This window comes from Oncorhynchus mykiss, chromosome 12, assembly GCF_057628025.1.
Source record: "Oncorhynchus mykiss isolate SJ-2025 chromosome 12, ASM5762802v1, whole genome shotgun sequence".
Lineage (NCBI taxonomy): Eukaryota > Metazoa > Chordata > Actinopteri > Salmoniformes > Salmonidae > Oncorhynchus > Oncorhynchus mykiss.
In genome coordinates this window covers 91,393,533-91,459,788 of record NC_143033.1, presented here as the reverse complement: position 1 = coordinate 91,459,788, position 66,256 = coordinate 91,393,533, and the positions used below count along the sequence as shown (strand labels likewise).

Below are 66,256 nucleotides of genomic sequence, written 5' to 3'. Positions count from 1 at the left end.
CTGTGTCTGTGTTCTCTACCCATCCCATTCCTGACCTGTTCCCAACAGTCTGTCTCTGTGTTCTCTACCCATCCCATTCCTGACCTGTTCCCAACAGTCTGTGTCTGTGTTCTCTACCCATCCCATTCCTGACCTGTTCCCAACAGTCTGTCTCTGTGTTCTCTACCCATCCCATTCCTGACCTGTTCCCAACAGTCTGTGTCTGTGTTCTCTACCCATCCCATTCCTGACCTGTTCCCAACAGTCTGTGTCTGTGTTCTCTACCCATCCCATTCCTGACCTGTTCCCAACAGTCTGTCTCTGTGTTCTCTACCCATCCCATTCCTGACCTGTTCCCAACAGTCTGTCTCTGTGTTCTCTACCCATCCCATTCCTGACCTGTTCCCAACAGTCTGTGTCTGTGTTCTCTGCCCATCCCATTCCTGACCTGTTCCCAACAGTCTGTGTCTGTGTTCTCTGCCCATCCCATTCCTGACCTGTTCCCAACAGTCTGTGTCTGTGTTCTCTACCCATCCCATTCCTGACCTGTTCCCAACAGTCTGTCTCTGTGTTCTCTACCCATCCCATTCCTGACCTGTTCCCAACAGTCTGTCTCTGTGTTCTCTACCCATCCCATTCCTGACCTGTTCCCAACAGTCTGTCTCTGTGTTCTCTACCCATCCCATTCCTGACCTGTTCCCAACAGTCTGTCTCTGTGTTCTCTACCCATCCCATTCCTGACCTGTTCCCAACAGTCGGTCTCTGTGTTCTCTACCCATCCCATTCCTGACCTGTTCCCAACAGTCTGTCTCTGTGTTCTCTACCCATCCCATTCCTGACCTGTTCCCAACAGTCTGTCTCTGTGTTCTCTACCCATCCCATTCCTGACCTGTTCCCAACAGTCTGTCTCTGTGTTCTCTACCCATCCCATTCCTGACCTGTTCCCAACAGTCGGTCTCTGTGTTCTCTACCCATCCCATTCCTGACCTGTTCCCAGCAGTCTGTTTAGATTGGCTTCTAAGGACACGGGAGCACCATAACACCAAGCCCTACAAACCCACACCTGGCTACTCATTCGCCAGCTGCTGCACTCTCAAACTGTATTTAATCTCTAATGAAATTATGGGCATGCCACTACACGGTACTGTAATTAGAGTGCAGCAATGGGATCAAGCCAGATATTTCTAGTTGTAGGCTAGTTTTGACCAGGAAGTTACTACTATAACTACAGTATATAAGCTGGATACATGTCAATCAGTCCAAACATAAAATCAAATAGAAAATCGAATCAAATAACATTTCATTTGTCACATGCACATGCACCTTACAGTGAAATGCTTACTGACAAGCCCTTAACCAACAACGCTTTAAGAAGTTTGAAGAAAAATAGAAAAAAAGTAACAAATGATTAAACGGCAGCAGTAAAATAACCATAACGGGGCTTTATACAGGGGTACAGAGTTAAGGTGCGAGGGTACCGGTTAGTGGAGGTCATTTAGGTAATATGTACATGTAGGTAGAGTTAAAGTGACTATGCATAGATAATAAACAGAGAGTAGCAGCAGCATAAAAGAGAGGAGGGGGAGGGGGGGGCTTTGATTAGCTGTCCATGAGTCTTATGGCTTGGGGATAGAAGCTGTTAAGAAGCCTTTTGGACCTAGACTTGGCGCTCTCCGGTACTGCTTGCCGTGCGGTAACAGAGAGAACAGTCTATGACATACAGTACATCACTTACAGTAGGACAGTGAGCTGTACTCTTTAGTTCAAAGGATCACACCACCTTATCAGAATCTGCTCTCCAGGACCACAGGAGACGCACACAGAGAAGAAAAGAATGGGGTGTGTGTGTGCGAGTGCATACATGCGTGCAGTGTGAAAGAAAGAAAGAGAGACAGCAATAGAGTCATCTTCTGTGACTTGCCTTTCAATCTGAGACCCTATACTGTAAGTGCTCGGGGAAGTGCAGGTCGGGGGGAGGGGGACAAGGTTGGGGAAGCCAGTGGGTAACACAAGCTGCTGGGTGGGGAACACAATGGAACCGAGCGGTGACCCCTGTTGGGTCAGCAGCCATGACTGATAAACAGAAAGGAAATTGAACACAACAGGGTCATGGTCATTAATCACCAAACAGAAGAAAACAGACTGAACCTGTCCAATGGTAAATGCTTAGTTCCCTTTTCCGTTGCAAAAATGTTTTCCTTTGCATGCCCCAATGAACAGGACCTAGAACCGCTCTGCCTGCTGCATGGGGACAGGGGAAGAAGATCATGTGACAGGCAGATTATCATGGCTCAAGGGCAGCGGGAGAGAGAGCGAGAGGCAACTGTGATGGTGAGATAATGCCCAGTAGACACAGACAGTGCAAATGTGGGGGAAATGTCAGTCAGCAAACAAGATCCTTTGCTGATACAAAGGTGGATGGATGTGGCTCACTGAACGATGTTTGTTTGACTTTAGATTCAAAAGCATGACAATAAATATATATTTTCTACAATATATTGCGGAGACAAATGACAAAAAAGGCTAATCCACACATGTAGTTGGAGCATGTCCTACACACCTTTAGTTGTATTAACACAGCAATTAGATTGTTTGTTCTCAGATAATGTAATTGTGGCTAAATCTAGGCTAATCATTCTTAAATATCTTCAATAAAAGTATAGCCCTCTGTCCTACATTATAGGAGACTGTAGACTCTCTCACTGGCCGAGGCCAACAATGTTGTTGTTACTCTATGTTAAACACTGAGCTAGGATTCATTCATGTTTTTGTTCCAGGTACACATTTTGGTCAGTAGCCTGTGATTATAACAGGCTAAAGAGGGGGTTTTGTGTCTGTATGTGTGCACACACTGTAAGGACAGATTTAAAGGGATACTTCTGGATTTTGGCATGGTATCTGACTCTGTGGAAGTAGACAAAGGGCCTCATTGCCAAAATCCTGAAGTATCCCTTTAAGTATTCAATACAACGCACCAAAAGGCCAATAGGTTAAAGCCACGTAGCATCACTGAGGGGATTTCTGTGAAGATCCAAGCAATATGGTTAACAAAAGGGTATGAACCCTTGAGTTTTATTCATCTTTATAGGCTGTGAAAGATGCTATCAATTCCTGCATAAAAGCACAGACGAACTGAATCGCTTGAAAAAGGCCAAATTTGAATTGTGTCTGCTGCACATGCAGCTTTCACAGCTGAAAAGTTTAATTTGTTGAAGTTACTGATTTGAAGTTACAGATTTCTATGTGCTTCAAGTTAAAGGGGAACTTTAACGAAAATGTATCATTTGATATTGTGATGCGATCTATATTATTGTAGGGTTAGAGGCACAATATCAAATTATGTAATTTCTACCTGAAAGTTCTGAATCTGAAAACCCAACACAACCAAACAGCATTTTATCTGTCCTGACCCCTATGATCTATGTGACTGATTCCCTGTCTAGGGTTAGTAGATTGAAACTAGAGCCTGCCCTGCAGGGATATTTGACTGGCTTCTTCAATGATGCTGTGAAATGTCGGTTAATGTTGACCAAAAGACAGTGGCCATGTTCGAGAGCATCAAATCCATAACGCGTTGTGGGTAAATGGTAACTGATTGATCTACAAATAATAATGACTAGTTATTTATGATGCAATGGGGGATTTGTAGATCAGTCAGTCACCTGCACTGTCAGCTGCAATGTTGAACAAGCCCCCTGTCAAGGGTTAGTAGGTTGAAACTCAAAGTCTGCCCTCCAGGGAGATGTGACTGTCTCCTCCAATGATGATGGGAAATGTGGGCTAACGTTGTTGACCAAAAGACATGTAGGATATGAGATAAGTGGGTCTACTGGGAGGGCACATATAGTCCCGGGGACTCGACACCATGAAGAGGCCTGGTCTCTGACTCAGCCTATACAGTCCTTGTTGGCCTCACAGGCAACAGTTCAATAATTGATGCCTTCGCTTCATTGTCACCAAAATTTCATACCAAGAAAAGAGTGTCAGGCTCACCTTACTGATTAAGTCTGTCTGAAACTTTAATGTGCACCCCATCCTCTGCCGATTATCATGGCTCAAGGGCAGCGGGAGGGAGAGAGAGAGGCAACTGTGATGGTGAGATAATGCCCAGGGCTACGTAGACACAGACAGTGCAAATGTGGAGAAAATGTCAGTCAGCAAACACAATCCTTTGCTGATACAAAGGTGGATGGATGGATGTGGCTCACTCAACAATGTTTGTTTGACTTTAGATTCAAAAGCACGACATGAAATGTTATTTGGACTTCAGTGTATTCAGTTTACACAGGGCTTTTCCTACAATATTTTGCGGAGACAAATTAAAGGAAAGGGTAATCTACATTTATCCTACATGTGTTCAGTTGTACAGTATTAAAACAGCAACTAGATTATTATTGGTTTCTTAGATAACGTTATTTTGGCTAAAACTAAGCCAGGGATGGGCAACTGGCGGCAGCCCCGCTTTTGAAGGCCCTTGGATCACATAGCAGCACTGAGGGAATTTCTGTGAAGATCCAATAAATATGGTTTATAAAGGGGAATGAAGTTTTGAGTTGTATGTGTATTTATAGGCTGAAAGATGCAGTCAATTCCCCCATAAAAACAGAGACTGAAACTTTTGAAAACAGCCAAGTTTGAATTGTGCCTGCTGCACATGCATCTTTTGCAGCTGAAAAGTTGATTTGAAGTTTTCTATGTGCTTCAAGTTAAAGGGGAACTTTAATGAAAATTGATCATTTAGTTAACTAGGCAAGTCAGTTAAGAACAAATTCTTATTTACAATGACGGCCTAGGAACAGTAGTTTAACGGCCTTGTTCAGGGACAGAATGACAGATTTTTACCTCGTCAGCTTGGGGATTCGATCTTGCAACCTTTCGGTTACAAGGCCAATGCTCTAACCACTAGGCTACCTGCCACCCCATATTATGACGCAATCTATATTATTGTAGGGTTATGAGGCACAATATCAAATTATATCATTTCTACCTGAAAGTTCTGAATCTGAAAACCCAACACAACCAAACAGTATTTTATCTGTCCTGACCCCTACGATTCATGTGCCTGATTCCTTGTCTAGGGTTAGTAGGTTGAAACTCAAGCCTGCCCTTCAGGGAGATTTGACTGGCTTCTCCAATGATGCTTGTAAGTGTAGGCTAATGTTGACCAAAATACATTTACGAGATGGGATAAGTTGGTCTACCGAGCACACACAGGCCCTGGACTTGACACAATGCATTAGGCCTGGACGTAGGTCTGAAGAGACTTGGTCTGACTCTGACACAACCTATACAGTCCTTGCTTGCCTCACAGGCAATGGTTCAATAATTTATGCCTTCGCTTCATTGTCACCAAAAAGGTCATACCTCACCTTACTGATTAAGTCTATCTGAAACTTTAATGTGCAACCCATCCTCCACCGCTGATAACAAATTGATGCAGTGGCTGGTGGGAACAAAACAGGCAATACCCATGGATACCCATGGAGGTGGATGTTCAAGTCCCCCTGCACTGTGCAAGTTCCCAAGTCGCTGTTTACTCAGTCAGTGCTGCGCAACATTCAGACAAACACAGATTTTCTTTGTTCTCCCTTGTTCTCATGCTGTTCCTCTTTGTCTTTATTGGGAACCAATCTAGTCTGTGGAAGTCACCCGATACTTGTCTATACAGGGATGAACGCCATAAAAGTTTCAAAAAAAGGTCAAATAGGGTAGTGCTTATATTTGTCCTGCTTCACTGCATTTACAAGCAGGTAACCTGTACGAGTGTGAGACGTGACATATTTCTTTTTGTTTTTTTTGCATATCCAAATCTCCCTGAGTGGGTTCATGGCCACGGATCAGCGATCCTGGAGCATTTAGGATTAAGTGCTTTCCTCAAGGGCAGATCAACAGATTTTTCACCTTGTCAGCTCGGGGGTTCGAATGAGGAAAATATATTTCACAGCGGTATAGATGGTACAATGATTCTCTACACAATGACGGCTTGTTTTGTCACATAAAATGAAATTAAGCAAACTATTACAATTTTAGCAACCAGGAAATGGCAGAGCGATTTCTGCATGTTGCACCTTTAATAAATAAAATTTTAAAAAGTGTTGTACCATTCCTACTCCAGTGGAGGCTGGGGGAGGGGAACATTAGGGAGCACCTCCTCCCAATTTCTCCCTCCACCAGCCTCCACTGGCCAGTGCTAGAAAACTTGATCAGTCATCAAGAATAGTGAGAACAGGTGATTGGTTGTAATAGAAGGCTAGACTACAGTAAGTAGACTAAAGCCAAATTGCATTAGTGATAATGCATGGTTGTACTGTAGACGAGACTACGCCTCAATCTGAAAGGTGCTGTAAAGGTCCAACCTGACAATGAGTTAATGGTATTGCTGTGTACAGGAAGACTGGCACTTTGTGGACTTTTCCAAATGAGGGAGCAGCATCAGATACTGAGAGACAGTCCACTATTTGACTGGTTAGTCGTTAGTTAATGGAGGCCATTTAAGGAGGCCCGTGCTGTCTGGGTTTAACTACAAGAGGTGTTGGCAGACGTGTCCTAACGTGCACCTAATCATTATGTGTGTATAGGTAACAATTTGAGTGTAACAGTTACGTTAGAGGGTCCGATTACAAGTGGCAGGATGACTCTTTGTAAAGTGTCCACATGCTGGGTGTCACTCAACACGTAGAATCGTTAATGAATGAACAGAAAATGATGGCCGATGTTCTCGTCAGAGGCAATAGGGCGAACACCCACAGCATTTAACTGTTTGTTGGTACAGTGTATTTCGTAATTTAGTCCCCCTGACCCTTCAAGTACATCATAGACTTACTCACTTGTATGTGTCATATGTGGTCTAAATATATCCCTTTAAGAGGTTGCAGAAGGCAAAATTGCAGCAGTTGTCCAACATTGACGATCAACAACAGTATATGTCTGATTAAACCATTTCCTTTTACTATATGTTCTATGAAGGACTGGGACTTAAGTGCTCTATTACAATTAAGGGATTACATTGATTATAAGTGTTGCAAATTCTCTCAAAATGTAGCTCTAGGCCATTACAGTGTCCATAGTAGGACAACCCGCTGAGACTGAGGCTGCCCTAATATGGGTACCATACTCTGATGATTTTTGAATGAGAGTTCCATGACTAAACCTCTATCTCCCTATGAGACCGTGAAAGTCAATTTCTAACTCATTTTTACCCAATTCAACCCCTGGTCCCTCTGACAGCGCAACTAGCTCTAGTCTAGCCTAGAAAATATCAAGCAAATATGTATCCATTGTCCACTCTATTTGGCCTATTTTTTTCTCTAGTTTTTCAAATAATTTCTTCAAGTCTGTGTGACCCAGTAAGTGAATGATACAGGAGTGTTAGTACCTGCTGTGCTGGCTAGGCAGCGAGAAGCCAGTGCCGGTAAGTGTGAGTAGCAGATAGCTAACTGACACATTAGCCTCTAGTTCTACTGGCCTTCTAGCAGATAGCTAACTGACACATTAGCCTCTAGTTCTACTGGCCTTCTAGCAGATAGCTAACTGACACATTAGCCTCTAGTTCTACTGGCCTTCTAGCAGATAGCTAACTGACACATTAGCCTCTAGTTCTACTGGCCTTCTGGCAGATAGCTAACTGACACATTAGCCTCTAGTTCTACTGGCCTTCTAGCAGATAGCTAACTGACACATTAGCCTCTAGTTCTACTGGCCTAGCAGATAGCTAACTGACACATTAGCCTCTAGTTCTACTGGCCTTCTAGCAGATAGCTAACTGACACATTAGCCTCTAGTTCTACTGGCCTTCTGGCAGATAGCTAACTGACACATTAGCCTCTAGTTCTACTGGCCGCCTCCTGGGCTCTGTTTCCCTCTCCGCCCTTGTTCCTACATGATTTACAGCACCCTGTCAGGTTTCACGCTGCTAGTCTCAGGTTCTAGCCCCAGTATAACTAGATCCCACCATTACCAAAGCACATGGGCTCCCTGGTCTCAGTATCTCTCTCTCCATTTCTCTCTCTCTCTCCTCCAGGAACTCAGCAGCCACGTCAATTATTCAAGCCTAACACGCTGTGGGAACACCAAACTCAATTGTTCATTTTAATTAAATCTCTCTCTTGTTCTTTGCTTTGAGGAAGAAGTGTTAATGCCAACACTCAATAAAAATCTATATAAATGTTCAACAATGGCTGCACCTCCTGCACAGACTGAGACAACTGAATGTCAACACCCAGATACTCTCCAACTACCACAGCTGTCATATAGAGAGTGTGCAGACTGTCTGTTTCCTGGGCTGGTACACTGGGCTGTCAGCAGCCAACAAGGGCATCCTCAAGAGGACTGTGAACCTGGGGTCCAAGCTCTGTGGGCTGCAGTGCAAGGGGCTTCAGGGCCTCTATAATAGACAGGTAAGGTCTTTTGGGGGGTATTTTATTAGGATTCCCATTAGCTGTTGAAAAAGCAGCAGCTACTCTTCCTGGGGTCCACAAGGGACAAGGCCAAACACGTCATAGAGGATCCTACACACAATCTTGCCCAATGTTTTGAGATTTTGCCCTGTCACTGTTCAGCAAGAATAGGAGCAAGGCAAGTTTCATTCCGATGGCCATCAGGCTGCTGAACAGTGGGACATAGGACAGATGTAGAATGCTGAACAGTGGGACATAGGACAGATGTAGGATGTTGAACAGTGGGACATAGGACAGATGTAGGATGCTGAACAGTGGGACATAGGACAGATGTAGGATGCTGAACAGTGGGACATAGGACAGATGTAGGATGCTGAACAGTGGGACATAAGACAGATGTAGGATGCTGAACAGTGGGACATAGGACAGATGTAGGATGCTGAACAGTGGGACATAAGACAGATGTAGGATGCTGAACAGTGGGACATAAGACAGATGTAGGATGCTGAACAGTGGGACATAGGACAGATGTAGGATGCTGAACAGTGGGACATAAGACAGATGTAGGATGCTGAACAGTGGGACATAGGACAGATGTAGGCACAATACATGGTCGGACAGTAGACTGCAGAAATTGAATAATTATTATCTTTCCAGTGTTTTCCAGTTTGAATGTATTATAGTGTATTGTATCGTTTTGTGTATTTGTATTCTGGCTTCACAAAATGAAATTCCATGCATATCGTAAGGTATGGTATGTAGGGTGATGGTGTCATGATGTACGGTGTAACAGGACTCAGTCCACTAAGACAGAGAGGTCCCTTGACAGGGGAGTGAGGGGAGGAAGGTGAACCAAACAGGTGTAACATGTTAGAGGAGATGCTGTTGGGTCTAATGCTGTGCCAGCTCTCTTCTCTCTGCTGCTTGCTTTCAGGTCATTCCTGGAGTGGGGGAACGATTGGGTTTCCAAATCATTTAATCAATCTCCTGTTATTGAAATATTTTATTTATGTCACGGTGAGTGAATGAGGACCCAAAAGCGAATTAACTTAAACAGAGCTGCTTTAATAACCAAACATAGGTAGGCTCAGATAGACCGGCAGATTCCGACAGGACAGGACAAGGTTACAGCAAACATGACGATAGTCTGGTTCAGGCATGAAACACAACAAACAAGAATCCGACAAGGACAGGAACAAAAACAGAGAGAGATATAGGGACCTAATCAGAGGGAAAAAGGGAACAGGTGGGAAACGGGGTGAATGGGTAGTTAGGAGGAGACAAGGAACAGCTGGGGGAAAGCGGGGGAGAAAAGGTAACCTAATACGACCAGCAGAGGGAGACAGGGTGAAAGGAAAGGACAGAAAGACACAACATGACAATACATGACAATTTAAGCAACTTACAGTACATACAGTTAATTCATTAAATAATCGGGACAGTACCTTGTTTTTTGTTAATATGTCTTTTTAAGTATTGTATTTGTTCAAAGGACAGAGACAGTAGAAAGGGAGACAGATTTTTATTTAACCTTCATTTATCCAGGTTAGTCTCATTGAGATAAAAATCTATTTTTCAAGAGATACCTGGTCCAACCAAGACAACAGCAGGGGTGAACAATGTTTTAGACAAATATGTAACAACTGACAGACACCATCTTTTTTTTTTTTTCAATTACAAAATCATGCAAGCGTCATAGATTAAAAAAACCTATCATATGTATCACCGCATCAAGTCCGAATGACAATCACATTCCTCGGTAACGTGAGTCAACCAAACTCTGCGGTAACGCAAGTCAACTCCTCCAGGGAAACAAGCTCCTGGGATTTCAAGCTGGTCTGGAGAGGATTACAAGACCACAGAGCTGAGTAGCTAAAACACTTTTTGCCATGAGCCATTCTGATTTTAGAAATGGTTAAAAGTAACTAGGAGTGAGACCATAATTGGAATTGCTTTTCTGACCTTATCAAAGAAGTACAGAGAGAAAGTGGCAGTTTTCCCAAAATTGCCTTATAGATCATAGTAGACCAATGTTTGAGCCTACATAGAGTCAACGAAGACCAGCCAACAGCACTATAGAGATCACAGTGGTGTGTCAGAAGCTTTTGGTTGGTAATTAACCTAAGAGCTGCATGATACACGGAATCAAGTGCCTTCAGGGTTGTGTTCGAGGTCGGCATATAACTGACATCACTGTAGTCCAAGACAGACAGGAATGTACACCGTACCAGCTCTTTTTTGGCTTCCAAAGAAAAACAAGCCTAATGCCGGTAATAAAAACCTATTCTCAACTTGATCTTCTTTACCAGGTTCTCAACATGATTAATGAAGCTCAGCTTCTCACCCACTCAAACTCCCAGATATTTGTACGTCTTGACTTGCTCTATTGAATTTCCTTCCAAGGTAGTAATGGCATGGTTTTCAGAGAGTTTAGTATTGGAAAATACCATTGTATTTTGTTTTAGAGGAATTCAGAACAAGCTTCAAACCCTACAGATTCTGTTGAATGATGTTAAAAGCTTTATGAACTTTTACAAAATCCAAAGTCAAACTGCTTCCACTTGAATTGAGAACACTGTCATCCGCACTACAATTTTACATCAACTGTCTCAATATGTCTCCCAATGTTGTTTATCTAGATAATGAACAACAGGGGACTTACAATTGATCCCTGAGGAACACCTGAGTGCAGCTCTATGATGTCAGACTTACAACCACCTGCCTTATTAAATTGGGTTCTATTTATTGGGTTCTATTTGACATGTAGTTCACAAACCACTGTAGAACATGACCGGTAATCCCAATGCACTTCAGTCTCTGCACCAATACAGTATGGTCCACAGTGTCAAATGCCTTTGACGAATCTATTAACATGGCACAATGCAACTTCTTATGCAGAGCACAGTGAATATCATCCAAAACCATACATGTTGTTGTAACAGTGCTGTGGCTTGCCCTGAAACCTGATTGCAAACCACTCAAAATATTGTTTTCCTGGGGGTAGTCTTTAAGCTGCTTATTGCCTAGGAACTCTGTTACTTTTGCCATAACAGACCATTTTGATATGGGCCAATAGTTACTCTATAGAATGGGAACACCTCCTTTCAAAACAAGTAGGACAAAAGCCATCCAATCATCAGCCGAATCAGACCTTCTTGCTTTAGCCCACACAGTATTCCATTTCCTTATGATTTTAGCTAGGTCAACTGAGAACCAAGGGTTTTCTCTGCCCTTAACTAGGCATTGTTTGAAAGGGTCATGCTTGTTGCATACATCCTGGAATGCTTTGTGGAAGTAAGAGAAAGCTAATTCAACGGAGGGAGACAGAGGTAGGATTCGTAACCCCACTGCCAGTGGGTATGTGTGGTCCGGCAGCAGCACTACCACAAGACCAGACTCTGGTACGTTGACATTTGCATAGCTACTCAAATATAACCACTCTGTTTTTTTCTATTGGGTTCTGCCACTAGAAACCATCCCATAGCCCTAAACATGTAGTTCCAATGGCTCAGTGGGTAGAGCATGGTGCTGGCAAAACCAGGGTTTGAGTCCCGCATGAGCCACATATACTGAATAAATGTGACATACTGTATACGCACACATACAGCCTAGAAACAGTGAAAAAGACAGTCACACATTCAACCTTTACTGTGAACGTGCACATACACAAAAACCCATACAAGTTCCCGTGTGTGTGTGTGTGTGTGTGTGTGTGTGTGTGTGTGCGTGCATCCGTATATGTGTCTGTGTGAATGCTGTATGACTGTCAATGTCAACAGTTCTGTAAGTCACATTGGATAAAAAAAACCGCTAAATGTCTATCTTATTATTACTATGGTAGACAGCTGGACTGAGCAAATAGAGTATACAGGAAGACTAACTGGAAAAAGGAAGACAGACAGACACACATTCATCCTTTTGTGTGTACACACCACATACACATGCTTAGAAACTCACTGTACACCTGTCCTGTCTGCACCTAGTCTCAACAATAATAAACGCAGACTACCTTGTCATTGAAGACAGGTGATACTGTCCTTTGGTCTCAAATACACACACATGCACACACATGCACGCACACACTCACACCTACACACACACCTCTTATTTTTCTACCTCTGTGTTTAGCCTACTGTGAGATACAAATTATGCCAAATGAAATAACCAATGGGATGGATGATTCCAGGCTCTGCTGAACTCCACATGTCCAGAAATATTCAGCTGGGGCCTAGAGTGTTTCCTGGTCCGGTCACATATTCAGGGGGACTGGGCTAGTGGGCTCTAATGATGAGATGTCTAGGAGTCTATCAGAGATGTGCTGCTGTGTCATAGAGATTGAGGACTCATCATGGATTTAAACCGTTTTAGCATGGACATTGCCATTGAGTGCTTCCACCATGCTTCCACCATTTTAAAGTAGTCAAAGTAGTCAACTGGGTGGGGCTTCCTATGGGTTGTAGCCTCAATCAAACTGACCATGCTGGCACAGACACTATAATAGCACAGATATAAAGATGAGTCCTCTATCCATCTCTATGTGGTATGCTGACACCATTCCCTTTCCCTACTTCTCCAGATGTCTTCCTGGTGGTAGGAGGCCCTCTAATGGAGGCATGATGGAGTGCAGTAGAACAGTATTTCAGGATTCCTCCTGAGAATCAGTGGTGATGTAAATCTTTAGCATGTAAATCTTGGTGGGGCAAACTAAACATTTTTTTATGCATGCCAGCAAAGACACAACACAACACTAAACAATACATTCATTGCACTATAACGGTGACAAACGGTGCACACAAACTGTTCAGGCCTACATAAAGCTGTTCTAACAGCAGAGCTTTGTTTTCAGCACCATGGAGTGAATCCTTACCACCACAACATCAGCGGAGCCTTGTCTGGCAGCGAAACAGTTCATTCAGCCTCATTTACTGCCTTTAAAAAAAAACATGCAATGCAAATAGTCGGGATAGCCATTTGATTAGCTGTTCAGGAGTCTCATGGCTTGGGGGTAGAAGCTGATATGAAGCCTTTTGGACCTAGACTTGGCGCTCCGGAACAGCTTTCCGTGCGGTAGCAGAAAGAACGTTCTATGACAAGGGTGGCTGGAGTTAGGGCCTTCCTCTGACACCACCTGGTATAGAGGTCCTGAATGTCAGGAAGCTTAGCCCCAGTGATGTACTGGGCCGTACACACTACCCTCTGTAGTGCTTTGCGGTCAGAGGCCGAGCAGTTGCCATACCAGGCGGTGATGCAACCAGTCAGGATTTTCTTGATGGTGCAGCTGTAGAACTTTTTGAGGATCTGAGGACCACATTTTTTCAGTCAACCGGGGGGGAAATGGCGTTGTCGTGCCCTCTTCACAACTGTCTTGGTGTGTTTGGTCCATGATAGTTTGTTGGTTATGTGGACACAAAGAACTTGAAGCTCTCAACCTGCTCCACTACAGCCTGTCGATGAGAATGGGGGCGTGCTCGGTCCTCCTTTTCCTGTAGTCCACAATCATCTTCTTTGTCTTGATCACTTTGAGTGAGATGTTGTTTACCTGGCACCACAATGCCAGGTCTCTGACCTCCTCCCTATTGGCTGTCTCATCGTTGTCTGTGATCAGGACTACCACTATTGTGTTGTTGGCAAACTTAATGATGGTGTAGGAGTCATGCTTTGCCATGCAGTCATGGGTGAACAGGGAGTACAGGAGGGGACATAGCACGCACCCCTGAGGGGCCCCCGTGTTGAGGATCAGGTGGGAAAGGGCAGTGTGGAGTGCAATAGAGATTGCATCCTCTGTGGATCTGTTGGCGCGGAATGAAAATAGGAGTGGGTTTCTGGGATAAGGGTGTTAAATAGGAGTGGGTTTCTGGGATAATGGTGTTGATGTGAGCCATGACCAGCCTTTCAAAGCACTTCATGGCTACAGATGTGATTGCTACGGGTCGGTAGTCATTTAGGCAGGTTACCCTGGTGTTCTTGGGCACAGGGACTATGGTGGTCTGCTTGAAACATGTTGATATTACAGACTCATTTAGGGACAGGTTGAAAATGTCAGTGAAGACATTTGCCAGTTGGTCAGCGCATGCTCGGAGTACACATCCTGGTAATCCGTCTGGCCCTGCGGCCTTGTGAATGTTGACCTGTTTTACTCACATCGGCAACGGAGAGTGTGATCACACAGTTGTCTGGAACAGCTGATGCTCTCATGCATGCCTCAGTTTTGCTTACCTCGAAGCGAGCATAGAAGTAATTTAGCTTGTCTGGTAGGCTCGTGTCACTGGGCAGCTTGCGGCTGTGCTTCCCTTTATAGTCCGTAATAGTTTGCAAGCCCTGCCACATTCGACGAGCGTCGGAGTCAGTGTAGTACGATCCAATCTTAATCCTGTATTGACGCTTGCCTGTTTGATGGTTCATCTGAGGTCATAGTGGGATTTCTTATAAGCGTCCGGGTTAGAGTCCTGCTCCTTGAAAGCAGAAGGTCTACCCTTTAGCTCAGTGCGGATGTTGCCTGTAATCCATGGCTTCTGTTTGGGGTATGTAGGTGCGGTCACTGTGAGGACGATGTCATCGATGCACTTATTGATGGGGAAGCAGGGGGCGGCAGGTAGCCTAGTGGTTAGAGCATTGGGCCAGTAACCCAAGCTGATTGAATCCCCGAGCTGACAAGGTAAAAATCTGTCGTTCTGCCCCTGAATAAGGCAGTCAACCCACTGTTCCCCGGTAGGCCGTCATTGTAAATAAGAATTTGTTCTTAACGGACTTGCCTAGTTAAGTAAAGGTTGAATAAAAAAATTAATTGATGAAACCAGTGACCGATGTGGTGTACTCCTCAATGCCTTCGGAAGAATCCCGGAACATATTCCAGTCTGTGCTAGCAAAACAGTCCGGTAGCTTAGCACATGCGTCATCTGAACATTTCCGATTGAGTGAGTCACTGGTACTACCTGCTTTAGTTTTTGCTTGTGAGCAGGAATCAGGTGGTCAGATTTGCCAAATGGAGGACGAAAGAGAGCTTTGTACACGTCTCTGTATGTAGAGTAAAGGTGGTCTAGAGTTTTTTCCTCTGGTTGCACATGTAACATGCTGGTAGAAATGAGGTAAAATGGATTTAAGATTCCCTGCATTAAAGTCCCCGAGCTACTAGGAGCGCCGCCTCTGGATGAGCTTTTTCTTATTTGCTTATGGCCTTATACAGCTCGTTGACTGTGGTCTTAACGCCAGCATCGGTTTGTGCTGGTAAATAGACAGCTACGAAAAATAGAGATGAAAACTCTTGGTAAATAGTGTGGTCTACTGCTTATCATGAGATACTCTACCTCAGGCGAGCAAAACCTTGAGACTTCCTTAATATTAGATTTCGTACACCAGTTGTTATTTACAAATAGACACAGACCGCCACCCCTTGTCTTACCGGAGGCAGCTGTTCTATCTTGCTAATGCACCGAAAACCCAGCCAGTTGTATGTTATCCATGTAGTTGTTCAGCTACGACGTGGTGAAACATAAGATACTACAGTTTTTAATGTCCCGGAGGTAAGATAGTCTTGATTGGATATCATCCATTTTATTATGAAATGATTGCACGTTGGCTAAAAGGACTGATGGTAGAGGCGGATCCTTACAAGGCACCCCAACCAACGTCCCCAATATCTCCGTCTCTTCTTCATGAGAATGACGGGGATTTGGCGGGAGTCTGAAGTAAATCCTTCACGTTCGACTCGTTAAAGAAAAAAATCTTTGTCCAGTACGAGGTGAGTAATCACTGTCCTGATATCCAGAAGCTCTTCTCAGTTATAATAGATGATGGCAGAAACATTATGTACAGAATAAGTTACAAATAACGTGAAAAAACACACACAATAGCACAATTTGTTAGGAGCCCATAAAACGGCAGCCATCTCCTCCGGCGCCAGTGATCCCCTTATCACTTATTGTTGAATTTGCGATTTCCAACTTGCTGTGTAATGTTTATGTTGAATGGCCGATGAGCACCAATACGTTTTTATCTATAATTTCTCTTCATATGAAAAGCTCGGGGACTTTAATATATATATTATTATTATTATATTATATATATTTTTTAAGCTAAACTGGTTGTCTTCCCACCTGCCCTGAATGACGCGTCGCCACCGCTGCTGATATTAAGCAATAACTGCAGAAGCTACAGTATATTGGACCAGGACTAGTCATTAGCTGCATAGGGAGAAAGTTTTCTTTACACACACAAAATCATACCTGGTCCGGATGGACCTGATCAAATCAAAGATGTCGGTAACAACTAACATAACTGCTCGCTGAGCGAATCACTTTCACCGGATGTGACGTAAGACACTGAGTCGGGCATCCTTCCTTTCGGTCGCAGGCTGCACGTAGCTGCAGCGGTCTGATAAGTAAGGTCCCCAGAAGTCAGCTGTTGTTGGAATATCGGTTGTTATTGGTTCTTTTGGAGGGCACTAACCACCCAACAATATGCCCATGTACCAGGTAAAGCCCGTCTTTGGGGATGACATAAAGACTGATTTGCCAACCTGCATGTACAAGTTGCCGAATATCCACGCGCAGAGAAGTGCAAGTGGCTGCTCGGAACATGCGCTTCAGGTAACTAACGTTATTTGAAATCCGACCATAAATGGACTAGCTAAACTCACTAATGTCATGAATTAACTAGCCAGCTAATAAATGTGACATTTTGCTGTCAAAAATGAGCTAACGTTACATAGCCCCACAACAACAACAGTTAGATCATTTGCCAGAAAATTAGCTAACGTTAGCCTAGCTTCAACCCTACCAATCTCTTATTCGGCTGATGCAATGATGTGTGGCTGACTAACGTAATTTGAGTTAACTACCGTAGCTAGATGTTTTGGTTGTGCCCCCCAGAATTTGTGACAGGACGTTACCAGTACACTACTCCGAACGTATATTTTCCTCTACAGAGTTAGTTAGATTTTAGCAGCAAGCATAGGATTGGCCCAGGTCAGACATTTTGTGTGCTAGACTGAGTGGATGATATGGGTGGGTGTAACTGACTGCCAGTAATTTACTACTGTAGCTAGCTAACGTTAGCGAGACAGCAACAAAAACATGTCATTAAACAGTATAATGAACGTTATATAGACGTGGTGTCATTTCTTGTAGCCTTTTTCTATATGCCATGTAGGCTAATGGATTCAGCCATAGCCGAGCCTAATATTATAATGTTGCTAGCTGACTATAGGAATGGCTCTGAATTCAGCCTTATCAACAATGACTCCCTGTTTACAATCATCAGACCAAATGATCTAGCTAGTTTATAAGAATGAGTCAATGACACATTTCTGTTTTCATGTTTGGTGTTTTGACAGCTCACCTAAAGATTTCCTCAGGAAACACAGCTTTCTTGGCAATCAATCCCTTCACCTCCCTCAGTATTCAGTCCCCCTCAAACAATTATCTGCCTGACTACATAGTCCCTCAGTGTGACAAAGGCCTAGCCAATGTTGCACTGAAAGTTGCTAATATTGTGTTGATTCGATGACAATTGCCACAGTAAAGGGAAACGTTGATAGTGTTAACTAACAGGGAAAACTCTAGAAAGTTGAGAAGTTCAATCTAGCAGCAGTCCCGGGGGAGTTGCGTGCCTGCCTGCAGCTTGGAGGGAACATTGGGCTTAACATGAATGATCATGTAATGTGTGTGTATTGTGTTAACACATTTCCTTCACAGGGCCCTGAGGGCAGCATGGGTGTGTTTGTTTGTGGCAGGGTGTGTTTACTTTCTCTTTTTGTCAGACAGGTGGACCCTGCAGTACAGGCTTTGGAGCTGCGTCAGCATAAAATCAAGTGTTTGTCTTAATGTACTATATATGTGTTAACCATAGCTCTCCACCCCCCCTGTAGAATGGGACAGAGGTGGACCCTGCGTTCAGAGACCTGGAGGTACGTCAGGATAAGATCATGCGCAGGCTCTATGAATTGAAGGCAGCCGTGGATGGCCTGGCCAAGACCGTGACCACACCCGACGCTGACCTGGACCAGACTGTGACCTCTCTCTCCCAGAGTCCCACAGCCACATCCTTTAGAGGTACTGCAGACCTGGACTCCCTACTGGGCAAGGTGAGGAATAGAGCTCTTGTCTGTTAAATATCTTATAGAAATAGAGCTCTTGTCAATTATAGGAGTAGAGCTCTTGTCTGTTAGTGATCTTATAGGAGTAGAGCTCTTGTCTGTTAGTGATCTTATAGGAGTAGAGCTCTTGTCTGTTAGAGATCTTATAGGAATAGCAATTCATTAAGTTGAGTTTCGTCAATACGCCGCATAATTTGTCTATTTCGGCTGTGCCACGACTCAAGTGTGGTGGAAACGCCTTATGAGGGTATCATCATAATTTGTCCTGTACCCATTAGGACCTTGGTGCCCTCCGGGACATTGTGATCAACGCCAATCCGGCACGACCACCCCTCACCCTGCTGGTGCTCCACGCAATGCTGTGCCAGCGCTACCGGGTGCTCTCCAGTGTGCATGTCCACTCATCAGTGTCCGGTGTGCCCGCGCAGCTGCTCGCCTGCCTGGGGCCGCGCCACGCAGACAGCTACGTCCGCCAGCGTTTCCAGCTGGGCTTCACCCTTATATGGAAAGATGGTGAGGGTTGGTGGTAGTCAGAGACAGGGTAGTAAAAGAGTAGAAAGTTTAGATTGGGAACAGTGGGTGGGCAGATTGGGTTAAGTGAAGGGGGTGGAGAGACTGGGTAGAAAAAGAGGGGAATGTTGGGAGAGGGGGGGGGGTAGAAAGAGTAGTGGAGTGAGAGATAGGGTATGGCTAGGAATGTCACCTAGCTTTGAACTGACGTGACTGGTCTAGGTTAGGGAGATGTGATGTCAGACGTACTAGTATCGCTCACCATTTACTATTCATATGTATAGACAATGTGTCCTTTCATTGTTAGATGCTTTCAACATTTTTAACACCTATTTAGATTATCTCTGGAGTAAATGTACCTTTCTCCTCTCATCCCTTGCCCTCTCTTCCGTCTCCCCCCTCTCTTTCTCTCTCGCCGTCTCCCCCCTCTCTCTCTCTCGCCGTCTCCCCCCTCTCTCTCTCTCTCGCCGTCTCCCCCCTCTCTCTCTCGCCGTCTCCCCCCTCTCTCTCTCCGTCCCCTCTCTCTCCGTCTCCCCCCTCTCTCTCTCCGTCTCCCTCCCCTCTCTCTCCATCTCCCCCCTCTCTCTCTCTCGCCGTCTCTCTCTCTCGTCGTCTCCCTCCCTCTCTGTATCTCTATATCTCTAGTCTCCAAGCTGCAGATGAAGTTCAGCATTCAGAACATGTGCCCCATCGAGGGCGAGGCCAACGTGGCGCGCTTCTTGTTCCGCCTCGTTGCCCCTTACCCCAGCGACCCCGCCCTGGCTACACTGGTGGACAGTTGGGTGGACACAGCCTTCTTCCAGCTCGCTGAGGGCAGCGCTAAGGAGCGGTCGGCAGTCCTCCGCGCCCTCAACGGCGCTTTGGGTCGCGACCCCTGGCTGGCCGGTCCCGAGCTCTCGCTGGCTGACATCGCCTGTTACTGCTGCGTCCTCCAGACAGGCCCTGCCGCCTCCTGTCCTGCCAACGTCCAGCGCTGGCTTAAAGCGTGTGAGAACCTGGGCCACTTTGGCCCCGCCAACCCTCTACTGCAGTGACCACAGCTGCCTAGCAGATCTCAGGGTGCTTCAATGGAGTAGGTAGAAGATACCCACTAGTCATTGATCCAGAGTCAGATATTGCCCCAGTCCCCTTGTTGGGAATAGAGGTTTTGGGGTGAAGTAGTAGTCTGACCCTAGATCTGTGTACGGGTGACTTCTAGCTGGAGCGCCACCAGGGCCCAGCCTATGGGGTTTAACTGTATCTCTGCACTGTGCTCAGAACGAAAAGGGAATAATTGAATACACCTGTCACATCCCAATACTCTAGAAATGCTCCCTTACTCCCTTACTTGTGTATCTAAGCTTTGCAATGACTGAACAGATATAGATAGCTGTAAACACAGTTCTCCCTCCCTCGTGCCTAACAAGATGATCTACACAGATGGGTGTGTGTGTGGGGGCGTAGTAATGGGGTGTGACTTGCTGTTTAACTAAAGAAGCGGTTGAAAAATGTGACGCAACAGGACCTACTGATGTGGTATCTACAGTATGAAAAGTAAAACTTTGTAGCGTTTTTGTTCTTAAATCACTAAAATGTCCACTTTGGATCAAACTTTGAACTGTGGTTTCCCCTGTTTCTTTTGTCTGTATGTATGGTTAGTTTCAGCTTTCGTTCATTGCTTGAACCCTACTTCACTTATATAACCTGAGAAAGAATGAGACTGTTACTTTGTGACATCAATGAGTGTAGCTGTACAAAACATTAGAAACACCAGCTCTTTCCATGACAGACTGACCAGGTGAATCCAGGTGAAATGTCACTTGTTAAATCCACTTCAATCAGTGTTGATGAAGGGGAGGAGACGGGTTAAATAAGGATGTTTAAGCCTTGAGATAATTAGACATGGATTGTGTATGTGTGTCATTTAGAGGGTGAATGGGCAAGACATAGTAGGTGCCAGGCGCACCTGTTTGTGTCAAGAACTGCAAGAATGGTCCACCACCCAAAGGACATCCAGCCAACTGGAGTCAACATGGGTCAGCATCCCTGTGGAAGGCTTTCGACACCTGGTAGAGTCCATGCCCTGATGAAATCGGGCTGTTCTAAGAGCAGAAGAGGGGCTAAGTCAATATTAGGAAGGTATTCCTAATGTTTTGTACACTCAGTGTAAGTGTTAGGTGTTACACACAGAATGACCTTGAAGGAATATTTCACCCACATTACAGAAGGACCTCTTGGTTTCCTCCAGGCCTCGTTTTGTATCACTTTCCAATTATAAAACTGGGGGGGCAAAAATGCTATTTCAGAATGTGTTGGGGGGCATGTCCCCCCCCCCCCCCCTGTCCCCTGTAAAAGTTGCGCCCCTGGTTTCCTTACCATACCAGCAGTCTATGGACAAGGTCAGACATCAATCTATGCTGTGGTTTACCTGGTCACTGTCGCCAAATGACAATTTAGCATATGTGGCACAAATCCAATGCAAGTCAACATCCCATATATAAATATATATTTTTGCGCTTCATGTCTGCATCATCTTAAAGTAACTTAATTGAGCTACACAATCAATTTTAGACTGAGATCAATATGAACTTAATGCCACATCTGATCTATTGTAAATTAGTTTGGTAAAGCAAGCACTAACTACTGCAGTAGGTTGTCTGGGGTTTCACAGATGGTGTGACAAACGCTAAGAAGAGGAACAGAATGTACTGTCTGGCTGAAACACTTGTTATGTCATCACATAATGGTATTTCTATATTCTTCCTAGACTCTTAATGTTATTTTCTATATTACGTTGTTCTATATTAAACCCAGTGGTGGAAAAAGTACCCAGTTGTCATATTTGAGTAAAAGTAATGATACCTTAATAGAAAATGACTCAAGTGAAAGTCACCCAGAAGAATATTACTTAAGTAAAAGTTTTAAAATGTTTTTTGAATATTTGGTTTTGAATATACTTAAGTATCAAATGTAAATGTAATTGGTTAAATGTACTTAATTATCAAAAGTAAAGTTATAACTAATTTCAAATTCCTTATTAAGTAAATACTTTTGTATCATTACTTCTGATACTTAAGTATATTTGTGCAATTACATTTACTTTTGATGCTGAACTATATTTTAAACCAAATACTTTAACTTTTACTCAAGTAGTATTTTACTGGGTAACTTTTACTTGAGTCATTTTCTATGAAGGTATCTTTACTTTTACTTGAGTATGACAGTTGGGTACCTTTTCCACCACTGACTAGTACTTTTGGGTGTGAAGGAAAATGTATGTGAAGTACATTATTTTCATTAGAAAGGAAGTGAAGTAAAAGTTGTCAAATACCCCCAAAAACCGATTTAAGTACTTAAGTGCACCACTGATTTAAACCAAATGAATCTGGATTGCTAAAAAAGTGTGAATTATTCAGTAGTAACCCATCTGTCCAATAGGTGGCAGGTGAGTCATTTACTATGGCTTGACAAACTAATATTTTTGCTCTTCCAGGCTTTTCACAGATCAGTTCATATAACGCAGTATGCCAAGAGGTGGGAACAGAATAATCCAGCAGGTAAAAAGTTAATTGTTTCTACTGTAGACACTTTTCCAAAAGACATTCATGTAAACTCAGCAAAAAAAGAAACCTCTTCACTGTTAACTGCGTTTATTTTCAGCAAACTTAACATGTGTAAATATTTGTATGAACATAATAAGATTCAACAACTGAGACATAAACTGAACAAGTTCCACAGTCATGTGACTAACAGAAATTGAATAATGTGTCCCTGAACAAAGGGGGGTCAAAATCAAAAGTAACAGTCAGTATCTGGTGTGGCCACCAGCTACATTAAGTACTGCCGTGCATCTCCTCCTCATGGACTGCACCAGATTTGCCAGTTCTTGCTGTGAGATGTTACCCCACTCTTCCACCAAGGCACCTGAAAAGTCCCGGACATTTCTAGGGGGAATGGCCCTAGGCCCAGACTATGACAGACCCTCCAAATCCATCCTGCTCCAGAGTACAGGCCTCGGTATAACGCTCCTTCCTTCGACGATAAACGTGAATCCGACCATCACCCCTGGTGAGACAAAACTGCGACTCGTAAGTGAAGAGCACTTTTTGCCAGTCCTGTCTGGTCCAGCAACGGTGGGTTTGTGCTCATAGGCGACGTCGTTGCCGGTGATGTCTGGTGAGGACCCGTCTTACAACAAGCCTGCAAGCCCTCAGTCCAGCCTCTCTCAGCCTCTCTCAGCCTATTGCGGACAGTCAGCACTGATGGAGAGATTGTGCGTTCCTGGTGTAACTCGGTCAGTTGTTGTTGCCATCCTGTACCTGTCCCGCATGTTTGGATGTACCGATCCTGTGCAGGTGTTACACGTGGTCTGCCACTGCAAGGACGATCAGCTGTCCGTCCTGTCTCCCTGTAGCGCTGTCTTAGGCTTCTCACGGTACAATCTATTGCCCTGGCCACATCTGCAGTCCTCATGCCTCCTTGCAGCATGCCTAAGCCACATTCACGCAGATGAGCAGGGACCCTGGGCATCTTTCGTTTGGTGTTTTTCAGTGTCAGTAGAAAGGCCTCTTTAGTGTCCTAAGTTTTTATACCTGTGACCTTAATTGCCTACCGTCTGTAAGCTGTTAGTGTCTTAACGACCGTTCCACAGGTGCATGTTCATTAATTGTTTATGGTTCATTGAACAAGCATGGGAAACAGTGTTTAAACCCTTTACAATGAAGATCTGTGAAATTATTTAGATTTTACAAATTATCTTTAAAAGACAGGGGCCTTTCTTTTTTTGCTGAGTTTACATACAGTACCAGTCAAAAGTTTGGACACACCTACTCATTCAAGGGTTTTTCTTTATTTTATACTATTTTCTACATTGTAGAATAATTTATGAAGAAACCAAAACTGAAATGCCACATATTGAATCATGGAGTAACCCAAAAAAATTAAACAAATCAAAATATAGCCCTTAAAAAAAAATAGCCCTTTAACAGCCTGGAGGTGTGTTGGGTCATTGTCCTGTTGAAAAACAAATTATAGTCCCACTAAGCGCAAACCAGATGGGATGGGGTATCGCTCCAGAATGCTGTGGTAGCCATACTGGTTAAGCGTGTATTGAATTCAGAATAAATCACAGACAGTGTCACCAGCAAAGCACCATCACACCACCTCCGTGCTTCACGATGTGAACAACACATGCAGAGATCATCCGTTCACCTACTCTTCCTCACAAAGACACTGCGGTCGGAACCAAAAATCTCAAATTTGGGCTCATCGGACCAAAGGACAGATTTCGTGTTTCTTGGCCCAAGCAAGTCTCTTCTTATTATTGGTGTACTTTAGTACTGGTTTCATTGCAGCAATTCGACCATGAAGGCCTGATTCACACAGTCTCCTCTGAACAGTTGATGTTGAGATGTGTATGTTACTTGAACTCTGAAGCATTCATTTGGGCTGCAATCTGAGTCTGGTTACTAATGAATGTATCCTCTGCAGCAGAGGTAACTCTGGGTCTTCCTTTCCTGTGGCGGTCCTCATGAGAGCCGGTTTCATCATAGTGCTTGATGGTTTTTGCGACGGCACTTGAAGAAACTTTCAAAGTTCTTAATCTTCCGGATTGACTGACCTTCATGTCTTAATGTAATGTTGGACTGTCGTTTCTCTTGGCTTATTCGAGCTGTTCTTGCCATAATATGGACTTGGTCTTTTACCAAATAGGGTTATCTTCTGTATACCACCCCTACCTTGTCACAACAGATTGGCTCAAATGCATGAAGGAAAGAAATTCCACAAATTAACTTTTAACAAGGCACACCTGTTAATTTCAATGCATTCCAGATGACTACCTCATGAAGCTGATTTGAGAGAATGGCAAGAGTGTGCAAAAGCTGTCATCAAGGCAAAGGGTGGCTACGTTGAATAATTTTTTTTTGAAACACTTTTTTTTGTTACTACATGATTGCATATGTGTTACTTCATAGTTTTGATATCTTCACTATTATTCTACAATGTAAAAAATAGTCAAAATAAAGAAAAACCCTTGAATGAGTAGGTGTGTCCAAACTTTTGACTGGTACTGTAGGCTGTCTGTATATCCTGTTTGTTTATTGTGGCAGCACCATTTCACAGAGTCATATTCCTGTACATGCAAATATTTTTATTTTATTAAACCTTTATTTAACTAGGCAGGTCAGTTAAGAACTAATTCTTATTTACAATGACTGCCTACCAAAAGGCCTCCTACAGGGACAGGGGCCTGGGATTTAAAAAAAAACAATATAAATATAGAACAAAACACACATCACAAGAAGAGAGACACAACCCTGCATAGCAAGGCAGCAACACATGACACAGCATGGTAGCAAAATGACAACATCGTAGCAGCACAAAAACATGGTACAAACATTGGGCAAAGTCAACAGCACAAAGGTCAAGAAGGAAGAGACGACAATACATTATACAAAGCAGCCACAACTGTCAGAAGAGTGTCTATGATTGAGTCTGAATGAAGATATGGAGATAAAACTGTCCAGTTTGAGTGCTGGCAGCTCGTTCCAGGCGCTAGCTACAGTGAACTGAAAAGCGGAGCGACCCAGGGATGTGTGTGCTTTGGGGACCTTTAACAGAATGTGAATATATTTGCAGAATAAAGGTGATTTGTCCATCTGTCTATCTGCCCACCCATCTGTCTTTGTCTGCCTGCCTTCTGTGTATCTGCCGCTGTCTGACTGGGCATTCAAATTCAGCAGGAGTCAGGAAAGTGCAGGGAGTCTCTTGGCGACCGCCTGATGAGACCAAACCTCCAGTCTGTCAGCTTTGCTGTGAGGCTCAGAATACACTGAGGAGACACTGAAAGCAGTCACACACACACTGGCACGATCGGCAGTCAGAGGAAAGACTCCCTGCTGCTGAGGTTCTTCTGTACACACTACTGTGGGTTTTAGGTCTTGAATGAAATCACTCTGTATAATCTGTCTTGGGGGGATATGAGAAGAAAATAACTTGATTTACTGCCTGTCATATAAAGTTATGATTCCACTCATATTTTCGTCTTTGTGTTCCTCAGTCTTGAAACTGGAATTTAACGGTGTTTATACAGCCATGGATATTGCTGTTCCATGTTTACTAAAGCTATTTGTCAGCTGTATGATCACACTCACTGTGGAGTGCGGGTGATGGGCTTTGGGGAATCAGGCTGTATAGGAGAGGGGGAGGGTGGCTGGTGGAAGATGGCAGTAGGGGTGTATAGATGGAGGGAGAACACCAGGAATTGGGTGAGTGTCTGTAAGGAGGGAAAGGATGTATAGTTGAGAGAGGAAGGTGACGGTATGGGCGTATGAAGCAACATCAGGGAGTATGGTTGTGGGGGGGGAGTGATGTGGTATGAAGCAACATCAGGAGTATGGTTGTGGGAGGGGAGTGATGTGGTATGAAGCAACATCAGGGAGTATGGTTGTGGGAGAGGAGTGATGTGGTATGAAGCAACATCAGGGAGTATGGGGGGGGGTGATGTGGTATGAAGCAACATCAGAGAGTATGGTTGTGGGAGGGGAGTGATGTGGTATGAAGCAACATCAGGGAGTATGCAGGGAGTATGGTTGTGGGAGGGGAGTGATGTGGTATGAAGCAACATCAGAGAGTATGGTTGTGGGAGGGGAGTGATGTGGTATGAAGCAACATCAGGGAGTATGGTTGTGGGAGGGGAGTGATGTGGTATGAAGCAACATCAGGGAGTATGGGGGGGTGATGTGGTATGAAGCAACATCAGGGAGTATGGTTGTGGGAGGGGAGTGATGTGGTATGAAGCAACATCAGGGAGTATGGGGGGGGGGGGTGATGTGGTATGAAGCAACATCAGAGAGTATGGTTGTGGGAGGGGAGTGATGTGGTATGAAGCAACATCAGGGAGTATGGTTGTGGGAGGGGAGTGATGTGGTATGAAGCAACATCAGGGAGTATGGTTGTGGGGGGGAGTGATGTGGTATGAAGCAACATCAGAGAGTATGGTTGTGGGAGGGGAGTGATGTGGTATGAAGCAACATCAGGGAGTATGGTTGTGGGAGGGGAGTGATGTGGTATGAAGCAACATCAGGGAGTATGGTTGTGGGAGGGGAGTGATGTGGTATGAAGCAACATCAGGGATTATGGTTGTGGGGGGGAGTGATGTGGTATGAAGCAACATCAGGGATTATGGTTGTGGGAGGGGAGTGATGTGGTATGAAGCAACATCAGGGAGTATGGTTGTGGGAGGGGAGTGATGTGGTATGAAGCAACATCAGGGAGTATGGGGGGGGGTGATGTGGTATGAAGCAACATCAGGGAGTATGGTTGTGGGAGGGGAGTGATGTGGTATGAAGCAACATCAGGGAGTATGGTTGTGGGAGGGGAGTGATGTGGTATGAAGCAACATCAGGGAGTATGGTTGTGGGAGGGGGAGTGATGTGGTATGAAGCAACATCAGGGAGTATCGTTGTGGGAGGGGGAGTGATGTGGTATGAAGCAACATCAGGGAGTATGGTTGTGGGAGGGGAGTGATGTGGTATGAAGCAACATCAGGGAGTATGGGGGGGGGGGGTGATGTGGTATGAAGCAACATCAGGGAGTATGGTTGTGGGGGGGAGTGATGTGGTATGAAGCAACATCAGGGAGTATGGGGGGGGGTGATGTGGTATGAAGCAACATCAGGGAGTATGGTTGTGGGGGGGAGTGATGTGGTATGAAGCAACATCAGGGATTATGGTTGTGGGAGGGGAGTGATGTGGTATGAAGCAACATCAGGGAGTATGGTTGTGGGAGGGGAGTGATGTGGTATGAAGCAACATCAGGGAGTATGGGGGGGGGGGTGATGTGGTATGAAGCAACATCAGGGAGTATGGTTGTGGGAGGGGAGTGATGTGGTATGAAGCAACATCAGGGAGTATGGTTGTGGGAGGGGAGTGATGTGGTATGAAGCAACATCAGGGATTATGGTTGTGGGGGGGAGTGATGTGGTATGAAGCAACATCAGGGAGTATGGCTGTGGGGGGGAGTGATGTGGTATGAAGCAACATCAGGGAGTATGGTTGTGGGGGGGAGTGATGTGGTATGAAGCAACATCAGGGAGTATGGGGGGGGGGGTGATGTGGTATGAAGCAACATCAGAGAGTATGGTTGTGGGAGGGGAGTGATGTGGTATGAAGCAACATCAGGGAGTATGGGGGGGGGGGTGATGTGGTATGAAGCAACATCAGGGAGTATGGTTGTGGGAGGGGAGTGATGTGGTATGAAGCAACATCAGGGATTATGGTTGTGGGGGGGAGTGATGTGGTATGAAGCAACATCAGGGATTATGGTTGTGGGAGGGGAGTGATGTGGTATGAAGCAACATCAGGGAGTATGGTTGTGGGAGGGGAGTGATGTGGTATGAAGCAACATCAGGGAGTATGGGGGGGGGTGATGTGGTATGAAGCAACATCAGGGAGTATGGTTGTGGGAGGGGAGTGATGTGGTATGAAGCAACATCAGGGATTATGGTTGTGGGGGGGAGTGATGTGGTATGAAGCAACATCAGGGAGTATGGTTGTGGGGGGGAGTGATGTGGTATGAAGCAACATCAGGGAGTATGGTTGTGGGGGGGAGTGATGTGGTATGAAGCAACATCAGGGAGTATGGGGGGGGGGGTGATGTGGTATGAAGCAACATCAGAGAGTATGGTTGTGGGAGGGGAGTGATGTGGTATGAAGCAACATCAGGGAGTATGGTTGTGGGAGGGGAGTGATGTGGTATGAAGCAACATCAGGGAGTATGGGGGGGGGGGTGATGTGGTATGAAGCAACATCAGGGAGTATGGTTGTGGGGGGGAGTGATGTGGTATGAAGCAACATCAGGGATTATGGTTGTGGGGGGGAGTGATGTGGTATGAAGCAACATCAGGGAGTATGGGGGGGTGATGTGGTATGAAGCAACATCAGGGAGTATGGGGGGGTGATGTGGTATGAAGCAACATCAGGGAGTATGGGGGGGTGATGTGGTATGAAGCAACATCAGGGAGTATGGGGGGGTGATGTGGTATGAAGCAACATCAGGGAGTATGGGGGGGTGATGTGGTATGAAGCAACATCAGGGAGTATGGGGGGGGGGTGATGTGGTATGAAGCAACATCAGGGAGTATGGTTGTGGGGGGGAGTGATGTGGTATGAAGCAACATCAGGGATTATGGTTGTGAGAGGGGAGTGATGTGGTATGAAGCAACATCAGGGAGTATGGTTGTGGGGGGGAGTGATGTGGTATGAAGCAACATCAGGGAGTATGGTTGTGGGAGGGGAGTGATGTGGTATGAAGCAACATCAGGGAGTATGGGGGGGGGGGGGGTGATGTGGTATGAAGCAACATCAGGGAGTATGGGGGGGGGTGATGTGGTATGAAGCAACATCAGGGAGTATGGGGGGGGGGGGTGATGTGGTATGAAGCAACATCAGGGAGTATGGGGGGGGGTGATGTGGTATGAAGCAACATCAGGGAGTATGGTTGTGGGAGGGGAGTGATGTGGTATGAAGCAACATCAGGGAGTATGGTTGTGGGAGGGGAGTGATGTGGTATGAAGCAACATCAGAGAGTATGGTTGTGGGAGGGGAGTGATGTGGTATGAAGCAACATCAGGGAATATGGTTGTGGGAGGGGAGTGATGTGGTATGAAGCAACATCAGGGAGTATGGTTGTGGGAGGGGAGTGATGTGGTATGAAGCAACATCAGGGAGTATGGGGGGGGGGGTGATGTGGTATGAAGCAACATCAGGGAGTATGGTTGTGGGAGGGGAGTGATGTGGTATGAAGCAACATCAGGGATTATGGTTGTGGGGGGGAGTGATGTGGTATGAAGCAACATCAGGGATTATGGTTGTGGGAGGGGAGTGATGTGGTATGAAGCAACATCAGGGAGTATGGTTGTGGGAGGGGAGTGATGTGGTATGAAGCAACATCAGGGAGTATGGGGGGGGGTGATGTGGTATGAAGCAACATCAGGGAGTATGGTTGTGGGAGGGGAGTGATGTGGTATGAAGCAACATCAGGGAGTATGGTTGTGGGAGGGGAGTGATGTGGTATGAAGCAACATCAGGGAGTATGGTTGTGGGAGGGGGAGTGATGTGGTATGAAGCAACATCAGGGAGTATCGTTGTGGGAGGGGGAGTGATGTGGTATGAAGCAACATCAGGGAGTATGGTTGTGGGAGGGGAGTGATGTGGTATGAAGCAACATCAGGGAGTATGGGGGGGGGTGATGTGGTATGAAGCAACATCAGGGAGTATGGTTGTGGGGGGGAGTGATGTGGTATGAAGCAACATCAGGGAGTATGGGGGGGGGTGATGTGGTATGAAGCAACATCAGGGAGTATGGTTGTGGGGGGGAGTGATGTGGTATGAAGCAACATCAGGGATTATGGTTGTGGGAGGGGAGTGATGTGGTATGAAGCAACATCAGGGAGTATGGTTGTGGGAGGGGAGTGATGTGGTATGAAGCAACATCAGGGAGTATGGGGGGGGGGGTGATGTGGTATGAAGCAACATCAGGGAGTATGGTTGTGGGAGGGGAGTGATGTGGTATGAAGCAACATCAGGGAGTATGGTTGTGGGAGGGGAGTGATGTGGTATGAAGCAACATCAGGGATTATGGTTGTGGGGGGGAGTGATGTGGTATGAAGCAACATCAGGGAGTATGGCTGTGGGGGGGAGTGATGTGGTATGAAGCAACATCAGGGAGTATGGTTGTGGGGGGGAGTGATGTGGTATGAAGCAACATCAGGGAGTATGGGGGGGGGGGGTGATGTGGTATGAAGCAACATCAGAGAGTATGGTTGTGGGAGGGGAGTGATGTGGTATGAAGCAACATCAGGGAGTATGGGGGGGGGGGTGATGTGGTATGAAGCAACATCAGGGAGTATGGTTGTGGGAGGGGAGTGATGTGGTATGAAGCAACATCAGGGATTATGGTTGTGGGGGGGAGTGATGTGGTATGAAGCAACATCAGGGATTATGGTTGTGGGAGGGGAGTGATGTGGTATGAAGCAACATCAGGGAGTATGGTTGTGGGAGGGGAGTGATGTGGTATGAAGCAACATCAGGGAGTATGGGGGGGGGTGATGTGGTATGAAGCAACATCAGGGAGTATGGTTGTGGGAGGGGAGTGATGTGGTATGAAGCAACATCAGGGATTATGGTTGTGGGGGGGAGTGATGTGGTATGAAGCAACATCAGGGAGTATGGTTGTGGGGGGGAGTGATGTGGTATGAAGCAACATCAGGGAGTATGGTTGTGGGGGGGAGTGATGTGGTATGAAGCAACATCAGGGAGTATGGGGGGGGGGGGTGATGTGGTATGAAGCAACATCAGAGAGTATGGTTGTGGGAGGGGAGTGATGTGGTATGAAGCAACATCAGGGAGTATGGTTGTGGGAGGGGAGTGATGTGGTATGAAGCAACATCAGGGAGTATGGGGGGGGGGGTGATGTGGTATGAAGCAACATCAGGGAGTATGGTTGTGGGGGGGAGTGATGTGGTATGAAGCAACATCAGGGATTATGGTTGTGGGGGGGAGTGATGTGGTATGAAGCAACATCAGGGAGTATGGGGGGGTGATGTGGTATGAAGCAACATCAGGGAGTATGGGGGGGTGATGTGGTATGAAGCAACATCAGGGAGTATGGGGGGGTGATGTGGTATGAAGCAACATCAGGGAGTATGGGGGGGTGATGTGGTATGAAGCAACATCAGGGAGTATGGGGGGGTGATGTGGTATGAAGCAACATCAGGGAGTATGGGGGGGGGTGATGTGGTATGAAGCAACATCAGGGAGTATGGTTGTGGGGGGGAGTGATGTGGTATGAAGCAACATCAGGGATTATGGTTGTGAGAGGGGAGTGATGTGGTATGAAGCAACATCAGGGAGTATGGTTGTGGGGGGGAGTGATGTGGTATGAAGCAACATCAGGGAGTATGGTTGTGGGAGGGGAGTGATGTGGTATGAAGCAACATCAGGGAGTATGGGGGGGGGGGGGGTGATGTGGTATGAAGCAACATCAGGGAGTATGGGGGGGGGTGATGTGGTATGAAGCAACATCAGGGAGTATGGGGGGGGGGGGTGATGTGGTATGAAGCAACATCAGGGAGTATGGTTGTGGGAGGGGAGTGATGTGGTATGAAGCAACATCAGGGATTATGGTTGTGGGAGGGGAGTGATGTGGTATGAAGCAACATCAGGGAGTATGGTTGTGGGAGGGGAGTGATGTGGTATGAAGCAACATCAGGGATTATGGTTGTGGGAGGGGGAGTGATGTGGTATGAAGCAACATCAGGGAGTATGGGGGGGTGATGTGGTATGAAGCAACATCAGGGAGTATGGGGGGGTGATGTGGTATGAAGCAACATCAGGGAGTATGGTTGTGGGAGGGGAGTGATGTGGTATGAAGCAACATCAGGGAGTATGGGGGGAGTGATGTGGTATGAAGCAACATCAGGGAGTATGGTTGAATTAGGGAGGGTCCGACTGAAGAACAGAACAACAGCAGAGAGAGGTGGAGGGAGGAGAATAGAACAGTAGATGTTGGGGAGTGTGATGGACAGAACTACATGGGAAAGAATGAAGGAAAGAGTGGAGTATAAGGGGATAGATTATATGAAAAGCGATGCTCAGTTGAACAATTCTCCAAGGTGAATTAGACTCTGAAATGGCAGCATATTCCTTATAAAGCGCTATGGGCCCTGGTGAAAAGTAGTGCACTATTAAGGGAATAGGGTGCCATTTGGGACACTTACCCTAGACTAGAGGGAACATCCTTATGAGTGTGACAACATTGACATAAAGACACAAAACCATCTACTGATCACAGACAGGGGAATTGGTTCTAGATCAGCACTCCTACTCCGAGACACTTTTTGAATAAGGACCCAGGAGTTTTTCTTGATCAGGTCACATGGGCATAAAAGACTCCTGGCCTTAATAATTTGCTATAAAGCTTACAGCCAGCCACACAATTAACTGACTTTCTGTTGCCACAGGGTTTGCTTCCATATTGACTATAGTAAACGCTCATCAGCTGCAATGGGTAGATGTTCTCGGCTCTCTTCAGACTCCAGTAAGTGATCGACCATCGTGTCAGGCACACACACACACACACACACACACACACACACACACAAACTATTGACCCCCAGACTACATCTACTGGGCCTGGTGGAAGTCAACCAATCAGAAGCCCAGCATGACTTCAGGGGTGGATGGTGCTTCCTGTTGCTCCTTCACAGAGGGACAATAGCCTGTAAATTCTGGCCACTGTCACTTTTACTGCCTCTTGTTACATGCTTTGCCTACATACAGTATCAGTCACTGTCACAGGCTGGCTAGCACAGGCAGGTAGCTCTTTGTGCATCTCAAATGGCACCATATTCCCTATACAGTGCACTACTTTTGACCAGAGCCCTATGGGTCCTGGTCAAAAGTAGTGCAATTAAAAGGGAATAGTGTGCCGTTTGAGATGCAGGCTGTGTCTTATTGGCTTGTCTCTAGTCTTCTCCAAAGGTTAATGTGGCATGAGGTTGTAATATTGTTTCATCAATACCTATAATAGCATATAGGCCTCAGGCTACATGTGAAGAACAGTGGTGTCCTACTGCCTGCTGTGATTTATAGTGTGCTTGATAGTAACATGTACTCAGTAAACATCTAAGTGCATTTTTAACAGCCTGTACAGAGGGCTTGGGCTATCCTGATTGCCAGTCTGTTTAGCTTAAATTATAATCAAGAATAAAATGAGTGACTGTTGCTATTTTCGTTTTACAGTGACATTGAGGGCAGCAGTAAGTAGTGAGAGTAGGTCTAAGACAATACCGGTAAGCACCACGTATCTGGGTGATATCTTGGGCCAGATATCTGGGGTTTAGGATGGTAATTCAGGTCTCCATGTCTTTGACACATGAACCAGGCTTGAGCTGGCTTGAGAGGTAGACCACAGAGAGAGATGTCAATACCTGACTGTCATTATTTCTCTGCAGCCCCTCCCTTCCTAGTGACATCTCTCCATAGATCAGTGATATTGACAGGTTCTGATTCCAATAAAAGTTGGTATATAGGGCAGGAGCAAACCAGGAACATAGAATCAACCTGGGGTTAAATATCAGGCGATTCAGAAACTATGAATGGCCAAACATGTGGGCTGTTTGCGCGCGTCAGATCAGTGTGGACACCGATTTCTCTCCCGTTCGGATCACTCAAGCTGGCTGTCACACGGAGTGAGCGCTACAGCTCCAAGTGAACATTGGGATCCAGTGTCACCCATAGTCAACACGTAGCCCACGTCTCAGATCCTTGGAGAGGAGAGAGGAGCGAGCAAAGCGCAGTGGACATGCGGTATGTCCAGATGACCCGCCGCGCCGTGACGCTCTCCAGGTGTGTGTAGACCGGGCTCTGTTGAATAATATGAAGCGCCATGGCGTGGTGTGACCGTGGGGTTCAGACACTGCTGGCTACCGTGGGGGCTTTCGCCGCTTTCAGCCTCATGACCATAGCCATCGGGACGGACTACTGGCTGTACTCACGGGCATACATATGCAACGCAACCAATGCCAGTACGGATGACACCCAGTCACAACCCAAGAAGGCAAGGGGAGATCTTACGCACTCTGGGCTGTGGAGAATATGTTGTATTGAAGGTAAGGCAAGCTGAAATAGGTTACTCTTTCTATTATACTTTGGTAATGTGAAGTCATGTTGAGTTCATGTGGAGAAAGGGTGCTTATTGGTAGTATTTGGAGCAAGAAGGTAATTGTCTGTCTCATAGAGGAGCTGTTTTGTTTCTACTGTCAACTGTATTGGCTTCTCTTCGCTAAGAGAGAGGAAGAGACTTAACGCCGTCAAAGGGTGCGTTTTTACGCGCTCCAAACAAGGTGAGAGTAAATAGGGTAGTCTTTAATAAGGACTGTTTGGCAGTGATATGAGCATGACAAATACATTAAACGCAGCAGGTGTTGGCCGTAAGAATGATCTAGTTTAAATACAGGGAATATGTTTCTATCTGAAGCGGCGCTATAATTCTATGAGTGGATTATGGAGAAAACAAGCTCATCAACACACTTGTTTAAAAAGTTTATAAATCACTGACAGAGTGAAGTTGGTTGATATTTTCACTACACTGTTGCTAAACCTAAAGACGCTCTGAGGACCTTTATGAGTCCTGCCTTCAGGACGAGCTCTGCCTTCATTCACGTCTTTATTGTATTTGAGGGTGTTGCTTGGCAACGTCTCTCTAATTGCTATGGAAACATGAGAGACTAGGTTATACAAATAAAGAGGAATCTGTACAGAGATTTCATTGTCCAAGCAAAGTAAAATATGATGTTCTTATGCCATTAAAGATGTACAAATGCATATATTTTTTATAGGTATAGCTAGACATGCTTGCTTAATGTAGTTTTATGTGAAGTATTTTGATAATAAGTCGTGTATAGACCAGAGCCCCCAATAGGCCTACATGGCTCGTAGTCTAATTGGTCAGAGGCGGAGGCAATGGCAACAATATATTACCATTCATCCACTGCTGTTAGCCTTTTAGAACCATTGGAATTAAGACGTTTTCAAGGTTTAGGTTCTTGTATCACACTCTACTTGAATAACATAATGTTCCGTAACAGTTTGAGGTGGTTTAGCTTAAGTGGGTGAAACAAAGCTGCTGGCATTGTTGTCCAACAAATCACTGACTTTAACCTGTACTTGTTATGTTTTTTCCAAGGCTTTGGGAATTATCCTAGCATATATGACAAGGTTGTCTTATATCATGGGACCTTAGGGCTTACCACCCCAATTTGCAAGTCAAGTGTCCCTTCAGTCAACCCACAGTCACTCCTGACCTCAATGCCGTCAGTAATGGTTTGAGAATACGTGTGCTGAGGGGTGTGGATATCACTAGCAAGTAGACGTGTATAATTTAGCGCGCGGGAAGACACTATTCTAGAAGCACTGTGTTGTGTTCCAGTCGCAGACTGAGCAAAGCGCTCGAGCAGCTGTCGGTGGTGCTGAACTGCTTGACGTAGACTAAAGCCAGAACTCATCATTTTACAAGATGTTGGCCTCCTGATAGTGAATGTATTTGCTAATAAGCAACACTGTTGAAATTATAAATATGGACAACAGTTTAACACACTATCAATTTGAAAAAGCTAGAAAAGTTTCCAAGATTAGCCAGGTTATTTTACACGAGGCTTTGGCGGCATAATCAATTTATGTAATCCAAAAGGTAGGCCTATGTCTGTTTCTGTGTGTTCAGCTCCTATTCCAACACAAATGAGTAATCTTTCCTGATCTATCCATGTCCGCTCCACACCACAGACATCCACGAGCGCATGGACGCGCCTAATGCAGGTCATTTTTTAAAAGTCAGGCGTGGCTCGGCCCCCCTTCGCGTGGCTTGGACAGGCCCATCAGAGAAAACAAATGGCTTGGCAGCCGGAGTGCAGTATCTGATGTGGTTATCACGCAGTGCTGTCATTGCATGAGTGTTTTATTGCACTGCTTTCTATAGGAAAAGAACAGCTGGAAAAGGAAAGGCTGAGGAAGTTTGATGAGCATGGATGATGGCAGGCCTGTGATTGGTATAGCTCTTCAACACATCCGTGGTTTTGTAGGCTATCAAATATATTACAGGCCATGATAGTCTAATTAGGACAACCTAGTTGATTTTTTAATATATCCCCGTCGTTTTTCAACATCCTATTCCCTGGCGTTTCTTTCAGCTCTGCAAATAGCCTATATATTCAGTGTAAACATACAGCACGGTAGTAAACATAACAGAAACAAACAAATCTAAGACATCAAATAAGATAACAGTGCTTGATGTGTATGAATGATGTAAACGTGTGACGAAATGTTCGCATCCATTATGACGCCACGTTCCAAAACCTAAAAAAGCGCTGCATCGTCCATCAACCATCATAAAGCCATCAGACATGGACACCCACATCGACTTAGTTGACACCGTGACCCTGTCAATCAAGATGGCAATTGAAATGGACAAGAGAGCGAAGTCTCGACAATTAACTGAGCTTTTGAAACGAGCCGTGGCGACCGCCCAAGGACTGAGCCTTCGACCTGAGGCCGGGGATTGGAGCCCAATTCCCAATGCTAGCCCCGCGGAGAAAAACGCTCCAAAAGCCATCCAGAACCTCGAGACCCGGCTGGGCTCAGGTGATTTCCGCGTGACTACTGCTTCGGCCATCAAATGTGACCTCGCCGCTGCTGCCATTGGTACAACCATTGCTAATGGACTCGCCACGGCCATCGCCTCGTCTTCTGGTAACCGTGGCACCGCCGCAGCAGCTAACAAGATCTCAGAGACCCTCGAGATCATTGAGACCCCTGGAGCGCGTGCAACCGACTCCGGGTCGGTGCAGACATCGGGTTATGATATCAGCGAGCAGATCCAGATGACATACACATGGGCGACTGTCCAGCCCATGGCCTATTGCTGCGGCTGCTATGCGCCACCACAGGTGTACTATAACACATACAGCTGGGAGATGTCCAGCCAGTACACCTCTGTCACCTAAAGACAAGCAAGACAGACACTTTTTTTTCCTTACAAGATTTAGTTGTAACCTTTATTTTTACACATGTAGCAAAATAAAAGTCTGAAAAGAGAATCCAGTCTGTATGTCTTTTTTATTTAGGATAGTTTAGTTTAGCCACGTTTCATTTTTATTATATAGCTGAAAGCTGAATGGAGCAGTATGCAGCTAGCTCTATAAGTAGCCCAAAGAAAACAGAAACCAGAAGTCATCAAGGAAAGGGAAAAAAGTAAACAAGCGTTTCAATATTTTTGACTGCTGTGTTTGTTTGCTACAGTTCTTGCACATACAGAGGTTCCACAGTTATTGTATATATCTGGATGGACTATAAATAGGCCTGTCTACAGTGCTGTATATCTGAATAGACTATAAATAGACCTATCCACAGTACTGTATATCTGAATAGACTATACATAGGCTATCTACAGTACATTATGGCTAGACATGCTATTTATTCAGACAATCTGACATTTGAATCAAAATGTATCTAACAGATCAATGTACCAGTATCAAAATCAAATCAAATCAAATGTATTTATATAGCCCTTTGTACATCAGCTGATATCTCAAAGTGCTGTACAGAAACCCAGCCTAAAACCCCAAACAGCAAGAATTGCAGGTGTAGAAGCACGGTGGCTAAGAAAAACTCCCTAGAAAGGCCAAAACCTAGGAAGAAACCTAGAGAGGAACCAGGCTATGTGGGGTGGCCAGTTCTCTTCTGGCTGTGCCGGGTGGAGATTATAACAGAACATGGCCAAGATGTTCAAATGTTCATAAATGACCAGCATGGTCAAATAATAATAATGACAGGCAGAACAGTTGAAACTGGAGCATCAGCACGGCCAGGTGGACTGGGGACAGCAAGGAGTCATCATGTCAGGTAGCCCTGAGGCATGGTCCTAGGGCTCAGGTCCTCCGAGAGAGAGAAAGAAAGAGAGAAAGAGAGAATTAGAGAGAGCATACACACCAGACGCCATTTGAGTGGACAAGTGTCCCACGGTTGTCATGGGGACAATCATCAGTAGATAAGAACACAAGAGGAAGAGACTGTGCCCAGGCGTTGTTGACGCATGCCAGATCTTAGAGCAAGCAAGAAAGTCCAATTCACTGTACTAGTGCACATGACAATAAAAACACAACTTAAAATAGCCATCATATACTCTGCTGCTACTCCGTTTATCATATATCCTGATGCCTAGTCACCTTACCTCTCTCTATACATATCTACCCCTTCCACTCCAGTATCCCTGCACATTGTAAATATGGTATTGGAACTGACCCTGGAACTGACACTGTACAGTATATAGCTTACTCACTTTCTCGTGTTGAACTTATTTCTAATTCTCATGTGTTTTGGTTCGACTTGACTTTGTATTTATTTTTTACACTACTTCTTGTTCTGCTGCATTGTTGGGAAAGAGAAAGCAAGAAAGTATTTCACTGTAGGCCAACTTGTGACAATATAAACTAAGAGTTTTTATTACTAACCCAAGATAGACCAAAGTCTGTCGTTTTCATCGGAGCAAATTAATCATAGTGGGCAGAACAAGCAAGGCAGAGCCAAGGACGAGCTAGTGAGATCCTATTGGCGCTTTCCAATATTTATTTGCATATTTCTGCTAGGGAATGCCTACTCGGTGAAGTTCGTGTGTGCAATTCGCCCTTGAACTCCTTCTAAATCTAAACAATGGACTTTTTTGAAACTTTAGGAATGGGTAACGTCTACAACATGCAGTCCACTCTGATTGTTATAGATTGTAGTTTGGAAAAAGAAAACTGCATGAAGATCAAATGTTTCATCGATGAGAAAATTAGCAGAATGTGGGCCACTGGGCTTCCTCTCATCACCATATTTGGTAGTGAGTGGAAATACCAACCGGATGCTTCACATTTATACATCTGGTGAAATATGGCTTCCTAGTTCTATCTGTGATGAAAACTTGAAACTTGAAAAATCATTCTGTGTAATGCAATTGATAGTGTAGTCAGTGCGAAAAGGTATTTGTCACCTGACCTCACAATCCAACTTCAAGGTCCGTACAATAAGTGTGAGATATGTAGCCTCTCTAGGAGTCAGCGGCTGTGACACCAGACAGTCGAAACACATTGTAACACATCTAAAACATGGGGACAGTAAGCACTTGTTGAGCAGAGTGAATCTTGAGCTGTCCAGTGTTGAAATTAAAGTAGCACATAAGCAAGCCCTATAGGCATGAACACAGCCCACTAATGTGTTCATATTAGCCTCTGTGCTAGTTTCATTTCAGCACTGGACAGCTCATTTCTCTGTGTTCTTCTCAGGAAGTGTTCATTCTTTTGACATGTAGATTCATGGGATAAAAATGTAAAAGCAGCATGTAGCCTAGCGGCTTGTTTCACAAACTCTATCTTCAGATTGGTCAATGGCCATCTTTAATTCTATTCCCTTGTGATTGTAATTTCAGAAATTCATAATTTAGTGCTCTGGAAATCACTATTCCACAAGCACTTTGTGTTCCAATCACTGGTTCCATTCGCAGACAGAGCAGAGAGCTTGAGCGCTGTCCACAGAGTGTGGTGCTGTAAGTCTTTGAATACATTTGTCAGCAGAAGAAGAATCCCTTTTGTCCAGCATCCCCGCCCATCAGCATCCCTGCCATCTATGCTATTAGCTGTAGCAGAGAGTAAGAAGCTGTCCGGTGCTGAAATCAAACCTTTGTCTTTTGTTAGTTTGATTTCAGCACTGGACAGCTCCTTTCACACTATTGCGCTCATAATTAGCTTATTTTGAATCTCGCTTGGCATTCTCAGCATGTTCCACAGGTCTGTAATTAAAATGTGTCAGCCGAAAGGCCACAAGGGTGCTAATTAGCCACCGGGCTCTCACTTCCACCAGCACTGCCACTTTTCTACTCTCCTCTGTTTTCTTCTCATCTCTACCTTTTCCTCTCCTCTCCTCTCCTCTCCTCTCCTCTCCTCTCCTCTCCTCTCCTCTCCTCTCCTCTCCTCTCCTCTCCTCTTGCATGCTGCCCTCAGCTTTGCCCCTCCCCACCTTTCTCCTCCAATTCTCTTCTCTTTGCTTCACTCACTCATACTCTTCTCTCTTCTACACCTCTCTTCTCTTCTTCTGTCCTTCTAAACTCAGCAAAAAAAGAAATGTCCTCTCACTGTCAACTGCGTTTATTTTCAGCAAACTTAACATGTGTAAGTATTTGTATGAACATAACAGGATTCAACAACTGAGACATAAAATGAACAAGTTCCACAGACATGTGACTAACAGAAATGCACAAATGTGTCATCGAACAAAGGGGGGTCAAAATCAAAAGTAACAGTCAGTATCTGGTGTGGCCACCAGCTACATTAAGTACTGCAGTGCATCTCCTCATGGACTGCACCAGATTTGCCAGTTCTTGCTGTGAGATGTTACCTCACTCTGCCACCAAGGCACCTGCAAGTTCCCATACATTTCTGGGGGGGAATGGCCCTAGGCCTCACCCTCCAATCCAACAGGTCTCAGACATCCTCAATGGGATTGAGATCCGGGCTCTTCGCTGGCCATGGCAGAACACTGACATTCCTGTCTTGCAGGAAATTACGCACAGAACGAGCAGTATGGCTGGTGGCATTGTCATGCTGGAGGGTCATGTCAGGATGAGCCTGCAGGAAGGGTACCACATGAGGGAGTAGGATGTCTTCCCTGTAATGCGCAGCATTTAGATTGCCTGCAATGACAACAAGCGCAGTCCGATGACGCCCCAAACCATGACAGACTCTCCACCTCCAAATCGATCCCGTTCCAGAGTACAGGCCTTTGTGTAACGCTCAGTCCTTCAACGATGAACGCGAATCCGACCATCACCCCTGGTGAGACAAAACCGCAACTCATCAGTGAAGATAACCTTTTTCCAGTCCTGTCTGGTCCAGTGATGGTGGGTTTGTGCCCATAGGCGGCGTTGTTGCCGGTGATGTCTGGTGAGGACCTGTCTTACAACAGGCCTACAAGCCCCCAGTCCAGCCTCTCTCAGCCCATTGCTGGGTGCATCTCAATAGTCTAAAGTGGCTTCCTCATCTCATCCTCACCTCCTCTCATTCAGTTGTACTGATCTGAAAACACAGGTTTGAATGCGAAATGGAGGATCCTTACCGGTGACTTGAATTTAACCTATCCAGTTTTATCACATTGTAAGGAGACAAGGAGAGAAAGCCACTTTAGCCTATTGAGATGCACCCCGGTATTCACATTGGTGAAGATGAAGGAAAGGAGACAAGGAGAGGAAGCCAGTCTGCACTATTAAGTTGCACCCCTAGCGATCCCAGCCTTCAGCACTCCCAGCTGCCTATACTACCATAGAAACAGATTAATATGGCCGCTGCGAGCTGGACCACCCATCACAGAATAATTGTCCCTTCTAGTAATTACATTTCTATGCTGCCACCTGAGAGGACCAGGGAACAGTGTCTGGTTGTTTTATAGGCTGGGGAACAGTGTCCTATCTGTTTACAGCTATATAAAACCAGATGACTCCCCCTGATAGACTCCAACCCACAGCCTCACTGGCCCCTTTTGATGATGTAATGGTATACTATGCGGCTGTATAGTACAGTCAGTGAATGTAAGGCTGAGTCCCAAATTGCACCCTATTCCCTATATAGTGCATTGCTTTTGACTAGAGCCATATGGTCCCTGGTTGAAAGTAGCGTAGTAGTGTACTACAAAGGAAATAAGATAACATTTGGGACTCTGCCTTACATTCACTCACTGTACTATGCAGCCACCTCATGTACCATTACATTATAGCCCCCAGGCTGTATTAATGATGCTATATATTGCAGATATATGTATTGATGTTCATTTGGAGGGTATCCTTAATTAATCTGCCCATTAAAATATTCAACTGGAGAGATGATATGTCTTGAGGATAGGAAAAAGGCAGGGTAGACACCAGGGAGAGCTGAGAGAGTGTAGGATATGATGCTGTGATACTGTAATGCGATTGGTCTATTCCACTGAGGCTCTCGCGTTATTGGCTGAGCTGAGTTAATTCACAATAATGGCAAAGTATATCACCCTGTCACCCACAGCAATGCTGTGCTGTGATAGCTGTTTCACTCACAGGGCATGCATGTGTGTGTGGGTGTACATTATGTAATATCTGTGTTTTGTGTTTCAAATCAAAATGTATTTGACACATGCTTCGTAAACAACAGGTATAGACAGATGTGTGTGTGTTGGGGGATATATTTCTTGAAGGGTTAGGGGGCTGTTGACAGGGAGCCATGTGACAGGCTGTCTGTTGGTGGTTGCCAATGAAGATGTCAAAGGCATCCTTAGAGACATTATGGAAATCAGACTGTTGAAACAGAACTGGGGTTGCCATGGAGAGGATGTGCCCAGCGGTGGTCTCCCAGGAAGGGCTCAGGGACTGGTCTCTCTCTCACTCTCTCTGTCTGTCTGTCTGTCTGTCTGTCTGTCTGTCTGTCTGTCTGTCTGTCTGTCTCTTTATTGCTCTCTTGCTCTCTCGCTCACACACACACACACACACACACACACACACACACACACACACACACACACACACACACACACACACACACACACACACACACACACACACACACCTTAGACATTAGACTGATAACCACCGCTCGTAAATCACAAGCCCAGGAGCCTCAGTCTCTAATCGGATTACAAATCAGATGCAATATTCTCTTTTCCTCTTCCCCTAGACAGACCGACACACACACACACACACACACACACACACACACACACACACACACACACACACACACACACACACACACACGCACACACACACACACACACACACACACACACACACACACACACACACACACAGGTGGAAGGGGCCATGGCGGCAGACAGACTGGAGAGGTTGGAGCTGGGGTCTGAGTGAGACGCTCTGGGGGAGGGAGGACGGGGGATGGGATGAGATGAAATGGGTGAGGAGGGAAGAGGCAAGAGAGGGGAAATGCTGGACATAAATAAATGACTGCTCACCCATTACGTCCATTCTAGCAATGTCATTGTCATGTCCAAACATCTCTTCTGTTAGAAAGAACAAAACACACTGTCGTCTTGATAACGACAGTGGTGTGTTTTCATGGATGCCAAGAGAAGCCAGGCTTCCCCCAAAATTAAGAAAACATTAAGTTATTTATCTTTCGTCTCTCTGTGTTTTCATAATTTCCCTTCAATTCACAAGATGCTGAATGTATCTCACCAGAGAAAGCATCTGAGCGAGTGAAACAACGCCTTTCTGTTTCTCTACGTGTAGGCCATCTATCTGATGCGGTCTGGTCATAAAGAGGATGACATTGTTACCACCTGTAGCATTAAAGACAAGGGAAGCCAGCAAGCATCTGGCCTCCCTTGACAAAAAAAGTATAAAATAGTCAATCAGCGTTGAGCTAAACTGAGTGTCAAAAGAAGCCAGTTTGGATTTGGCTTCACTCCTATCAAATCGCATTGAGAGCATACGTCATTGACAGAAACATCTTTAATTGTTGCATCTCATTGTGTTGTTGTCCTTCAGTGGCTAGCTAGCTAAAATTGTCCCTATCCTAAATTAACCATGGGCGGAGATAAGGATTACTTAATTTTTACTTAATTCTCCGTACTGGCCAATGATTATAACGGTGATTCTGATCCAACCATTAATTCATACATTGTTGTGCCCCGGCCTGAGAGGATGGAAGTTCAATATGTAGCTAGATGTAGAAGGCTAATGTTAACTAGCTAACGTTGTGCCAGGTAGCCTAGGAAAACAAAAACAAAAAATGTGTACTTTATGACAGAGTCATAGACCGTTTCGTCAACATGAAAGAGAGGAGGATGGCATTGGCATTTCTCTACAAGTAGGGTGTGTCAACATGTTTTTTCCACTTAAATAGACACTCACACACACACACACACACATACACACACACACACACACACACACACACACACACACACACACACACACACACACACACACACACACACACACACACACACAGCGAGAAATCAGAACCATGGACTGCGACATCTTATTTAGCTTACGTTGATTGTACTAAATTGTTTTTGGAATCTTTTAGTTGTCACTGTATTAGACTAAGCAGAGGTGATTTGATGATGTTGAAATGTTGAAGTTGAAATGGTCCTAGAATAGTGGAGGCAGCTCCTGTTTCTTTGCAACTTGCTGTAACTCTCTGTGGTTCTAAATCAATAGTTATTTAGAAGTCTGAAAATGTCAGAAACATTAACTTTCTTGACTATGCTGTAGGTCATGTAACTGTTTGTTACAATACATGCAATATGCTTTGTGGACTTCACTGGACAGAGGTTACTGTCCGGTTTTGTGATGAAACGAAGGTGTGGTTGAATTTATTCTGCTCCTCTGTCTTCTTATTGTCTCTGCCTTTAAACCTTTATGACCAAAAGTATGTGGACACATGCTCGTCGAACATCTCATTCCAAAATCATTGGCATTAATATGGAGTTGGTCCCCCTTTTGCTGATTTAACAGCCTCCACTCTTCTGGGAAGGCTTTCCACTAGATTCTGGAACATTGCTGTGAGGACTTGCTTCCATTCAGCCACACAAGCATTAGTGGGGTTGGTCACTGATGTTGGGCGATTAGGCCTGGCTTGCAGTCGGTGTTTAAATTCTTCCCAAAGGTGAGGGCTATGTGCAGGCCAGGGCTCTGTGCAGGCCAGTCAAGTTCTTCCACACCAATCTCGACAAACTATTTCTGTATGGACCTTGCTTTGTGCACAGGGGCATTGTCATACTGAAAAAGGAAAGGGCCTTCCCCAAACTGTTGCCACAAAGTCAGAATTGTCTAGAATGTGATTGTATGCTGTAGAGTTAAGATTTCCCTTCACTGGAACTAAGGGGCCTGAACCATGAAAAACAGCCCCAGACCATTACTCTTCCTCCACCAAACTTTATTTTTGGCACTATGCAGTCGGGCAGGTAGCTCCCGACTAACAGTTATTGTGCTGACGTTGCTTCCAGAGGTAGTTTGGAACTCAATAGTGAGTGTTGCAACCGATGATAGATGATTTTAACGCACTACGTGCTTCAGCACTCGGCGGTCCCGTTCTGTGAGCTTATGTGGCACACCACTTCGCGCTTGAGCCATTGTTGTTCCTAGACGTTTCCACTTTACAATAACATTACTTGACCAGGTCAGCTCTAGCAGGGCAGATATTTTACAAAATGACTTGTCAGCAACGGGTGTGACTGAAATAGCCTAATCCAGTCATTTGAAGGGTTGTCCACATACTTTTGTATATACAGTATAGTGTATCACGGTGGCAAGGCACATTAACTAACAGGTTATAGAGCAAACAATGCAATTATCACAACATACAGTATATGTGGAAATCTGGCTTTTCTGGGGGGATTGGCTTCCCCCGGGATTTTACCCACGCACCACTACTGGGTAATGATGCTCTTCTTCGGGACAATTATCAGTTACATGAGGTGTTTATTTGGCATATAAACATACAGACAGACTGTGTGATTTATTATTATTATTATTATTATTTTTTTTTTTAATTTTACCCCTTTTTCTCCCCAATTTCGTGGTATCCAATTGTTGTAGTACTATCTTGTCTCATCGCTACAACTCCCGTACGGGCTCGGGAGAAACCAGCCATACTGCTTCTTAACACAGCACGCATCCAACCCGGAAGCCAGCCGCACCAATGCGCCGGAGGAAACACCGTGCACCTGGCCACCTTGGTTAGCGCACACTGCGCCCAGCCCGCCACAGGAGTCGCTGGTGCGCGATGAGACAAGGACACCCCTACCGACCAAGCCCTCCCTAACCCGGGCGATGCTAGGCCAATTGTTCGTCGCCCCACAGACATCCCGGTCGCGGCCGGTTACGACAGAGCCTGGGCGCGAACCCAGGGACTCTGATGGCACAGCTGGCGCTGCAGTACAGCGCCCTTAACCACTGCGCCACCCGGGAGGCCCAGACTGTGTGATTTTACGGTCCTTATTAAACAGCAGACCCAGTTAATGGCTATGTTTGTGTCTCAAGGCCCCTGCTCTGTGAGTCACCCTGAGTGTACAGAGAGGGTCTCCTGGGTCTCTGACTAGCTGTTAGGTTCCTTCTTGGTGGTTACTCACGTAATAAGGCTTTTATACAGTCGGGAGGAAACTGTGTCAACCCTGTCACAGGTGTTCAGCCATTAGGGATCTGAGGGAGGAAATAGATGGTTAATACCACAACAACACTATGGATAAAGGGGTTGTCCATGGAATCTTACAACATTCGTTCAAGACACGAGTGCACACATGCAGCAAGCAAACAAGCACAAACACACAAACACACACACCACAGTAACTGTTGACAGTGACACTGCTGAGTGCTGGCTGTGCTCAACACTGCAAATAAACTCAGGTACAGTCCAGCCCAGCCCAAGGCAGAGATGGTAAGTAGTCTATTTATGATTGAATTGGTTGGCTGAACAGCAATACCACAACAACATTATGTATCCATGAACCTTCTCGTCCTCTTCCCTCCCTTCCTCTTCCCTCCTCCTCGTCTTCCCTCCCTCCTCCCTCTTCCCTCCCCCTCCTCCTCTTCCTCCCTCCCTCCTCCACCCTCTTCCCTCCCCCTCCTCCTCCCTCCCGCCCTCCCTCCCTCCCTCCCTCCCTCCCTCCCCTGAGTGTGTACAATATTACAGCAATAGGTCTCTCCCCTACCCAACATACACACACACACACACACACACACACACACACACACCCTCAGACAGGTACTTAAAGCCATCAGAGAGCCCACTCCTTTGTTGTTCCAGTAAGGTGGTTGTTTTCCCTGAGCTCAACCAATCAGGGATTCACCTCAGATGAATTTGGACATGCACTGAAATGCACGAAATACCTCTGGGTAATGCATTCTTAATCACACTGTGGTGTAATATCAGTGTGTGTGTGTTGTTCCTCCAGCATCTAACTCAAATCGGCTTTGTGGTGGCCCACGATTTATGTGTTGTGCAATGAGCTGGAATCTTAATTTGCAAGCCCCAGAGAGACGCAGGGCATTGACTGCACCTTTTTGAAAGTCATAACCAATAACCAGTGCCTCACCTCACCTTAGATGAGGTTCTCATCGGCTGCTTGCTGCTTTATCTAAAGCCAATATAGGGAGAAGGTGATGGGTTGAGGTGAGACAAACATCACCTTGTCGTGTTGAACACACACATGGGTCCATCTAGATCGCAGGACAAACCATTCCTCACATTCTTTTCCATTTCCTCTCAATCCCACTTCTGACACCAGTGTAACGAACCAAGAGGGGGAGTAATGGAATAATGTATTCTGCCTCCAAGGAGAAGATGAAGTTCAGTTGAACAAGCTCTCCATGAGCTTCATATCTCAGTGTTAAACAGCTTGCTATAGTGGATGAATATCTCAGTGCTAACCAGCTTGTTATAGTGGATGAATATCTCAGTGTTAAACAGCTTGTTATAGTGGATGAATATCTCAGTGTTAAACAGCTTGTTATAGTGGATGAATATCTCAGTGTTAACCAGCTTGTTATAGTGGATGAATATCTTAGTGTTGACCAGCTTGTTATAGTGGATTAATATCTCAGTGTTAACCAGCTTGTTATAGTGGATGAATACCTCAGTGTTAACCAGCTTGTTATAGTGGATTAATATCTCAGTGTTAACCAGCTTGTTATAGTGGATGAATATCTCAGTGTTAAACAGCTTGTTATAGTGGATGAATATCTCAGTGTTAACCAGCTTGTTATAGTGGATGAATATCTCAGTGTTAAACAGCTTGTTATAGTGGATGAATATCTCAGTATTAACCAGCTTGTTATAGTGGATGAATATCTCAGTGTTAACCAGCTTGTTATAGTGGATGAATATCTCAGTGTTAACCAGCTTGTTATAGTGGATGAATATCTCAGTGTTAAACAGCTTGTTATAGTGGATGAATATCTCAGTGTTAAACAGCTTGTTATAGTGGATGAATATCTCAGTGTTAACCAGCTTGTTATAGTGGATGAATATCTCAGTGTTAACCGGCTTGTTATGGTGGATGAATACCTCAGTGTTAACCAGCTTATTATAGTGGATGAATAGCTCAGTGTTAAACAGCTTGTTATAGTGGATGAATATCTCAGTGTTAACCAGCTTGTTATAGTGGATTAATATCTCAGTGTTAACCAGCTTGTTATAGTGGATGAATATCTCAGTGTTAAACAGCTTGTTATAGTGGATGAATATCTCAGTGTTAACCAGCTTGTTATAGTGGATGAATATCTCAGTGTTAAACAGCTTGTTATAGTGGATGAATATCTCAGTGTTAACCAGCTTGTTATAGTGGATTAATATCTCAGTGTTAACCAGCTTGTTATAGTGGATGAATATCTCAGTGTTAAACAGCTTGTTATAGTGGATGAATATCTCAGTGTTAAACAGCTTGTTATAGTGGATTAATATCTCAGTGTTAACCAGCTTGTTATAGTGGATGAATATCTCAGTGTTAAACAGCTTGTTATAGTGGATGAATATCTCAGTGTTAAACAGCTTGTTATAGTGGATGAATATCTCAGTGTTAAACAGCTTGTTATAGTGGATGAATATCTCAGTGTTAAACAGCTTGTTATAGTGGATGAATATCTCAGTGTTAACCAGCTTGTTATAGTGGATTAATATCTCAGTGTTAAACAGCTTGTTATAGTGGATGAATATCTCAGTGTTAAACAGCTTGTTATAGTGGATGAATATCTCAGTGTTAACCAGCTTGTTATAGTGGGTGAATATCTCAGTGTTAAACAGCTTGTTATAGTGGATGAATATCTCAGTGTTAACCAGCTTGTTATAGTGGATGAATATCTCAGTGTTAAACAGCTTGTTATAGTGGATGAATAAAATATGTAGTCCTATTGTGTCCTACAGTGCTATTCATCACTAAGTTATGAGAATCTAGAGCTTTTCAATAGGAGGAAGGCAATACATGTTTTAAATGAGATGCCATTTTCTATTCTCTTATATTGTCCCCCTGGTGCCCTTATCTTCAAGTACTGTATTAGTCTAATGTGTAAGAAATGAACCGGGGTCAGTTCCTCAGATTTTTCACACACTGTGTGTAAATATAAAAAGTACTGTGCAATATTGAAGAGCCCTCACTGCTGCTCAATCAGCCTACTTTTCCAACCTGATGGAGGAGAATAAAAACCATCCAACATGTATTTTTGATATTGTTGCAAAGCTAACTAAATAGCAGCATTCCCCAAGAGAGGGTGGCCTTCACTTCAGCAGTGATGAATTCATTAACTTCTTAGATGAAAAGATCCTGATCATTAGAAAGTATATTATGGACTCCTCTTTGAACCTGCCTATTTCTCCAAAACTAAGTTGTTCTATCTGCACAGAACTGCCAGGACCTAGGATCAATGGGAGACACTCAAGTTATTTTATCCTGTCTCTCGACACATTCACGAAAATAGTCATAGCCTCTAAACCTTCCAGCTGCCGACTGGACCAGAAGCAGTGTGGATGAAATCCCTGAGGAAGCCACCTCTGTCCAGTGAAGTCCACAAAGCATATTCCATGTACAGTAACAGATAGTTAGTTACATGACTCACAGCATAGTCAAGAAAGTTAATGTTTCTGACATTTTCGGACCTCTAAATAACTATTGATTTAGAACCACAGAGAGTTACTGTAAGTCACAAAGAAAACAGAAACTCCACTATTCCAGCACCATTTACACTTCAACATGTCAACATCATCAAATCACCTCTGCTTAGTCTAATACAGTGACAACTAAAAGATACCAACAATGATTTAGTCCAATCAACATAAACTTAATATGATGTGGCTGTCCATGGTTCTGATTTCTGTGTGAGCGTTCGTGCAAATAGAAAAACATGTTGACTCACCCTACTTGTAGAGAAACTCCAATGCCATCATCCTGCTCTCTTTAATGTTCACAAAACGGCTTAGTGCTCTGTCATACAGAACACGCTATTATTTCTTGTCCTAGGCTACCTGGCTAAAATGCTTGCTCACTAGCCTAACTTCCATTTGTGGGCAACATTAGCTAGTTAACACTAGCCTTCTACATCTAGCTACATATTGAACTTCCATCCTTTTAATCATTAGCAGGTACGGAGAATTAAGTAAAAACAAACTCCAAATCCCTGTCTCCATCCATGGCTAAATTAGGAAAGGGCCAAGTTTAGCTAGCTGGCTAGCTAGCTACCGGAGGAAAACAACACAACAAAATGGAACATTGAAAGTTTTTCTGGTATTTGATAGGAGTTAACACTTTTTTTAATGCACCTGGACCATGCACAGCTGAGGTCGCTCAGTTCAGCTCAACAATGATTGGCTAGTTTTGTATACTATTTTTGTCAATGGAGGCCAGATGCTTGCTGTCTTCCCTTGGATTCAATGCTAAAGGAGGCAACAATGTCATATTGGTTTGGACCAGACAGCATCAGATAGTCGACCTACTTAGAGAAACAGAGAGACTCTGTGTCCCTCGGAGGCTTTCTCTTGTGAGATACATTCAGCCTGTTGCAAATTGAAAAAAGAAAATGGCAGCCATGAATACACGTCACTGTACTGGACCCTATTCCAACTATACCACTGAAAGAGCTACTTCCTGTGCTTGGCCCTCCTATGTTGAACATCATTTGTATCAAACTCAATACAAGTGGCAGTAACGAAGCCTGACCCCCCCTCCCCCCCACTAACGGCCTATATCGAATCTCCCATTCATTCCTCTCAAGCATTTAAAATAAAAGCTGCCTTCCTGAAGACAAACAATGTATACGAAATGCTCCAGTCTAATTTTAGACCCCATCATAGTTCTGAGACTGCACTTGTGAAGGTGGTAAAGGACCTTTTAATGACGTCAGACCAAGGCTCTGCCTCTGTCCTCGTGCTTCTAGACCTTAGTACCACGTTTTGACACCATCGATCACCACATTCCTCTGGAGAGGTTGGAAACCTTCTCTACACGGCCAAGTTCTTACCTGCTTTAGATCTTATCTGTCAGAAAGATATTAGTTCGTCTCTGTGGATGGTTTGTCCTCTGACAAATCAATTGTAGGTTTCAATATTCGTCAAGGTTCCATTGTAGGACCACTTTTGTTTTCACTAGACTACTGCAATGCTGTACTCTCCGGCTACCAGGATAAAGCACTAAATAAACTTCAGTTAGTGCTAAACACGACTGCTAGAATCTTGACTAGAACCCCAATTTGATCATATTCACTGACCCCCCTGTCTCAGCCTCCTGTGTATATTCTGCAATAGTCTATGTGCTGGGGTGCTAGGGTCAGTCTGTCCTATCTGGTAAAATTCTCCTGTCTTATCTGGTTTCCTGTGTGAACTTAATAAGTATGATCCTTCTAATTCTTACATCTCTCTCTCCCTCTCTCTGTCTGTCTCCGTCTCTCTGTGTCTGTCTATGTCTGTATCTGTCTCTCTCTGTCTCTCTCTCTGTATCTCTCTCTGTCTCTGTGTGTCTCTCTCTCTTTCCCTCTCCCTCGCCCTCTCCCTGTCCCTCTCTCTCTCCCTCTCACTCTCACTCTCACTCTCCCTCTCTCTGAGGACCTGAGTCCTAGAACCATGCCTCAGGTCTACCTGGCCTGATGACTCCTGGCGGTTCCAGTCCACCTAGTTGTGCTGCTGCTCCAGTTTCTGCCTTTCTGCCTGTGGCTATGAAACCCTGACCTGTTCACCAGCCGTGCTACCTTGTCCCGGACCTACTGTTTTTGAACCTCTCTCGCGCTCTCTAGCGCTCTCCCTCCCTCTTTCGCTCTCTCTCTACCGCATCTACTGTCTTGACCTCGGAATGCTCGGCTAGGAAAATCCAACTGACATTTACTGAAGATGTGCTGACCTGTTGCACCCTCTACAACCATTGTGACTGAAGAACGATCTAGCCTTAATTGCCATTTACTCTTATAATCTCCACCCGGCACAGCCCGAAGAGGACTGTTTACCCCTCAGAGCCTGGTTCCTCTTTAGGTTTCTTACTAGGTTCCTGCCTTTCTAGGGCGTTTTTCCTAGCCACCATGCTTCTACACCTGCTTTGCTTGCTGTTTGGGGTTTTAGGCTGGGTTTCTGTATAAGCATTTTGTGACATCTGCTGATGTAAAAAGGAAAAATGAATATATTTGATTTGATTTGATCGACGATCTAAGTTAATAACTGAGGTCTGTTCCTCAGCTGTTTCAGTCACTGTGTGTAAATGCAATGCAATGTTTCTTCCAATGTCCTGCAGGGATTAACGTAGGGAGCTGTTACCGTATCAACCACTTCCCAGATGATAACGACTATGACACAGACAGCTCAGAATACCTCCTGCGTGAGTGGTCATTGTCTCTTCTCTTCTTGACTTCTCTCCTCTCCTCTTCACTTCTTTTCTCTTCTCTTCTCCTCTCATCTCCTCTCTTCTCCTGTCCTTCTCTTCTCTCCTTTCCTTTCCTCTTCTCCTCTCTTCTCTTCTCTCCTCTCCTCTCCTCTCCTCTCCTCTCCTCTCCTCTCCTCTCCTCTCCTCTCCTCTCCTCTCCTCTCCTCTCCTCTCCTCTCCTCTCCTTCACTTCTCTTCTCTTCTCTTCTCTCCTTCTCTCCTCTCCTCTCCTCTCCTCTCCTCTCCTCTCCTTCACTTCTCTTCTAATAAATGTTCAGACCTCGTGACTATGTGTGTAGTAATCCTAACTGTTGTTACTGCTCGTCATTTAAAGTTATGGGTATTTTTTCTTATATTCCCCCAAGACAATAGACTTTAAAGAGTGATTTTATTCAATATCTAAAACCCACAGTAGCACTCAGTGTGTACAGAAAATAGCTGCAGGGAGTGTGTGTGAGTGTGTGTGTCCATGTGTGTGTGTGTGTGCGCATGTGTGTGTGTGTGTGACTAACCATACCTCTCTCTACTCCAGGTATTGTGCGGGCGTCCAGTGTGTTTCCTATCCTCAGCACCTGTCTGTTGATGCTGGGGGGGCTGTGTTTGGCCGTGGGACGTATCTATAGCAACAGGAACAGCATCCTGCTTAGCGCCGGCATCCTGTTCGTAGCCGCAGGTAAGCCACGCCCCCTTCAGGGCCTGACACACACACACCCTTCAGGGCCTGACACACACACACACACACACCCTCATCAGTTACCTGTGCTCGGTCTGAATTGTGAAGTCCATTCACAGCGCAGGCTGAGAAGGCCATGAGCTGTCCTCTACGTACATTAGAGCAGTGTGTTAGGGCTGGGGAGGTCAGTGGCACCGATCATTAAGACTGTTCATTACTTATCAGACCAGAGAGAAGATGTGTTCTGGGATCTCTGACTGATGACTAGTATTATCCAGAGGTCTGATTACACGTTCCTCAAGTCAGGGCTGAAGCCTGATAGGAAAACCAATGGGGCTGAGAGATTGTCTGATGTTCTGACTCTCTCTGTCTCTGTTTCGGTGTCTCCCTCATATACACTCTCTCTCTGTGTTTCGGTCTTTCTATAACTCTCTCAGGCCTGAGTAACATCATTGGCATCATTGTCTACATCTCTAGCAACGCCGGCGACCCCAGTGACAAGCGGGATGAGGACAAGAAGAACACCTACAGCTACGGCTGGTCCTTCTACTTCGGAGCTCTGTCCTTCATCGTGGCCGAGATGGTGGCCGTCCTGGCTGTCAACATCTACATCGAGAAGAACAAGGAGGTCCGCTTCCACGCTCACCGCGACTTCATCCGCTCCATGTCCTCCTCCTCACCCTACTCACGCATACCCAGTTACCGCTTCCGCCGGCGGACACCCCACTCCAGCTCGCGCTCCTCTGACGCTTCGCAGGAGCACTCCCCGGCGAGGCTGAAGGGTGGGACCTCAGCAACGGGGCCGTTGGGAGAATTGACCATGTACACGTTGACCCGTGAGGGGGGTCTGAAAGGGGGCGTGACGGAGAACGCATACAGCCCCGAGCACGGCTCAGGCGATTTCCTGCAGTTGCACAACTGCTTCCCCAATGACCTGAAGGACGGGGTCAACCGGCGGACCACGCCCGTGTGAGAAGAGCTTTAGACGGGCCGGTGGAGTGAGGAGGCCCCCCTGATGTGGATGGAGGATGGAGGTGGGCCTTTGGGGATGGAGGACCCCATGGTAGCCCGTCACACTGGAGAATCAGAGTCAGAGTCCGCAGTTCCAGGGAAAGACGGAGCCAGTGAAAAGACAAAGCCCCTCCTCAGTGAAAAACAACATGAGGACGAGGACTGAGGACATGGACAGAGATATAAGGTTAGAAAATGTTGCCCGTGACATGGTTTCTAAGGGTCACTGGACATAAAGAGTGCTTGCTTCTTTCCTGGTGTTCCTTTGTGCTTTTTGACTGCAACAGACTAGTCACCATCATTGTTTGTGTCGTACACTACAAAGAAAAAAACCATTCCCTTTAAGATGTGTCCTTGAACCGCGTAAAAGAGAAGAGAGTGGAATGTCCTCTTGTTGATGGATTTTTATTGCCAATGTGTGTTGGGAAACTGTTGAGTGAATTGTTCAATGTACAACATTTCACACTATTTTACCTGCTTTAGGTATCGAACATAGTTCAGCTAAATGTATTGTCCAACCTGAAGCCCTCTGTCACCTTTGCATGCTACTGTATAGCCTACTGGAGTAGAGCTCGGTGTCTCTGTGTTATCTGTTAGTAGCTACTGTGTGTCACTGTTAGTTTAATAGAGAAATAAAACCCAAGGATTGAGTTCTCAACAAAGACATTCTTTTGTATCTGGGAAAAACTAAAGGGACATGACTGACCAGCGAACCCATGTTAAACTTAATTGGTTGTAGTTAGGTTAGGTGAGGGTTAAGGTTAGGGGTTAGAGTTACAGTGGGGCAAAAAAGTATTTAGTCAGCCACCAATTGTGCAAGTTCTCATCTGGGTGGGAGAACTTGCACAATTGGTGGCTGACTAAATACTTTTTTGCCCCACTGTATGTTATATCATGCCCCTTTTTTTCCTGCAACCATAGTCATTTAATTCTAGACACTTCTATGATTAAATGACCATCTGTTATATAAAAAAAGCACATCCAAACGACTGCTAATTTCCGGATTAAGAATGTGTTGTTGTACATTTTCAAGTTTAGAAGGGAAATAGCACCTTTGAATGTGCATACACTGAATGTACAAAACTTTAAGAACACCTGCTCTTTCCATGACATACACTGACCAGGTGAATCCAGGTGAAAGCTATGATCCCCCATTGATGTCACCTGTTAAATCCACTACAATCAGTGTAGATGAAAAGGAGGAGAGGTTAAAGAAGGATTTAAGCCTTGAGACAATTGAGACATGGATTGTGTATGTGTGCCACTCAGAGGGTGAATGGGCAAGACAAAAGTGTCTTTGATGGTAGTAGGTGCCAGGCACACCGGTTTGTGTCAAGAACTGCAATGCTGCTGGGTTTTTCACTCTCAACAGTTTCCAGTGTGCATCAAGAATGGTCCACCAGCCAGGCAACTTGACAACTGTGGGAAGCATTGGAGTCAACGTGGGCCAGCATCCCTGTGGAACGCTTTCGACACCTTATAGAGTCCAGGCCCTGACGAATTGAGGCTGTTCAAAAGGACAAAAGGGGGTGGAACTTGATATTAGGAAGGTGTTACTAATATTTGGTACACTTAGTGTATGTTTCATTCTTTTTTAAATTGATACTGGATTGATGACATTTCATCCATAACTGCTAAGTCTAACCAGCTGTCTTAAAACGTATCTCTGATACCCTTCATCCTATAGCAATCTCAATTCATCCCCATCTCATCTCATGACATCTCTGTGTTGAAGTTCATTCCTACTGCTCAGTCCCCATAGAGTCCAGTCCAATATGGCCGACCTGATGATGTCAGTGGAACACCTATGGACATTCTGCAATCTTTATTTATTTCTATGTCAGTCCCCTTCCTTCAGTGTTCTAATCAAAAACCCTACTGAGATTTGACATTGTGGGGACACTGGTCACAGGAAAAGAGCAGTTAACAAAAGCCGACTCGCCCAGGAATTGAGAGAGCACAGGACGTCTTTCAGCTTTTCAACAGCCAGGCAGCTGGTTGGATAAGGATCGAGGATCGACAGAGAATGAATTGGCTGAAAGGCTACCTGTATGTCTGTCTGTCTGTCTGCCTGCCTACCTGTCTTTCTGCTCTCTGTCTGGGTAGATGTTTTCTAGATCTCCACCATCCAGTGCAGAACAGAGAAGTCAATCTGAAGGTTGGGAGAAATCCACATCTGTAACCTGGAGCTCCAGTCATCCATGGCATCATTGTCCTCCAAACTTCTCTTCCATTTTGGTTTCTCAGGAAATATTCCATTATAGTTTCTACAGTTCAACCCCTTGAGGTTTGGAGAGTCAAGGATTCACTGCTTTATTGCCATTGTTGTGAGGAAGAGAACTGGACTATGGGGGATTTCAAAGTGGATGTTTGTCCCTGAGGGGCCACCATAAACAGGAAATGCTGATATCATTGTGGGACCATTGAGAGTAGTTCTAACTCTGTTCTTACTCATCTGTTACAGTTGGAAACAAACGTGTGGTGGTTTGAAATGTGAAAATGTATATACAAAAGTCAATCCAACACAAACCATGTATAGAGAGAGTATTGCTGAATTCACATCACATCTTTTAATAGAATAATATATCAAACAAGATGTGATGACGGAAAAATAATTTGATAGTTTGTTGCATTTGTCATGCTTTTTACTCATGGAGGTGAATACCATTGTTCCTGTCTGGGATACCATTTAATACACTGAAAACACATTCCTGTTTCTTTCTGTAGAGTGATGAACGTAGAGGGAGAGGAACACATCTTTTCTATGACTGTGTTCAACAGCTTTAATGTGCTTTCAATGTTCTAAACAGGACTACTATTGAGCCTTCCTGTAAAAACAATAAAACACACACACACACACACACACACACACACACACACACACACACACACACCACACACAGTATACCTGTACTCTTCTCCTCTCCTAACTCTGAGGAACTACCTGCTTATTCTCATCACATCTCTGGTAGCTGATATTGTTGTTCTCTATATTTCTTTCAGTCTCCATCCAACAGTCAACATAAAGTTGTTAATATGAATGCTAATAAATAAAATTGGGGTACAACATCTTGTTCATTGGCTTGTGCATGTTTTGTCTGTCATTCTATTGTGTGTCTGATTCCCTTCAACTTCCCTATTGTTTATTCTCTTTCAGGCAAGACAAGTGTAAAACGTATCACATCTCAAATCTAATGCATAGGCATAATAGCACATACAAAGTGTCAGTATTCATGTATTCATTCTCTATGTTTTATTTATTGGTTTCAATAGAAGCTGCAATTCATGTTAAGCCTCGTTCTTTGTTTCTATCCACAGATGAACTGTACAATGTCAGGAACATAAAACACCAATCTTAACTGAGCAAGCAATGCAGGTTTTCAACAGGCTTTTACTATTGATCTGAGAGCTGTACCTTTTTAAAAGCACAAATCAGATGAAACTGTTTTCTTTGATTCAGATGACGTATCATTGTACATTGCTGGGGAATGATCAGTAATATGCAGTAAATATGAACATACAATGGAGCATTATGAAGCCTGCAGGCTTATCTGATATTCTGCTGAATGGAAAAAAAGCTACCTCTGGTTTGATTGCACTCCATATAGCAATCTACAATTCAGGTTGCTCTGAGATCTAGTGCTCTCTACCTTGTAGACAACCTCACACCACTGGTTCTTCTGGACTTCAGTGACTTTGAATACCTCATAGGGCGTAATTAAAACCTCACTCTCATTTACATAGGCAGAGTAATATGTCAGGTTACCCCCGAAACATGTTTTGATCTCAAAGCAGGAAACGTTACCGAAAGTGTATAAGGTTTTGAGTTGATAGTTTGAGGTGAAAGAACCAAAAGGGATCTCTTTGTCAACAACACTGATTAAAAGACGAGGCAGTTCTGCGGTATGTGGTCCTACATGCTGTTTGACTTAGTTTAAGGATGTGAATGGCATCCGTCAGATAGAAGTGCAGGGAATGGTACTGGAATGTTTTTCCATACAGTGATTTGCCATTTCTAACCACATTGTTGAAGTCAAATTAGAAGGATTGTGATTTAGATTTGGTTTTGGGTTTGTTATTTGTGAATAAATGCATAGCATCGGAATGCTCTCTGTTCAGACCACGTTTAGGTGACTTTGCTTTTTGTTCGGCTATCTTCCAGGCTTCATCGAACTTTGAGACACTTGGCCGCTTCAGTGTACATTTCCGTTGTGCAACTTTCTTATTTGTCATCAACAGAATCTGGGGCCATGTCCAGTGCAAACGGCTTGGGCTGTAAGAACAACATGTCATAGTGTCAAATAAAGACATGCCTGGTCTCCACATCCAAACAGATATTTTTGTTCTATGGAAACAGTTCAGCACTTGAAATCACATTTACATAGTTGTGGGGAGGATGGATTGTATGATGGAGAGATGGCTTGGCTACCCCAGGATGGATTGTATGACGGAGAGATGGCTTGGCTACCCCAGGATGGATTGTATGACGGAGAGATGGCTTGGCTACCCCAGAATGGATTGTATGATGGAGAGATGGCTTGGCTGCCCCAGGATGGATTGTATGATGGAGAGATGGCTTGGCTACCCCAGGGTGGATTGTATGATGGAGAGATGGCTTGGCTGCCCCAGGATGGATTGTATGATGGAGAGATGGCTTGGCTGCCCCAGGATGGATTGTATGATGGAGAGATGGCTTGGCTACCCCAGGATGGATTGTATGATGGAGAGATGGCTTGGCTGCCCCAGGATGGATTGTATGATGGAGCGATGGCTTGGCTACCCCAGGATGGATTGTATGATGGAGAGATGGCTTGGCTGCCCCAGGATGGATTGTATGATGGAGCGATGGCTTGGCTACCCCAGGATGGATTGTATGATGGAGAGATGGCTTGGCTACCCCAGGATGGATTGTATGATGGAGAGATGGCTTGGCTACCCCAGGATGGATTGTATGATGGAGAGATGGCTTGGCTACCCCAGGATGAAGGTGCTTGTAATAGAGTTTGGTGTAAACTGATGGGCAATAAGGGCAATAAATGACAGTTAAATGTGTATAACAAATGAACAGTGAATAAATATGTCACCAGTGTGTAGTAAAGACAGACGATCAACGAGGGGATCAACACCAGCAAAGTGAAAAGGAGACACCAACCAGCCATCCTTTCTTATTATCACACTCACAGTCACACCTCATATCTAAAAACGAGAGAGAAATCAGTCAAATATGATACAAGAGATTTCAACAAGAACCCAGTAATAACTGTTCCTGTTCCAATGACATTAATACAGAAGCACAATGACATTAATACAGAAGCATAATGACATCAATACAGAAGCACAATGACATTAATACAGAAGCACAATGACATTAATACAGAAGCACAATGACATTAATACAGAAGCACAATGACAGTAATACAGAAGAACAATGACATTATTACAGAAGCACAATGACATTAATACAGAAGCACAATGACATTATTACAGAAGCACAATGACATTAATACAGAACCACAATGACATTAATACAGAAGCACAATGACATTAATACAGAAGCACAATGACATTATTTAGCTCTGTCCTAATGTTCTAAATGTGACTTTCTATTTCTCCATTCGTCTTACGGTGGCAAAAGTTCACCTCACACATTTAAAGATTAGAATTAACTTAGTCAAGAAAGGTCTTATTTCAACAAGGATCTAGGTCTTACTAAGCCTGGTCCAAAGACAGGCATACAAACGCACAGCCTGTCAAATAGTGAATCACTGACCTGTACTGAAGGTCGACACGAGATGTTTGAATCTCTGCAGTGAAACTCTTTGTATTCTATATTCCAGTAAATGGTCAATCATTTGTATGTTTTAATTACCTTGACAAGGACGTTATGGACATGAAAAGGTAAGATATGATAATATAAGATAATAAATCTTTCTTCCACACGCTGACCTAACCCTCGTCACTTGTCCTGGCTCGGTGCGGTATAACGACTCCTCAAAAGTGACTTTCTCTCTCAGTTTGGTAAATGTTTAACTTTATGATTGTTGTTTCAGTATGTAACTTCCAGATGTTTTTCCTCCAGATTTCACATAAATGTAACATTCTTTCATAAAGAGCACATGTTCAACTTAATAAAAAAACGTTTCCCATCTCAAGAGGTTAAATAAAACAAGTATTTCTAGCCGGTCGTTCAGTGGGGAACAGGGATGTCATGTTATGCTCGACCTGCTCAGTTTCCCATCTCAAAACAGCAGATAATGGCCAAGTAAAAAGCAATGGCAGTTTTAACAAGACTTTATTCATATAAAAAACTGATTTACTGAATGTTCCATTTGGTCTTTATTGAAGGACATTCATTTAATACAGCAGGCTTTAAAAATGTAATATTTGTGCACAACTTCTAATTTATAAAAAACATATTTGGCAATGACATGCAGTACAAGTAGTGGAATGTTAGATAAACAGACTGGTACCCGGGCTACACTGATAGTGAAGCATATTTCAAACTAGATACAGCTTTGCTTAGAGGCTGAAGGTAGTATTTGTTTACATGTAACGTATAGTTTATTTAGATGAGGTGGAATATATCCTTCTGAGAACAGAAGCAGTGGATAAAAAGGACCGTTGTAATGCTTTCTTTTTCTGTTTTTACTTATTGCTTTCAATACAAGCAGCAGTGCACATGCTAACAAATATCCATCAGTCACATTGCTTTCAATACAAGCAGCAGTGCACATGCTAACAAATATCCATCAGTCACATTGCTTTCAATACAAGCAGCAATGCACATGCTAACAAATATCCATCAGTCACATTGCTTTCAATACAAGCAGCAATGCACATGCTAACAAATATCCATCAGTCACATTGCTTTCAATACAAGCAGCCATGCACATGCTAACAAATATCCATCAGTCACATTGCTTTCAATACAAGCAGCAATGCACATGCTAACAAATATCCATCAGTCACATTGCTTTCAATACAAGCAGCAATGCACATGCTAACAAATATCCATCAGTCACATTGCTTTCAATACAAGCAGCAATGCACATGCTAACAAAATATCCATCAGTCACATTGCTTTCAATACAAGCAGCAATGCACATGCTAACAAATATCCATCAGTCACATTGTTTTCAATACAAGCAGCAGTGCACATGCTAACAAAATATCCATCAGTCACATTGCTTTCAATACAAGCAGCAGTGCACATGCTAACAAATATCCATCAGTCACATTGCTTTCAATACAAGCAGCAGTGCACATGCTAACAAATATCCATCAGTCACATTGCTTTCAATACAAGCAGCAGTGCACATGCTAACAAAATATCCATCAGTCACATTGCTTTCAATACAAGCAGCAGTGCACATGCTAACAATATGTCCATCGATCACACTGTCAGGGGAAATATAATCAATCCAAGAAAATAATGCAGGTATAATGTTTTTAACAGGATAGATGTAATGGAGCTGATAGATTCCACAAGAAAGACATGTCTGCTCTTCACAATATATGTCTTCCAGAAGGATCCGTAACTGAACACGACACGGAACTGTGCTCCTTAAAGAATCTGAAGTGCCCCTTTAACTCTACTTCATGTGATTGTTGGGTTCTAACTTGAATTATAAACTGGGTGGTTCAAGCCCTAAACGCTGATTGGCTGACAGCTTTGGTATTTCAGACCATATACCACGGGCATGACAAAACATGTATTTTAATGCTCTAATTACGTTGGTAACCAGTTTATAATAACAATAAAGCTCCTCGGGTGGTTGTGGTATATTGGCCACATACCACACCCCCTTGTGCCTTATTGTGTCTGCTTCTTCCTGTCACCACATTAGAACTGATTGATTATGTTACATGAACAAGAAATAAACATGTTAGAGGTCAATGAAGGGTGAAACAGAACTTTGTGAATGGAAAGTTACTGTGAGAGAAAAGGGGAACAGAGTATATGACCCAGGTCTGTTGAGGAAGGTGAACAGGTCACTGATAAACATTATGGAGAAGTGACTAGAGAAAGAACAACTGCTACCAGACTGCCCGACCCGAAGACAACAGTACAACAGTTAGGCAATGTTGGGCAACAGATAAGGATTTCCAAGAAGTTGAGTACCCCTACTCTTGTCCTGACATATAAATGGTTGTTTGATCATGTGCAGAGTGTGCTTGCAGCTGAGGCACCCAGTGGGTTGAAGACACTTTTTATAGTCTTTTTACTTGGTTTGTTCAGAACCGAACTCTGTCATTTTAGAGTGAAATATGACTCACTTTGGCCTCTGCTCTGAGACATTGTTTGCAGAGGTACATGGATATACCTGTTTTTAAGGAATGACACTGCTCTTAGATCAAAATGTCAAAATACAGTCACGCCACAGACAGAAACTAACAGAGAGTGGCTCCATTTCCACCAATCAACTGATTGGTTTCAGATCAGTCACCCACTGGGCACAGACGTCAGTTCAAAGTCTAATTTTGATTTACATTTCAACTAATGTGAATTCAATGTGAAATCAGCAAAATATTTCACGATGTCATTGGATTTAGGTTAAAAGTTTGGTGAAAAAAATATGAAAATCCTTTTTGCAAATTCAATCAGTTTTTCCACATCGGTTCAATGTCATCACATAGATTTTGTTTTTAAATGATGTGGAAACAACGTTGATTCAACCAGTTTTTGCTCGGTGGGCAGTGTCATACGAAGGAAAGTGATGTGGTGGTTGGACTCACTCAATCAACATACCAACCACATTGGACCAATCAATCAATTGAACCATTTCCCCTCCTGTCCTTCCCTACATTGTTCTATAAAAGTGGTAGAATGAGAGGAGAGGATGAAGAATGAGAGGAGAGGTTGAAGAATGAGAGGAGAGGTTGAAGAATGAGAGGAGAGGTTGAAGAATGAGAGGAGAGGTTGAAGAATGAGAGGAGGTTGAAGAATGAGAGGAGAGATTAAAGAATGAGAGGAGAGGTTGAAGAATGAGAGAAGTCACAGGCTGCAGATGGAGACAGAGGCAGTGGGTTTAGGTGACCTCAGTTGTGACGACAGTCCTGCCTCTGAAACTAGCCAATCACCAGTGGCCGAAAAAGCAGCGTGTCGAAGGACCATCTTCTGTTGGGAGGCCATTCACACCACATGATGATGCAATCCCATCACTTTGTAATTGACCTTTCACAATAGAAGGAGACGTTCAGAGGCGTGATGTGGTCTTTGAAATGCCTATTCATACATAAAGTGAAGGATCTGTGCATCAAATCTACAGCCAATCAATCAACTGAAAATACTTTATTTGGAGAAAAATGCTTACAGTTCCATTACTCCAGTGGAGAACTCCTGTTATCTAAGATTCTAATCAACCTTTAACTGTTCTAAAAGGGTAAACACAGGTAGACGTAGAAACTGTATGAACACCGTAGTGGATTGACACTCACTGCAATAGATGTAGAAACTGTATGAACACCATAGTGGATTGACACTCACTGCAATAGACGTAGAAACTGTATGAACACCGTAGTGGATTGACACTCACTGCAATAGACGTAGAAACTGTATGAACACCATAGTGGATTGACACTCACTGCAATAGACGTAGAAACTGTATGAACACCGTAGTGGATTGACACTCAATGCAAAAGACGTAGAAACTGTATGAACACCGTAGTGGATTGACACTCACTGCAATAGACGTAGAAACTGTATGAACACCGTAGTGGATTGACACTCAATGCAAAAGACGTAGAAACTGTATGAACACCGTAGTGGATTGACACTCAATGCAAAAGACGTAGAAACTGTATGAACACCGTAGTGGATTGACACTCACTGCAATAGACGTAGAAACTGTATGAACACCGTAGTGGATTGACACTCAATGCAAAAGACGTAGAAACTGTATGAACACCGTAGTGGATTGACACTCACTGCAATAGACGTAGAAACTGTATGAACACCGTAGTGGATTGACACTCACTGCAATAGACGTAGAAACTGTATGAACACTGTAGTGGATTGACACTCACTGCAATAGACGTAGAAACTGTATGAACACCGTAGTGGATTGACACTCACTGCAATAGATGTAGAAACTGTATGAACACCATAGTGGATTGACACTCACTGCAAAAGACGTAGAAACTGTATGAACACCGTAGTGGATTGACACTCAATGCAAAAGACGTAGAAACTGTATGAACACCATAGTGGATTGACACTCACTGCAAAAGCAACATCTTCCTCACTGTCTAGTTCACATTTACTGATGTTGTAGAATGTAATTTATAATAAAGAGGCATCAGCGCAATTGATCTAGCAGGGGAAATTATCCTTGGATATGAATATCTGATACCAGACTTCCAAGGCGATGCGAGCCCTTGAACATTTACATTTAATTGAGTTTTTGTATGATATTGCACTCATTAACTGCCAGCCCTCATGATTGCATAATTGCACCTCATAATGTTCCTGTTTTGAATTCTATTCTGATACGTGCTCGAAGCTAGCGCAACGTTAGCATAACAACAGGCACATTAGTGTGAACTAGCACTATAAACGCTTGTTGATTCATTGTGTGATAGTTGAGTATTAACATGACCCTCCTAGAAATGGCCTGGGGCCGGGCTAATCTAATTTATCTTGAGTAATGTTGTCTGTCATTAGCAAAGGAATACAATCGCTCCCTCAGAAGGCCCTAAAATTATGATCTGCGCCGGGTAAAATTAGCCACCAATTAAGGCTATTTTTCTAAAGAAAAAAATGGATAACTCAGAAACGATTAAGGGAGAACATTAAGGAGATCCGCTATTAAAGGAAAATGGCCTCGGAGTTCACTGAGTAACACTCCCAGGTGAGAGACAGAGACAGACGGTCTCCTGCCGGACGGTGTTGAGCCCATTCACTGTTTCTCATCCTTCACAGGTTGACAGAGGTTCTGTGGTGTGATGATGTTGATCCTCATTGCCAGGGATGCTGGGGACATGTGTTGTCGCTGTTGGCTGTTGCTTGGCGACACCGCAGGTGGACTGTGTTTGATTCTACACCGAAACAGATAGGAGGTTAGTTGGGGAGACAGGCGGCACGGAGATATACCATTATTACAAATATAGAAAGGTCTCCCAACTGACATGTCATCAGAGATAGAGAAAGAGAGAGGGAGGGAGGGAGAGAAAGGGAGAAATTGCTAATCTTTCTCTCAAGAAGGGTGGGAGGAGGTTTGGGGTTGGGTTGAGAAAGAGAGAGGTTTCACAGAGAATGAATCCAGGTGAACAAAAGTGCTAATGAACACAAAGGTCTTGATTCAACTCCATGGGCCTTAGTTTGTCTTCCAGTGTTGCTGATTACTGTCCATCTGCTGGTTCAGTAGGCTTCTGATTGTGTTTCTGAAGAGCACGTTAGTTCTATCAGAGTGCATTCTGTTTCTGTAAGTGTGAAACATTATGATTCTCTGCGGCTTTTTAAGCACATACACGCGCATTCGTGCACATAAACACACACAATTGCACACACACACACACACCGCAGAGTGTGCCCTTTTCCCCTTTTGTCACATTGTCACCCTCCATTTATTGTGTTAAAACTGCGGGCTGTGAGAGACTTGACTCTACAGAAAATAGGCCCTGCCTAAAGTTGGGCCCAGTAGTT

At 44.4% G+C, this 66,256-nt stretch overlaps 2 protein-coding genes and 1 pseudogene across 3 annotated transcripts; 2 read left to right on the top strand and 1 right to left on the bottom strand.

The window, feature by feature from the left end:
• The first annotated feature begins 16,717 nt into the window (after positions 1–16,717).
• On the top strand, positions 16,718–20,575 carry aimp2 (aminoacyl tRNA synthetase complex interacting multifunctional protein 2). 2 transcript variants are annotated; one of them, XM_036941567.2, is made up of 4 exons: positions 16,718–16,846; positions 18,241–18,456; positions 18,747–18,981; positions 19,624–20,575. In XM_036941567.2, exons 1-4 carry the CDS (start codon positions 16,832–16,834, stop codon positions 20,010–20,012), a joined length of 855 nt encoding a protein of 284 aa, XP_036797462.1. In that variant the 5' UTR covers positions 16,718–16,831; the 3' UTR covers positions 20,013–20,575. The 2 variants fall into 2 exon arrangements, with proteins under 2 accessions (XP_036797462.1, XP_036797461.1); XM_036941566.2 differs by having other exon boundaries at positions 16,718–16,960.
• A 13,416-nt stretch (positions 20,576–33,991) lies between these two features.
• Positions 33,992–55,274, top strand: LOC118947906 (voltage-dependent calcium channel gamma-4 subunit-like). Its single transcript, XM_036972983.2, has 4 exons — positions 33,992–34,630; positions 52,800–52,883; positions 53,461–53,601; positions 54,039–55,274. The coding sequence occupies exons 1-4, from the start codon at positions 34,408–34,410 to the stop codon at positions 54,572–54,574; spliced, it is 984 nt and encodes a 327-aa protein (XP_036828878.2). The 5' UTR covers positions 33,992–34,407; the 3' UTR covers positions 54,575–55,274.
• Positions 55,275–58,190: 2,916 nt separating this feature from the next.
• On the bottom strand, positions 58,191–59,044 carry LOC149979443 (ecto-ADP-ribosyltransferase 5-like; annotated as a pseudogene).
• Between the last annotated feature and the right edge of the window lie 7,212 nt (positions 59,045–66,256).

Coding starts and splice junctions, on each gene's coding strand:
- aimp2 (XM_036941566.2), top strand. CDS start 16,832: ATGCCCATGTACCAGGTAAAGCCCGTCTTTGGGGATGACATAAAGACT. Junction 16,961..18,240: donor GCTCGGAACATGCGCTTCAG/GTAACTAACGTT, acceptor CCCCCCCTGTAG/AATGGGACAGAGGTGGACCC. Junction 18,982..19,623: donor CACCCTTATATGGAAAGATG/GTGAGGGTTGGT, acceptor CTATATCTCTAG/TCTCCAAGCTGCAGATGAAG.
- LOC118947906 (XM_036972983.2), top strand. CDS start 34,408: ATGGCGTGGTGTGACCGTGGGGTTCAGACACTGCTGGCTACCGTGGGG. Junction 34,631..52,799: donor GAGAATATGTTGTATTGAAG/GTAAGGCAAGCT, acceptor AATGTCCTGCAG/GGATTAACGTAGGGAGCTGT. Junction 52,884..53,460: donor CAGCTCAGAATACCTCCTGC/GTGAGTGGTCAT, acceptor TCTCTACTCCAG/GTATTGTGCGGGCGTCCAGT.